At 43.9% G+C, this 70,555-nt stretch overlaps 4 protein-coding genes across 9 annotated transcripts in view; 2 read left to right on the top strand and 2 right to left on the bottom strand.

The window, feature by feature from the left end:
• Positions 1-10,114: 10,114 nt before the first annotated feature.
• Positions 10,115-12,787, bottom strand: LOC139368029 (5'(3')-deoxyribonucleotidase, mitochondrial-like). Its single transcript, XM_071106530.1, has 5 exons — positions 12,485-12,787; positions 11,880-11,980; positions 11,061-11,121; positions 10,835-10,949; positions 10,115-10,651 (listed from the first exon to the last, which is right to left on the bottom strand). The coding sequence occupies exons 1-5, from the start codon at positions 12,752-12,754 to the stop codon at positions 10,512-10,514; spliced, it is 687 nt and encodes a 228-aa protein (XP_070962631.1). The 5' UTR covers positions 12,755-12,787; the 3' UTR covers positions 10,115-10,511.
• Positions 12,788-13,216: 429 nt separating this feature from the next.
• LOC139368028 (COP9 signalosome subunit 3) lies at positions 13,217-26,432 on the top strand. The gene is made up of 12 exons (XM_071106529.1): positions 13,217-14,815; positions 15,866-15,995; positions 16,456-16,568; positions 17,649-17,698; positions 18,239-18,331; positions 18,454-18,633; positions 18,938-19,078; positions 22,084-22,257; positions 24,930-25,016; positions 25,149-25,262; positions 25,378-25,458; positions 25,680-26,432. Exons 1-12 carry the CDS (start codon positions 14,761-14,763, stop codon positions 25,731-25,733), a joined length of 1,272 nt encoding a protein of 423 aa, XP_070962630.1. The 5' UTR covers positions 13,217-14,760; the 3' UTR covers positions 25,734-26,432.
• A 1,394-nt stretch (positions 26,433-27,826) lies between these two features.
• On the top strand, positions 27,827-64,564 carry LOC139368026 (ubiquitin specific peptidase 22). Of its 5 annotated transcripts, none has more exons than XM_071106523.1 (14): positions 27,827-27,896; positions 45,796-45,928; positions 49,097-49,210; positions 49,724-49,825; positions 53,540-53,706; positions 54,080-54,227; positions 56,511-56,616; positions 59,233-59,391; positions 59,645-59,771; positions 59,920-60,011; positions 62,192-62,254; positions 62,411-62,560; positions 62,720-62,822; positions 63,369-64,564. In XM_071106523.1, the coding sequence occupies exons 2-14, from the start codon at positions 45,817-45,819 to the stop codon at positions 63,387-63,389; spliced, it is 1,464 nt and encodes a 487-aa protein (XP_070962624.1). In that variant the 5' UTR covers positions 27,827-27,896; positions 45,796-45,816; the 3' UTR covers positions 63,390-64,564. The 5 variants fall into 5 exon arrangements, with proteins under 5 accessions (XP_070962624.1, XP_070962622.1, XP_070962625.1 ...); XM_071106521.1 differs by lacking the exon at positions 27,827-27,896 and adding an exon at positions 30,800-31,304; XM_071106524.1 differs by lacking the exons at positions 27,827-27,896; positions 45,796-45,928 and adding an exon at positions 30,800-31,304.
• A 2,354-nt stretch (positions 64,565-66,918) lies between these two features.
• Positions 66,919-70,555, bottom strand: part of LOC139368027 (tumor necrosis factor receptor superfamily member 13B) — a 5,593-nt gene continuing 1,956 nt past the window's right edge. For both annotated transcript variants that reach the window (XM_071106528.1, XM_071106527.1), the window contains 3 exons: positions 69,326-69,442; positions 68,097-68,381; positions 66,919-67,567 (listed from right to left, as the gene is read on the bottom strand). In XM_071106528.1, the coding sequence (XP_070962629.1) occupies positions 67,314-67,567; positions 68,097-68,381; positions 69,326-69,442 (656 nt within the window). In that variant the 3' untranslated portion in view covers positions 66,919-67,313. The remainder of the gene's footprint in view (positions 67,568-68,096; positions 68,382-69,325; positions 69,443-70,555) is intronic.

The following is a 70,555-nucleotide window of genomic DNA, read 5'->3' as shown; positions in this document are numbered from 1 at the left end:
CCTCCCACTCCTCTTTCTATTCTGGTCAGAGACAGTTTGCACTGTTCTGTGAAGGGAGTAGTACACAGTGTTGTACAAGATCTTCAGTTGCAGGCAATTTCACACATAGAATAGCCTTCATTTCTCAGAACAAGAATAAACTGACGAGTTTCAAAAGAAAGGTCTTTGTTTCTGGCCATTTTGAGCCTGTAATCGAACCCACAAATGCTGATGCTCCAGATACTCAACTAGTCTAAAGGCCAGTTTTATTGCTTCGTTAATCAGAACAACAGTTTTCAGCTGTGCTAACATAACTGAAAAAGGGGCTTTTAATGATCAATTAGCCTTCGAAAATGATAAACTTGGATGAGCTAACACAACGTGCCATTGGAACACAGGAGTGATGGTTGCTGATAATGGGCCTCTGTACGCCTATGTAGATATTCCATAAGAAATCTGACGAGAAGAGAATAGAGAAAGAGAATAGTAGACCAGGTAGGTTGGTAGGTAAAGAGAATAGTAGGCCAGGTAGGTTGGTAGGTAAAGAGAAGAGTAGGCCAGGTAGGTAGGTAGGTAAAGAGAATAGTAGGCCAGGTAGGTAGGTAAAGAGAATAGTAGGCCAGGTAGGTAGGTAGGTAAACATAATAATAGGCCAGGTAGGTAGGTAAAGAGAATAGTAGGTCAGGTAGGTAGGTAAACAGAATAATAGGCCAGGTCGGTAGGTAGGTAAAGAGAATAGTAGGCCAGGTAGGTAGGTAGGTAAAGAGAATAGTACGCCAGGTAGGTAGGTCGGTAAAGAGAATAGTTGGCCAGGTAGGTAGATAGGTAGGTAGGTAGGTAGGTAGGTAGGTAGGTAGGTAAAGAGAATAGTAGGCCAGGTAGGTAGGTAGGTAGGTAAAGAGAATAGTAGGCCAGGTAGGTAGGTAGGTAAAGAGAATAGTAAGCCAGGTAGGTAGGTAGGTAAAGAGAATAGTAGGGTAGGTAGGTAGGTAGGTAGGTAGGTAGGCCAGGTAGGCCAGGTAGGTAGGTAGGTAAAGAGAATAGTAGGCCAGGTAGGTAGGTAGGTAAAGAGAATAGTAGGGTAGGTAGGTAGGTAGGTAGGTAGGTAGGTAGGTAGGTAGGTAGGTAGGTAGGTAAAGAGAATACTAGGCCCGGTAGGTAGGTAAAGAGAATACTAGGCCCGGTAGGTAGGTAAAGAGAATAGTAGGCCAGGTAGGTAGGTAGGTAAAGAGAATAGTAGGGTAGGTAGGTAGGTAGGTAGGTAGGTAGATAGGTAGGTAGGTAGGTAGGTAGGTAGGTTGGTAGGTAAAGAGAATAGTAGGCCAGGTAGGTAGGTAAAGAGAATAGTAGACCAGGTAGGTTGGTAGGTAAAGAGAATAGTAGGCCAGGTAGGTTGGTAGGTAAAGAGAAGAGTAGGCCAGGTAGGTAGGTAGGTAAAGAGAATAGTAGGCCAGGTAGGTAGGTAGGTAAAGAGAATAGTAGGGTAGGTAGGTAGGTAGGTAGGTAAAGAGAATACTAGGCCCGGTAGGTAGGTAAAGAGAATAGTAGGCCAGGTAGGTAGGTAGGTAAAGAGAATAGTAGGCCAGGTAGGTAGGTAGGTAAAGAGAATAGTAGGCCAGGTAGGTAGGTTGGTAGGTAAGTAGGTAGGTAAAGAGAATACTAGGCCCGGTAGGTAGGTAAAGAGAATACTAGGCCCGGTAGGTAGGTAAAGAGAATAGTAGGCCAGGTAGGTAGGTAAAGAGAATAGTAGGCCAGGTAGGTAGGTAAGTAGGTAGGTAGGTAGGTAGGTAGGTAGGTAGGTAGGTAGGTAGGTAAAGAGAATAGTAGGCCAGGTAGGTAGGTAAAGAGAATAGTAGGCCAGGTAGGTAGGTAGGTAAAAAGAATAGTAAGCCAGGTAGGTAGGTAGGTAAAGAGAATAGTAGGCCAGGTAGGTAGGTAGGTAGGTAAAGAGAATAGTAGGCCAGGTAGGTAGGTAGGTAAAGAGAATAGTAGGCCAGGTAGGTGGATAGGTAAAGAGAATAGTAGGGTAGGTAGGTAGGTAGGTAGGTAGGTAGGTAGGTAAAGAGAATACTAGGCCCGGTAGGTAGGTAAAGAGAATAGTAGGCCAGGTAGGTAGGTAGGTAGGTTGGTAGGTAAAGAGAATAGTAGGCCAGGTAGGTAGGTAAAGAGAATAGTAGGCCAGGTAGGTTGGTAGGTAAAGAGAATAGTAGGCCAGGTAGGTAGGTAGGTAAAGAGAATAGTAGGCCAGGTAGGTAGGTAGGTAAAGAGAATAGTAGGCCAGGTAGGTAGGTAGGTAGGTAAAGAGAATAGTAGGCCAGGTAGGTAGGTAGGTAGGTAGGTAAAGAGAATAGTAGGCCAGGTAGGTAGGTAGGTAAAGAGAATAGTAAGCCAGGTAGGTAGGTAGGTAAAGAGAATAGTAGGCCAGGTAGGTAGGTAGGTAGGTAAAGAGAATAGTAGGCCAGGTAGGTAGGTAGGTAAAGAGAATAGTAGGCCAGGTAGGTGGATAGGTAAAGAGAATAGTAGGGTAGGTAGGTAGGTAGGTAGGTAGGTAGGTAAAGAGAATACTAGGCCCGGTAGGTAGGTAAAGAGAATAGTAGGCCAGGTAGGTAGGTAGGTAAAGAGAATAGTAGGCCAGGTAGGTAGGTAGGTAAAGAGAATAGTAGGCCCGGTAGGTAGGTAGGTAAAGAGAATAATAGGCCAGGTAGGTAAAGAGAATAGTAGGCCAGGCAGGTAGGTAGGTAGGTAGGTAGGTAGGTAGGTAGGTAGGTACAGTTGAAGTCGGAAGTTTACATACACTTAGGTTGGAGTTATTAAAACTCGTTTTTCAACCACTCCACAAATTTCTTGTTAACAAACTATAGTTTTGGCAAGTCGTTTAGGACATCAACTTTGTGCATGACTTGGCTCATTTTTCCAACAATTGTTTACAGACAGATTATTTCACTTAAAATTCACTGTATCACAATTCCAGTGGGTCAGAAGTTTACATACACTAAGTTGACTGTACCTTTAAACAGCTTGGAAAATTCCAGAAATGTTGTCATGGCTTTAGAAGCTTCTGATAGGCTAGTTGACATAATTTAAGTCAATTGGAGGTGTACCTGTGGATGAATTTCAAGGGCTACCTTCAAACCCATAACGATGGCCATAATGACCATCGTTATGTTTGGAGGAAAAAGGGGGAGGCTTGCAAGCCGAAGAACACCATTCCAACCGTGAAGCATGGGAGTGGCAGCATCATGTTGTGGGGGTGCTTTACTGCAGGAGGGACTGGTGCACTTCACAAAATAGATGGCATCATGAGGAAAGAAAATTATGTAGATATATTGAAGCAACATCTCAAGACATCAGCCAGGAAGTTAAAGCTTGGTCGCAAATGGGTCTTCCAAATGGACAATGACCCCAAGCCTAAAGTTGTGACAAAATGGCTTAAGGACAACAAAGTCAGGGTATTGGAGTGGCCATCCCAAAGCCCTGACCTCAATCCTATAGAAAATGTGTGTGCAGAACTGAAAAAGTGTGTGCGAGCAAGGAGGCCTACAAATCTGACTCAGTACACCAGCTCTGTCAGGAGGAATGGGCCAAAATTCCCCCAACTTATTGTGGGAAGCTTGTGGAACGCTGCCCGAAACATTTGACCCAAGTTAAACAATTTAAAGGCAATGCTACCAAATACTAATTGAGTGTATGTAAACTTCTGACCCACTGGGAGTGTGATGAAATAAATAAAAGCTGAAATAAATCATTATCTCAACTATTATTTTGACATTTCACATTCTTAAAATAAATTGGTGATCCTAACCGACCTAAAACAGGGAATATTTACTCTGATTAAATGTCAGGAATGGTGAAAAACTGAGTTTAAATGTATTTGGCTAAGGTATATGTAAACTTCTGACTTCAACTGTTTGAAGGTAAAGAAAACAGTAGGCCAGGTAGGAAGGTATGTAGGTAAAGAAAACAGTAGGCCAGGTAGGAAGGTATGTAGGTAAAGAAAACAGTAGGCGAGGTAGTTAGGTAAAGAGAACAGTAGGCCAAGTAGGTAGGTAGGTAGGTAGGTAGGTAAAGAGAACAGAAGGCCAGGTAGGTATGTAGGTAGGTAAAGAGAACAGTAGGCCAGGTAGGTAGGTAGGTAGGTAGGTAGGTAGGTAAAGAGAACGGTAGGTAGGTAGGTAGGTAGGTAGAGTAAACAGTAGGCCAGGTAGGTAGGTACGTAGGTAAAGAGAACAGTAGGCCAGGTAGGTAGGTAGGTAGGTAGGTAGGTAAAGTAAACAGTAGGCCAGGCAGGTAGATACGTAGGTAAAGAGAACAGTAGGCCAGGTAGGTAGGTACAGTGCCTTGCGAAAGTATTCGGCCCCCTTGAACTTTGCGACCTTTTGCCACATTTCAGGCTTCAAACATAAAGATATAAAACTGTATTTTTTGGTGAAGAATCAACAACAAGTGGGACACAATCATGAAGTGGAACGACATTTATTGGATATTTCAAACTTTTTTAACAAATCAAAAACTGAAAATTGGGCGTGCAAAATTATTCAGCCCCCTTAAGTTAATACTTTGTAGCGCCACCTTTTGCTGCGATTACAGCTGTAAGTCGCTTGGGGTATGTCTCTATCAGTTTTGCACACAGAGAGACTGACATTTTTTCCCATTCCTCCTTGCAAAACAGCTCGAGCTCAGTGAGGTTGGATGGAGAGCATTTGTGAACAGCAGTTTTCAGTTCTTTCCACAGATTCTCGATTGGATTCAGGTCTGGACTTTGACTTGGCCATTCTAACACCTGGATATGTTTATTTTTGAACCATTCCATTGTAGATTTTGCTTTATGTTTTGGATCATTGTCTTGTTGGAAGACAAATCTCCGTCCCAGTCTCAGGTCTTTTGCAGACTCCATCAGGTTTTCTTCCAGAATGGTCCTGTATTTGGCTCCATCCATCTTCCCATCAATTTTAACCATCTTCCCTGTCCCTGCTGAAGAAAAGCAGGCCCAAACCATGATGCTGCCACCACCATGTTTGACAGTGGGGATGGTGTGTTCAGCTGTGTTGCTTTTACGCCAAACATAACGTTTTGCATTGTTGCCAAAAAGTTCAATTTTGGTTTCATCTGACCAGAGCACCTTCTTCCACATGTTTGGTGTGTCTCCCAGGTGGCTTGTGGCAAACTTTAAACAACACTTTTTATGGATATCTTTAAGAAATGGCTTTCTTCTTGCCACTCTTCCATAAAGGCCAGATTTGTGCAATATACGTCTGATTGTTGTCCTATGGACAGAGTCTCCCACCTCAGCTGTAGATCTCTGCAGTTCATCCAGAGTGATCATGGGCCTCTTGGCTGCATCTCTGATCAGTCTTCTCCTTGTATGAGCTGAAAGTTTAGAGGGACGGCCAGGTCTTGGTAGATTTGCAGTGGTCTGATACTCCTTCCATTTCAATATTATCGCTTGCACAGTGCTCCTTGGGATGTTTAAAGCTTGGGAAATCTTTTTGTATCCAAATCCGGCTTTAAACTTCTTCACAACAGTATCTCGGACCTGCCTGGTGTGTTCCTTGTTCTTCATGATGCTCTCTGCGCTTTTAACGGACCTCTGAGACTATCACAGTGCAGGTGCATTTATACGAAGACTTGATTACACACAGGTGGATTGTATTTATCATCATTAGTCATTTAGGTCAACATTGGATCATTCAGAGATCCTCACTGAACTTCTGGAGAGAGTTTGCTGCACTGAAAGTAAAGGGGCTGAATAATTTTGCACGCCCAATTTTTCAGTTTTTGATTTGTTAAAAAAGTTTGAAATATCCAATAAATGTAGTTCCACTTCATGATTGTGTCCCACTTGTTGTTGATTCTTCACAAAAAAAAATCTAGTTTTATATCTTTATGTTTGAAGCCTGAAATGTGGCAAAAGGTCGCAAAGTTCAAGGGGGCCGAATACTTTCGCAAGGCACTGTAGGTAAAGAGAACAGTAGGTCAGGTAGGTAGGTAGGAAGGTAAAGTAAACAGTAGGCCAGGTAGGTAGGTACGTAGGTAAAGAGAACAGTAGGCCAGGTAGGTAGGTAGGAAGGTAAAGTAAACAGTAGGCCAGGTAGGTAGGTACGTAGGTAAAGAGAACAGTAGGCCAGGCAGGTATACAGAAGAGTAAGAGAGCCTAACTCAGCTGTTTACACTATCATCTAAGACAACATAACATGGGTCTGGAAGCAGGAAGTCACATGCAGGATCATCACAACTCTTTAATGTTCCATGTCATTTCAGCAGTCATGGAGACATTTTCTCGCTTTTACCCAAATCATAATCAAAGTGCATTAACATTACAATAAAGACTTCATTGGAAAAAACGATAAGATACCTTGCAATTTGTGAGGACCAAAGTACAACACCAGTGAAGGTGGGCCAGTCAGTGCTGGGAAGCACACAGTCTCAACGAAAAGACAGATGGCTCCCTTCCTCTATGAAGCGCATAGACAGAGTGGGAAAAGACAAATAGAAAGATGGTAAGGAACTGAACAGTTTAGAGGGAGCCCAGAGGTTGGCTGTATGCTGTACCTTGGTTGTTTACTCGTCAGTGCTCTGTCTCTATCACTATGCCTGTTTTTACAGCTTGTTTTCCCAGTGTTTGTGAGTGACTGGACAATGTGCTTTTTCCACAAAAGGTTCCGTCTCATAATTGAGATCGACTTAATCACAGCAGAGCCTTACTCCTTATCCACAGAGACACCGTGTTAACTCAGTGGCCTTTATTGTCTGACCTGAGATTGGGAGTTAAATCCCCGGCCGAGTCATACCAAAGACTGTAAAATTGGTACCTGATGCGTCTCTGCTTGGCACTCAGCATTAAGGAGAGAATGGAGGTAAGGCACTGCGTTAGACTAGCATCCTGTCCACAGGGTGTACTTAATAGATCAAGCTGCCTCATGCTACAGAAACAGGACAGGTTCCTGCTCCTATAAGCCATTCCGGCTCGCTCATGCAAGGCTACATATTTACAGAGACACACAAAAACAGTCCCATCAACCCATCATAGGAAACACAGAGTCCTGATCGCTCGAATGTCCTCCATTATAGCTCCATTCTGTGTTCTTGCCAGAACATCATTACGTAGAATCCTCAGTCTGTATTTTAAAGCCCCAGTGGGAATGCTCAGGCCTCTGACGCATTTGGTCTTTGCAGACCCAGGGCCGCTATAGTCACCACAAGGCATTGACCAGGGGCCAGCTAGGGGCTCGTTGTCTGCATTTCTTGCTTCAAATCTGGCCTGTCTTCTTTTTTAGGAAAATGTCACTGTGGTGGTGGCTCCTTCTATGGGTGGCTGTGGAATGGCATTCCAGATCGTAACAGGTGTACAAAACATTAGGAATATCTGCTTCCCTATTTCCATGACATAGACTGACCAGGTGTATCCAGGTGAAAGCTATGATCCCTTATTTATGTCACTTGTTAAATCCACTTCAAACAGTGTAGATGAAGGAGAGGAGACGGGTTAAAGAAGGATTTTTAAGCCTTGAGACATGGATTGTGTATGTGTGCCATTCAGAGGGTGAATGGTCAAGACAAAATATTAAAGTGCCTTTGAACGGGGTATGGTAGTAGGTGCCAGGCACACTGGTTTGTGTCAAGAACTGCAACACTGCTGGGTTTTTCACACTCAACAGTTTCCCGTGTGTATCAACAACGGTCTACCACCCACAGCACATCCAGCCAACTTGACACAACTGTGGGAAGCATTGGAGTCAATGGGCCAGGAACCCTGTGGAACGCTTGACACCTTGTAGAGTCCATGCCTGGACAAAGAGGCTGTTCTGAGGGCGGTGGGGGAAACAACTCAATATTAGGAAGGTGTTCCTAATGTTTTGTATACCCATCGGGCGGCGCACAATTCGCCCAGCGCCATCCGGGTTAGGGTTTGGCTGGGGTAGGCCATCATTGTAAATCAGAATTTGTTCTTAACTGACTTGCCTAGTTAAATGAAAGGTTAAACAAAATAAAATGTATTATACAAAAAAATGACATCTATAAAGTATTGAATATTGCTATTTTCAATGTTGCATTCTTTATTCGATCTGTTAACGACAACATTTTAGTATATTCTCTGTTCTCCAAAAAACACATTGACATAGATATCATCCAGCACCAAATACATGAGACATTCATTGACAAGATGCAGTGACAGGCAGTGAACAGACTTTGTGAGATACAGTGGTTGACCTAGCAGTGGATTCTACACACATCGCTTAACCCTAACTCACCTCACAGACAGGGTCATCATCAGGGCAATCATAACACTTAGGCTGTGTACGTACAGTATTTTCCAAAAGTCTTGACAACAACGCCTTCCCTTCATGACAACTGTAAAGACACTTGGAAGGGTAAAAAAATAAATTACAAGAGAATCCATGGCTTTTAAAATGTGATTAACATGAGAGATACAAGGAGAGGAAAGGAGGTGGCATTGGGACACGAGGCTAGCTAATGAGGATACAACAGCATGCTGAAAGGGTTAGACTAAAACCAGTTAGAATCAGAGCCTTATAGAGTACCATAGTATGAGTCATAATACCCATACAACCTAAAACAGGGAAATGGTTCCAATAATTTACCCATCATTTATTTGTCCCATAGGGGATTTTAGAAACACTTTAAATAAGGGCTGTGTTTCATGTAGGCTTACCCTGGCGTGACATTTTGCTAATTGTGAAAATCTCTCTAGGACAAGGTAATTTCTAAATCAATATATTCGCCTATATTTACCCCCAAAAATGGTAATGCTAATTAGCTTCTAAACTGGCTATCATAAAGAACAACAAATGTCATGATGATCTGGATGAGACTGTTGAATCAAGGCAAAGGTAAGAATCTCTGGATTAACTATCTAATGTTAGCTAAATGTAGTAAATAATAAATAGGCTACATTTTTTAAAATGGACAATTCTGTGAACTGTCTTGTGTGCGTTTTAAATTGACACATTACCTGTTAGTAAAGGTATCATTAGAGATGACGTGCAGGAGCTTGGAGGGATTTGTAGTTTTGAATGGTGTCTACTTTGATGCTAATTAGGATTTTTGAATCAGAGTAAATAGAGCCGAGTCTGTTGATAGAAGTCACCATGTACAAGAGAGATTTACATGTTTATCAAAATGTCACACCTTGGTAAGCCTACACGAAACAACCCTTATTTTAAGCGTTTCTAAAATCCACTATGGGAAAAATGTATGGTCGAAAAACAATTGGAACCATTTCCCTGTTTGACCGCTAGGTTTTATGGGTATTATGACACCTCCATTGTGGGCCTGTATAGAGGTCAGGCCAGAGCTAGCTATGCCCTCTATGTGAATCACTGGGGTAAGGGATACTCACAATAGGTGAACTAGCAATGAACAACATTAGCACCAATTTCAACTGTTTTGAAAATGTTTACAAAAGGCTAGAGACATTCAGCTAGGTGTAAGTATAACTTCTTCACTGGACCACTTTGTGACCACTCTCCGCGGAGTCAGCAGAATGTGGATGTTTCTGGTTTTCAGGGATACAGTATTTTCAACCAAACTTCCATTTCCCCTGAAAAACGCGGGGAGTCCGCTCAGGTGTCGTGCTACGCCTGCTACGTTTAGGTTGCTTTGTGAATATACTTTAAGGCCTGTAAAGACACTTATGAAAAGAAATGCATTTGTTTTGATGGAAGAACTTGACCATATTCACAGCAGAGCGTATTGGATATTTTGAGGTGTAATAAGTAATGATATTTTTTTCAGTCAACCATTTTCTTGTCTCAAACAAATAAGACACATAAGACTAATGCAAATCGATTACGTAATGTTAATATTTGAAATAAAATAGGAAGGTTTAGCATGTCTTTATAATACATTTGATATATAATTTATATATATTTTTAAATAAAGTATATTCACTTTTTCTAAATCTGTGTTTTAAATCCATAGACATTAAGTTAATATCATGCAACCTAGTCATATCTGTCATTCTCAATACTTGCCTGTGGATTGGTGGATGCTTTAAAACACTTTTAAAAATCTACCTAAACTAAGTTGAGAAAATAATATATAGGCTACAATTTGATCCATGTTGGCACAATGTTGGAACACAACATTTACAAAATGGAGTCACTCCTATACAGTATATGTGAAACAAAACTGTATTGCCCTCTGGCCAATGTCCTGGTCAACATACAAACAAAAATATGTAGAAGGAACAACTAATAATAGTCTTATACAACTATAAAGAGTGAGTCAAAATAGTAAACTCTGCATTTACTCTCTACTCAATATTGTTGCTGGTCTTTCACTGCAATCATTTTCAGTATTTCTACCTCATGCTTCAGTCGATGTGTGCCCCCTAGTGGTAAAACAGATTCATATTCTCTGACATTGGCTAAATAAGGTACAGTAGAACCCTAAACTTCAAGTTCGAGACTGACTGTGGTGTATTAGTGGAGGTATTCACCCTTTGTACCCCAATACAGTGTAGGTAATCAGGGTGGAGAAGGGGAGGTTGATGTGTGTATGAGGGGGGCTCATCAGAGCCTCTTGTTCTCCAGGATGCCCCTCCAGTCATCTGCCCAAGAGAGCAGGCGCCGGTGGCTGGAGCTGGGAAGTATGTGCTTGTTGTGGCAGGCTGTAAATAGGATGTGCTCCCAGCTTGGGTTAGGCTCTACACCTGCAACAGAGGCACATCACAAAGGTCATGTGAAGCTTGTAGATTAATCGAACAGTCAAATACTAACTACCGAAAACACCTATATGTATGACACTAGCATGCATATGGCGCCATCATATAAATACATGCACATATATTTACACGCGCACAGTTTTCCAGCTTTGCTACAAACACTTGACTCACCGAGGATGTCTGGCTTGTCATCTATGAGGACGTCCCCAGTCACCACAGTCTTGTCTCTGGTTAGGATGATCTGGTCCAAGAAATCATAGCCCAGGTGCTTCTCTATCCAGGCATACTGAACACACAACAGGGAGAGCGCAAAGACCCGAACTATTGTTAGGAAGAGGTACCACAACCACCACTCGGCCTCCAGCCTAAAGGATTACTGTCTTGACTCCGAGCTTACCTTCTCACCAGGGCAGTGTATATAATGTTTTATAGGGCTGGTGCAAATAAAGACATCTGTGCTGGAAAACGGAGAAGAACACAACAGGGTTCATTTGTTTTCAAGGTAAATCTTCTACAACATGGCGTTTTTGAAAGGTGAGCAAAGGGGATGTCCTAACATGAGGATACAGGCTAGTATTGGAACAGAGTTACTGTGAATGTACTGTTTCATGGTGAGGGCATTTGCTTGAGGTTAACTACTATTTGGTTGTTGACATAAGGTTGGCCAAAATGAAACACTAAAGCAAAGGTTCCCTCTATAAAGACGGCGTGGTCCTCTGTAGCTGTTGGTAGAGCATGGCACTTGCAACAACCAAGATAGTGGGTACGATTCCTGGGATCACTCATACATAAAATGCATGCGTGGATGACTAAGTCGCTTTGGAGAAAAGCATCTGTCTGTTAATGTGCTATTAGCATGATGACATTTTAACACGGCAAATGCATACAGCAGAGCACACCATGACATAGCAGTTCCCTTCCTGAGAGGGTTACCATGCTACTCCAGGACCACCTGCCCGCCTTCTCCACCCTATTTGTTTATAGCCTAACGGGTGATGACTAAATGGCAAATAGTCTCTAGGTGAGGGTCAAAACATTGTAAAGCACGTTGGGAGCACAAACAAAACAGCAATTCCTTCTCTTTGAACAGCTGACTCAATACAGCTGACTCACCGGGCAAGTGTCTTTGAAATAAATGTGAGTATTTTAAGAATATTTCGTAAGCTATGGTATTGTTCAGATATGGTTTGAATGACCATATATGGTTCAAACTTACTTCTCCATCTTAGCCATCTCCTTGACGGCCTGCACTCCTCCAGGAAGGGGCTCCAGCTCTATAAAGAAGTCCTTTGACTCCCAAATGCTGATGGCCTTCTCCTACAGTCAATATAGCCTCTGCTTATCATCCAGACTTTTACAGATTGTGTGTGTTAATTTATGGCAGACACTGAGGACCTAGACGCATGGCATACTTTAATACTCTCATTATACAATGAGAGTATTATATACAATTACACAATAATAGGGATATGGGAGACATCTTTATCAAGTGCATGCTTGCTATGACTATACTGTGGAAATAGAGCACTGTCTGGAGAAACTGGGGTTGCATTATAAAGCAGAAATTAAAGCACTTTGTCGAGCCACCATGTGAGTAGGGGTTAACTCAGCACAAGGACTTTCTTATAAATCTGATCTGTGTGTGACTGGCATTTACAGAATGTATTCAATGTATTGACAGCTGCTGCTCTTGAAACCTTTTGAACATGCAGGGGACTTCTGATGCAAATGAATGAGCGACATAATGCCAGACTATACAGACATTTAATGTATGGATATTTCCCGTTTTCAGACAGAATGCACAGTTCGGGAACTACTTACACACAGGTCACTCCTCAAGTTCCCATACTGAGACGACACCCAGAATCCTCGTCTGTCCTCCAGGGTGATGTACGGTTCATTGGGGTACCTGGCCCGGTATTTCTTCAGGAAACCCCCTTCGAAGTCTGCAATGACGCCATCCATGTCCACTAGAACCCGAAGTCTCTTACCAGAGGATGAAGACATCTTCGCGGAAATATACTTGAACTGGTCATGGAGTAAGATCCTCCCTCTGTCGCGTAACGTTACTATCTTGGGCAGTAATGACATGATTTACTTGCCTCGCTAATTTCTGTCGGTGATCGAACGATGGCTTCAAGGCTCACGAAGCGCGAGATAAGTATTCGAAAGTCCAGAAGAGAAAAATGTGTTTTTCCTAATACTGATAGGGTGCCATTTAAACAAAATATATTTTGGGACGTTGTTAATGTAACTAACTATTTGACACGGTCAGCTATTTATTTATGGTTTCAACCTTTATTGCAATTGGTCAGGCTTTGGCAGCAAGCTAGCTAACGTTAGCACTACCGGTATATTGATTAGCGCACAGGGTCAAATTTGACCAATGCCTTTCAGCAATGTATTTGGACTTGTTTACGATTCTTGTCAGTATGGACTGGTTCTTCAGCAGTTAGTGTCGCATCTCACAACCATTGTCAGCCGCACAGCAGCTGTGAAATTGGGTACAAATACTCTTAGATGTGTCGCCTACTGTACAAAATCCTGCAGTCAAAGACAATGTCGTGAAACAAGATTACGCACGTGTCCTCAGTTTCTCAGTGGAGTTTAAAAAGGCATTCTTGTATCATGGTGTGTTAACTGGAAAACATCTACAACATTAAAATTTTTACATCAAAAGAAGCTGAGCATGCATGCAGCAGAGGGAGCAAAATAACAGGGGAGGGAGGAATCAGTCAGATTCAGAGTGTTTAATAGTCACATGTACAGGGTTTGCAGGTGTGATTGCAGGGTACAGTGAAAATCTTAGGTGCTGAGCTCCAACATGCAATACTAAGTGGAATAAAATAATGAAAATTGTAATAAAAACAACAATAGAAATAGCACTATATACACCATACAAACTGTAGCAGTGATTAATAAATAAATGTCAATTAGAGTAAAGCCTGTTGAGGGGGTGGGAGAATGAGCAGCAAGACCATTGTGTGGGTGTGGGGACAAAGTGAAATAAGAGTAATAATATACATATTAACAACTGCAACAGTGATGAATGTCGTTGGGGTGGGGGCCCTCGGCGACAGGCCAAATTTCAGCTCTGGAGAACACAGGTGCTAGAATCTTTCCGGTTCCCACACAGCCATGAGTGCCATGAATCTGGCTAGCAAGACTACACAGGTGTGGTCAATGGAAAGACATATCCAATGAGGAGGCCCCAGAACAATGAAGAGATTCTGAGAAGCAGCTACAGTTAAGAGTGGAGTGTGCTGGCCTATTGTGTGGTTTGATAATTGTCTGTGGTAGGGAGCAGGGGAGGTCTCTGGCTCGTTGCTAAGCTGCAGGGAGACGTTGAGTGTCCCCTTGTAGGGGCCCCCAATCTAGTTTTGCCAAATCACATCTGAAACAAGGCTAACGTTGTAGACATGATAATTAATGTATTATTTTAATTGTTGTACTGTACCATGTGTATCCTGTGAATATGACAAGTAAACTTGACTCTATACACACATACAGTCAAAAATACAGGTGCAGGGCTATTCAATTAACCTTGTGTTACTAGTGTCCCAGTCCTGATTTGAATCAGTCCGATTAGGGAAACAACAAAAAAACAGTACTACCCTGTGGCCTCCACGGCTGCATTCGAGTGGGAAATCTCCAATTATATAATGTCTTTGCCTGCAACCCGGTTGCATCTGTACTGTACTTCCTGTGTTTACTAGTGTGTGGTCCTTAAAGTGGTAGCACAGGGAGACAAATTCCCAATGAATAAAATTAATGATAGAACATAAAGACAATCAGCAGATGTTTTCAGGGGGTGTACGTTTCGAGCAAAGGAGGAAATAAACGGTAACAAACAGCAATAACTAGGTTTCTGGATAAATTTATATTTTGCGTTTAGCAAATCTGTGCCTGTCAATTTAAGAGCCTAAAGTTCCAACCGTAAATCTCGTTAGATCCCGTCTGTTCTTTCGAAGATCTCACGACACCTCTCTCTCAGTGGCGGCTGTGTTGCCCCCTGTCTCAGCCAGCACGGACGGAGTTGTTTCTGACATTTGAATGAAAAACAGTTTGAATTGCTACCACTTTGGACAGATGAAATAATGGCTTCAGCCTTGGAGCAGTTCGTGAACAATGTGCGGCAGCTCTCTGCTCAAGGTATGGACACTAAAACAGGTTTTAGTTCTCAGGCGAGCTGGAACTATTAGCTAATGCTACCCAATGGGTTACTGTGCTGTTATCATGTATAACTAGCTAGGCTAGGTAGCCAAACTGGATAGATCCGTTTTGCTTTATCATGTAAACACAGCGCTAAATTTATTGTTTTGGTGAACGAGGCCTCAAAAAAGTAGTTCACAAAGATGCGTTTTTACCCCGGGACACTAATGTGTACCTCAAACAACACTGCAAACGAATACGTGTTTTAAAATCTTACTTTTTGTTTTTGTTAGAGAAAATAATTTCTGGGGTATGCCTTCCGGTAGTTCCGCCCTAAGCACGCGCGATTGGATGAAGAGCGCCATTGTCAAATGTTATTGGGCGACAGTCCCATCTGTAACGCAATATGCAATAGTTCCATTTGTAATGTACCCAGTGCAGGCCTTGACAGGACACTTGACCGGCCGATATATTTTACAGTTGCCAAGTACCTCAAGTCCACGATGATTTCATCCACGGGGGAAGTTCAGTAGCCGCAAAGAATGTGAGCTATGCAGCTAGACCGCGTTCCATTCTAAAAACGTGCTCAATATTCATAGTGGCACCCAATATTCTATTCTTTAAAACAAATATATATTACTAAATTATTAACGTTATCATTTACATATGCGGGTGTATTCAGTTGACATTCTGGCTATTTTGTTGGTACAGAGGTTTATGGAGGTTTGCTATTATAGTCTGTATTATATTGTTAGAAATAAGCGAGCAACATAATTCAATATTTATTTCTGACTATCATGGGCTTTCATCTCTGGGTAAGATGAGTGTAATGCGGGTCTGCTGTTGGACAGTAGAGTTTGGGAGGGCTCCATCTAAAAATGGGAGAAACACTTGTGTCAATTAAACTATTTATGATATAGACTCTTCATCCTTTATTCACACATGAACTCCCGTTTTAATTTGGATCTGTACTCTTCAACCAGCTCTAATGGCTCAACTATCAAGTGCTGCATTGTTTGTTTACCTATTGTCTTTACTGTTGCATATTAGGTCAGATGACACAGCTGTGTGAACTGATCAACAAGAGCGGGGAGCTGTTGGCCAAGAACCTGTCCCACCTGGACACTGTACTGGGGGCCTTGGACATCCAGGAGCACTCCTTGGGCGTGCTGGCTGTGCTGTGAGTAGCCTGCTCTCTTCTGCAGTTATCTAATCCTTGATCAATGATTTTATAAGTCAATCACTGATCTAGGATATGACTGAGTCAGTTTCTGCTTACTGTACCTGTGTGCATTTGAGGCTCATCTTACCTCATTTGCACTCACTGTATATAAATACTTTTTGTTTTCTTTTGTTCTACTGTATTATTGACTGTATGTTTTGTTTATTCCATTTCTGTGTTGTTGTATGTGTCGAATTGCTATGCTTTTTCTTGGCCAGGTTGCAGTTGCAAATGAGAACTTGTTCTCAACTAGCCTACCTGGTGAAATAATAAAAATATCACACAGATCAAGGTGTTAAAATAAAATTGTGTCTGTTGAAACTGGTTGTCTTTTACAGTCTACATTCTTTGTTTTAATACGGTGACAACATTTTTTTCTTGTGTACTCACGGCCAGTTTTCACTTTCCCTTCATAAAGGTTTGTGAAGTTCTCCATGCCAAACATCCCTGACTTTGAGACGCTCTTTTCCCAAGTCCAGCTCTTTATCAGTACCTGCAATGGGGAGCACATCAGATATGCAACAGACACTTGTAAGTCTAAACGTAACTTATTTTTGGTTTCTAGAAGCCATGTATTGATGTGTTTACTCCATACTGTGTTAACGTCTTGTAGTGAAGGAAGTGTTTTCTAAGCAATGTGGATAATGTTTTTCAAGGTCACATTTTGCCCTGATCATTTATTTCGCTTGAACCTGTTAAACCAGGGGTTCACAATTTTTTTTGCCCTGCAACCCCATTTGACGTCAACATTTCTTGCGACCCCACCATGTGGAAAAAAAAAGAGGTAATCAACGGCCAATGTTTACTTTTTTAAATTGGGTTTATGACAGTCTATTACATATCAGTCGACAGTATTTTTCTGGACAGTATTTCAATCTGAGGAAGCATAGTTTGAAGTGACTGAAATGCATCAAAGGTATTGTGATGTTCAGAAGATCATCAGGCAATAACTGCAATGGAATCAGGGTACGTTAGTCACACGCGTGTACGTTAGTCACACGCGAGTCAGACAGCACAGGCCCGATTTGATGCAACTTGGGTGAATGATGCGTCTTGTAGAGATCCGGCATTTACAAAATGATACTGATTGGCCCAAGGCGGGAGCTGTAGTAATGAACTGAAATGTGTGATATCCCAATTGGCCCAAGGGGGTGTGCTGCATCATTCGTGGGGGTGACATGTTTTCTTGTTTTGTATGATGATCTGTGTAGAAAATAATGTCATTGTTGGTGTTCTTTTCCCTGTCTGATTTCGTGCCTAATGATTTAGTGTTCTAATGAATCCTGCTCGGCTTGTGGTCATTGTAGAGGGAAACAGAAGATGGGTACGGGTTCCTGAGAGTGTTATCTTTCAGTGATGTGGTTGTAATATTTTGTAGCATAAACCGTTCAAAAGGATAGAAACACATCTTGTAGGAAGCAAACAGAAATGGCTCTGTTAATTACAACCGCATCTAGCGGCTACCAGAGATTAGATATAACCGCGATTCTATGAACCAAGCACAATTATTCTGTATTTTTTCCCCCAGAGTTTCTCGCGATCCCATTTTCATATCCGGTGACCCCTAGTTTGGGAAATGCAAAACCCACTATTTGATTTTTCTCTCCACAGTTGCCGGCCTCTGCCATCAGTTGACAAACGCCCTTGTAGAACGGAAACAGGTAAGTCTTGCCAAAATGGGAGCAACACATTTCAATCAGAAGAGCTAATGCATGAACTTACTTGTCGATTAACTTGGTCTGTTTGAAAAAAGGACTTGTGTTTTTACAAGATAAGACCCAGCTTATGTCATTACCACTCTACATGATTTAAAAAAAACATAAAGCCAACCAATGAGAAAGCATATTGGTTCATTCTATTTTATATAAGTTTAATGCAGCAGTTTTTTCAAAGAAGGATAGAATTGGCTCTGTTAATTCCATGCTTGGATATTTTATTTGTAATCACAGCAGTGGAGGGTATGTGAAACAGATGTGTGCCAGGCAACTCAGGGTAAACTGATCGTACCAAGGCTCAAACCTGTGGACCTCTGTCTTGCTAGCACACGTGATCGCCCTGCTTGGCAACGTACTATCCAGTAATGCCACCAAAACGCAACTTCGATGGCACCATTGGCGACATTTCAAGCTAGCTGTGGAGTGAGTTCATGGCACATTGTTGTCTCTGTTACATTTGGTTTAATGCATCTCTTTCCTTCACAGCCATTGAGAGGCGTCGGCATTCTAAAACAGGCAATAGACAAAATGCAGATGAACACAAACCAACTTACCTCAGTTCATGCGGACCTGTGTCAGGTGTGTAACCGCTTCATGTCAACTGGCTCTTTGGATTTTACATGATTATTGAAATGTATTGATGCTTGGCTATGAGACTAAGCATGAATGAGCTCTCCATTATTTTGTGTGTACATCCACAGCTGTGCTTGTTAGCAAAGTGCTTCAAGCCTGTCCTCCCATTTCTTGAGCTTGACATGATGGACATCTGTAAGGAGAATGGCGCCTACGACGCAAAGCACTTTCTATGTTACTACTATTATGGAGGCATGATCTACACAGGTCTGAAGAACTTTGAAAGAGCACTGTATTTTTATGAACAGGTACTGGCTTATTTGAGAATCTAAAATGTGTGTGCTAAAGCTGTTTTGGATGTGTGTTCCTGTTATCGAAAGTGAATTGATTTAGCAGACTACTAGTAACACATGTGTTCATCTTAATACCATTTGAAATGACCTTTTTTAAGTGACTATTTTGATACTGTGTATGCATGCAGTAGTCAAGTACACTACACCTCGCGTTGACATTGAATCTGTTAGGGCATTGACTTGGCTGTAGTTGGTTTACGTCTCTAATTCCATTGTGTGATATTCTTATGCCCCCCCACCCCCCCCCCCACCCCCCAAGGCAATAACCACTCCAGCTATGGCAGTCAGTCACATCATGTTGGAGGCCTATAAGAAGTACATCCTGGTCTCCTTGATTCTACACGGCAAAGTGCAGCAGCTCCCCAAATACACATCACAGATAGTTGGGAGGTTCATAAAGGTGAGAGTGAATATATTTGACATCCTTAGATGTGCCATTACATCTCGAACACTAGAACCGCTGGGGCTCGAGGGACCCCCCCCCCCCCCCAGTCATTCAGACTGCACCAGTCTAACGGTGTAATTAATACATCATATATATGCTATCGCAAAAAAATATGATTTGGTTGTATTTATGAAGGTCTTAGGAACATTAGAATAAGAAAACAAAATGTTCAAATAACACAATAGCATTTTCATTAGTTTGTTACTGTACACTATATTTTTAAAAAGAAAAAGCACCAACATTCAAGTGTGGAGTACCTTTTTAAGTATGAAACAGAAAGCATACGTGTTGGATCGCGGTAACACCAACCACCAATACGTGTGGCCAAATGATAAAAACATCAGTAGCCTAAACATCATAAGTGTGCCTGATGAGTAATGAAAATCAGCACAAAAGCAATAATAGCATTATTTATTTATTTACATTTATTTAGCTAGGCAAGTCAGTTGAGAACAAATTCTTATTTTCAATGATGGCCTAGGAACAGTGGGTTAACTGCCTTGCTCAGGGTCAGAACAACAGATTTTTCCCTTGTCAGCTCGGGGACTCGATCTTGCAACCTTTCGATTATTAGTCCAACGCTCTAACCACTAGGCTACCCTGCCGCCCCATTATAATGAATATAAGTGTTGATATGACAGCAGTAAACACAAATCGTCAGTTATTGTCAGCTTGTGCTTACATGTTGTGCTGCTTCATGCAATGGCATCAATTGGAGGGTGTTCATGTCACAAACGAAAGCTGGTGAGTGCGTTGCAGGTGTTTTTTTGCTTGCAATGTTGGATCTGCTCTCTGATATTTTTGTGCTAATAATCAGCTGCAGCATTGTCACCGGCTTTGTTTTATCCTGTCTCACCGTTTTCATTTGGTGGTGGCACAGCCACCTGCTCACTATTCTGGCTTTTTTGAACGATTAGGCCTCGGAGGTGAAGGTTCAGGCTGAGGCTCAGAATCAGAAGAATAATCATCAGAGACGTCATGATTCATTTCTTCCCCTGCCTTCTGAGTCGTTTTCTTTCAGATCTTGTAGCAAATGTGCATCCATTAGTCTTCTTGCCACTGTAAATTACACACACTCTCACTGTGTACTCCAAGTAGACCAGAGTAGACTAATTGGATTGGGTGGACTGATATAGGGTACATGCCAGGGTTTCCGTTAGGAAACTGGCAGCATTTTAATTTACTGGACATTTTGAGAAATTTACTGGACCCATATGCATTGGGTGCGCAACTGGTGCTCAGAATGACAGAAATCCGAGTTAGAATATAGTAATTCGTGTTAACAGAACATGCAAGTCAAGGATGCAATGGCGTGTGTCCTCACCGAATTCTGATGCTCACTACAAAGATGTTAGAATAACTGTCCACATGGACTTTTCCTCAGCCAACAAGACAAGTAACAAACAGAAAAATCTCTAGCCTATGTCAATCTACTATCCCCCATTAGAAAAGTTGACCTCTTCTATTGGTCAGCTTTTCGAGAAAGAAATGGCCTATTCCAAACAGACTCTGGGACAGTTGTTGGACTAGAGATCCAAAATGTGTACAACCAGTAGACCTAGGCTATATTAAGTCTGATCAGAATGTTTAGCTTAAACTGTTGATAAACTATTATTTCTTCACATTATAAGCGCAGCAATGCGCGCAAGGCAGTAGGGTAACCGCAAATGTTTGTTCCATAATGCAATTAACTGGAAAACATCGGTGTCAAAGCGCACCGCATGTGCGAGCGCTTTCATGTGACAGAGATGAAAATATCTTTAAAATAAATTATTTAGAGAGGGGAGATCTAGTATGCAACAACTAGCATGGGTTGCTAATTTGACTAGGATTGTGCCTTTGGCTACTGGACAATGAAAGAAAGTTGATATCAAATAATTGCCTCCAGGGATATGATCTGATTTTGGCTACTTTGAAGCAAGGTAAGACATGCCTCATAATATGTAGTAAAACGTTCAGGTTTCAAACAATTAAATATGTTTTCAAAATGCATACTGCCTCCAGCTCATTGCAAAGTGGTGTGTGACGTGCTGATGAAGCCCGTTCTGTTGCCTATGCATGCTGTTTGAGATGCTGAAGCAGCAGCTCAAGCTGTCTGACAGATTTTCCACTCAAAGGCTCTGTATACTGTAGGCCTAGGTGTGTGATCCATAAGATACATAACGAATATACTGTACACGCACCAATTTAATTGTACAAAATGATGTAGTGTCACCTATAGACCGATAAGCATGACCAGTCAAATGTATTCCCATCGACTGTTATTTCCATCAATGAATAGGTTAAAAAGCCTTATTTCGCAATGAGATTTTTCCTTCTTCTCTGGGATAATTGGCCAGTGCCAATTTTGATTTACCTGCTTTTCAACAAAGAATATCGGCCAAAAGCCGGCAGTTACCGGCTAACTGAAACCCTGGTACATAGCATTTTTTGGATTACAGTTAGAATAGATGAATTCAATAGAATGGTCTGTTCTTCATTCACAATTAGTGACTACATAGTTATGCATCTTTCGCTTCCCCTTGCTCGTCAACTCACCCATTTGCCCCCATCACACTTTACTTAATTTATTTAATCTGTTGACGTGTGAAATTAGTTTTGGTTTAGGTTCAGTTTTGAGGCAATCTGCGGGGTGATTATCAACTGAGCACTGCACCTTCAACTATTGGGAGAAGGAGCGTAGCAGGACCTACTGTTGGGAGGAGGGGCAACAGGAAAACGATTAAAAAAATGACATGCCCTCCTTAAACTGGCTGTAACTCCAGTCTGTCTGATATTAATATTCTAATATAGAGTCAAGGTCGGAGGGGGGCATGACTTTAAAAATGGCAGAGTAATCATTTATTTACATTTTATGAACAGTCCAAATAGCTGCTTTAGCGATTCTAGTGTTGTGCTTCTTGTACTATATACTATACATATGACCTAGTATTACATATTCTACTGCTTTGTTTCTGCAGCCTCTCAGCAACGCCTACCATGAGCTTGCTCAGGTGTACGCCACCAACAACCCAGCAGAACTGCGCACACAGGTGAACAAACACAGCGAGACCTTCACACGCGACAACAATACAGGCCTTGTCAAGCAGTGCCTGTCATCCCTCTACAAGAAGAATATACAAAGGCTAACAAAGGTATACTTCCTTCCCTTACCACATGTCACCCGTAGCCAAGATATCCTTCCCTCACCCCACCCGAGCCACAGCCTGTTCACCCCGCTACCATCAAGAAGGTGGAGACAGTACAGGTGCATCAAAGCTAAGACCGAGAGCCTGGAAAAACAGCTTCTATCTCCTGGCCATCAGACTGTTAGAGTCCCCAACTAGCCGGCTTACGCCCAGTACCCTGCCCTGAACTTTAGTCACTGTTACTAGCCGGCTACCACCCGACACTCAACCTTGCACCTTAGACACTGCTGCCCTATGTACAAAGTCATTGAACACTAGTCACTTTAATAATGTTTACATATTGTTTTACCCTCTTCATACATGCATACATACTGTATTCTAGTCGAGGCTCATCCTATATACAGTGCATTCGGAAAGTATTCAGACCCCCTGACTTTCACATTTTGTTACGTTACAGCCTTATTCTAAAATGGATTTTACACACAATAACCCATAATGACAAAAAAACGGAAATATCACATTTACGTAAGTATTCAGACCCTTGACACAGTACTTTGTTGAAGCACCTTTGGCAGCGATTACAGCCTCGAGTCCTCTTAGGTATGACGCTACAAGCTTGGCCCAGCTGTATTTGGAGTTTCTCCCATTCCTCTCTGCAGAGCTTCTCAAGCTCTGCCAGGTTGGATGGGGAGTGTAGCTGCACAGCTATTTTCAGGTCTCTCCAGAGATGTTTGATTGGGTTCACGTCCGGGCTCTGGCTGGGCCACGCAAGGACATTCAGAGACTTGTCCCGAATGTGCGTAGGGTCGTTGTCCCAGTTTCAGGTCCTGAGTGCTCTTGAGCAGGTTTTCTTCAAGGATCTCTCTGTACTTTGCTCCATTCATCTTTCCCTTGATCCTGACTAGTCTTTCCTGTCCCTGCCACTGAAAGACAACTCCACAGCATGATACTGCCACCACCATTCTTCACCGTAGGTATGGTGCCAGGTTTCCTCCAGACATGACGCTTGGCATTCAGGCCAAAGAGTTCATTCCTGGTTTCATCAGACCAGAGAATCTTGTTTCTCATGGTCAGAGTCCTTTCCAAGCGGGCTGTCTGTCGGGTTCTTGGTCACCTCCCTGACCAAGGTCCTTCTCCCCCGATTGCTCAGTTAGGATGGGCGGCCAGCTCTAGGAAGAGTCTTGGTGGTTCCACACTCCATGGAACCACGCAGCCGCCATACCGCTCAGGAAGGAGACGCGTTCTGTTTCCTAGAGATGAACGTACTTTGGTGCGAAAAGTGCACATCAATCCCGGGAACAACAGCAAAGGACCGTGTGAAGATGCTGGAGGAAACGGGTACAAAAGTATCTATATCCACAGTAAAACTATATCGCCATAACCTGAAAGGCTGCTCAGCAAAAAAGAAGCCACTGCCCCAAAACCGCCATAAAGCCAGACTACGGTTTGCAACTGCACATGGGGACAAAGATTGTAGATTGATGAAACAAAAATAGAACCGTTTGGCCATAATGACAATCGTTATGTTTGGAGGAAAAAGGGGAGGCTTGCAAGTCGAAGAACACCATCCCAACCTTGAAGCACGGGGTGGCAGCATCATGTTGTGGGGGTGCTTTGCTGCAGGAGGGACTGGTGCACTTCACAAAATAGATGGCATCATGAGGCAGGACAATTATGTGATTATATTGAAGCAACATCTCAAGACGTCAGTCAGGAAGTTAAAGCTTGATTGCAATGGGTCTTCCAAATGGACAATGACCCCAAGCATACTTCCAAAGTTGTGGCAAAATGGCTTAAGGACAACAAAGTCAAGGTATTGGAGTGGCCATCACAAAGCCCTGACCTCAATCCTATAGAAAATATATGGGCAGAACTGAAAAAGCATGTGCGAGCAAGGAGGCCTACAAACCTGACTCAGTTACACCAGCTCTGTCAGGAGGAATGGGCCAAAATTCACCCAACTTATTGTGGGAAGCTTATGGAAGGCTACCCAAAACGTTTGATTCAAGTTAAACAATTTAAATGCATTGCTACCAAATACTAATTGAGTGTATGTAAATTTCTGACCCACTGGGGATGTGATGAAAGAAATAAAAGCTTAAATAAATCATTCTCTCTACTATTATTCTGACATGTCACATCCTTAAAATAAAGTGGTGATCCTAACTGACCTAAGACAGGGAATGTTTATTAGGATTAAATGTCAGAAATTGTGAAAAACTGAGTGTAAATGTAGTTTGCTAAGGTGTATGTCATCTTCCGACTTCAGCTGAAGACACGACCAATCAAATTTGACTATCAACTCAGCCCAAATATATCCTCCCACAACCTCCAAATGGACTTAGTCTTTTACCTCAATATACCTCCCTTTACTTAAATATACCCCCTTTAGCTCATGTATCTTCTTAACCTCAAATGCCCCCCTTACCTCACATATACCTCCCTCCTAATGTCTACCAATAGTCCCGCTCACCTTAAATACTTCACCTTTACCCCTAACATACCATTCTCATCCCTAATATCCCTCCATCCGCATTCAGCTATATTCAAAATATACCGTCTGTCCTTCACCTCAAATGAACCTTCCACATCCCTATCTTCTCCCTGTTACCAGGGTGTAAACAAAGTTTTTCAAGTAAATGGTCAGATTGTATATGACCACCGTTCTATTTTTGCAGACTTTCTTGACGCTGTCCTTGCAAGACATGGCAAGTCGAGTGCAGCTGTCAGGGCCCCAGGAGGCGGAGAAGTATGTCTTGCACATGGTAAGCCAACGTGACCGCAGGAGGAAAGGCATGCTGTATCTCAGTACTCCTAAGAACACTCACTTTTGAATATCTGAAAGAAAATAGGCTTTACCTGATTTTTCCATTGGTTACGTTTTCTGTTCCTTACAGATTGAAGATGGCGAGATCTATGCCAGTATCAACCAAAAGGATGGCATGGTCTGTTTCCATGACAACCCAGAGAAATACAACAACCCCGCAATGCTTCACAAAATTGACCAAGAGGTAAGAGAATAGCAGTGTTGATTATCTATCCTTGTATGAAAATGACTGAGGTACAATGGTGTCTCTTTTTGTAATGTTTTAGTGAAGTAAATGCCTTGTTCTGTGTCCTTCACAGATGCTGAAGTGTATAGAGCTGGATGAGAAACTAAAGTCCATGGATCAAGAAATCACAGTAAACCCGCAGTTTGTGCAGAAGGTAAAAAGCAACTGTTCCGTTTTCTAGGCTCCTCTAGAGGTTTTCCAAGAGGAGTATATTTGAAATTCAGGTGTTTGAGGGTTAAAATTTTTTTTTTTTTTTGAATATATATTTTTTTATCCCATTCTAAGACATATGAAGTAGCTATATGAAACGTCTGGTCTTCCAGTTATTAGTATAGAAATGATTACTAATGGTTAGCATCACATTGTGTGTTTCAGAGTATGGGAACGCAGGAGGATGATGTAGGCAGCAAAACGTCAAGTTACTCCTGAGGGCCATGGACAGGGGAGAACACTGCCACCCTTCAGGTTCTCATTGGATGACTTTTTTTAAAAGTGGAAAAACATTCTATTGAGTATGGACATTGGTCAAGGAAAAACTTAATGTGTGGAATGATAATTTGGTTATTTCTTTCACGGTGTCTTGAGGAAACCTAAACAAAAAAACAATTTTGTCAGTGTTTTATTTATCATTGTTCAGGCGGAAGAGCCACTGCTGCATTAACAACCATAATAATAAAAACTGGACTTATTTGTTCAAAAGGAATGTGTGCTAAAGCACCGTTTTTCTGTTGCATGATATCTTTTTTTGTAGGAATTTCCTTATAGGATAACATGCAACATTTGAGGAAATCTTAAGTCTCATGTTTCGAAGATCAGTAATTTCCCTCAACCTGCAAGACACATTTTCTGGTATATCACATGGAGATTTGACAACAAAAACAAGGCTGTACTTCTGCCCATGAACAAATGTAGAGAGGATAGTACAGCTTTAAAAAATAAAACAATTGGTGCACTGTTTTTTTCCATCCCCTAGAGGTCTCTCGTGTACTGTGTTGTACTGTAGTTTGCATTTACTGCAGGTGGGATGAGCTCTGAGCTGGAGTCATACTTATCTGTTATCTGGAAGGACTCAAGAATACATTGATTCAGTAAATTGACACAATTTTGGATTAAATGGATCACATCACATTCCTGTTTTGTCAGCAGTGTTTACCGTAGTCTTCTGACATTCTGTGCTACTTATGCCTCAGCTATTTGTGCAGTGTTTCGTTTGTCATATGTGAACGGAGAGATGTAGGATTTATTGTATTGCAAAGCCTCAACTTAACCCATTCATGTCCATAAGACATTTTTAAATGTCCTTTGGTACACTTGTTCTCTGAGCTTACTGATGCATCATTTGAAGAAGAGAAAAAAAGTATCGGCCAAAGCCTATGTATACAATGTGAGTTTTTGGTATTGTACTACATTTCATTAATCAAGTCATGTGAATACATGTTCAAATGATCAGATCTTAATAATGTTTGATATATAGATTGCCTGGATGTGTGTGTCCTATCCATCTACACAAAAAAAAGCAGAGTGCTGAAGCAGGTAAAAAATCACCTGTCCTTGGTGCCAAACACTCACTACCGAGTTCCAAATGGCCTCTGGAAGCAAGGTCAGGACAAGAACTGTGCGTCGGGAGCTTCATGAAATGGGTTTCCGTGGCCGAGCAGCTGCACACGAGCCTAAGATCACCATGCCAAGCTTTGGCTGGAGTGGTGTAAAGCTCGCCACAATTGGACTCTTGAGCAGTGGAAATGCGTTCTCTGGAGTGATGAATCACGCGTCACCATCTGGCAGTCCGATGGACGAATCTGAGTTTTGCGGATGCCAAGAGAATGCTACCTGCCTGAATGCATAGTGCCAACTGTAAAGGTTGGTGAAGGAGGAATAATGGTCTGGGGCTGTTTTTCATGGTTCGGGCTAGGCCCCTTAGTTCCAGTGAAGAGAGATCTTAATGCCACAGCATACAATGACATTCTAGACAATTCTGTGCTTTCAACTTTGTGGCAACAGTTTAGTGAAGGCCCTTTCCTGTTTCACCATGACAATGCCCCCGTGCACAAAATGAGGTCCATACAGAAATGGTTTGTCGAGATTGATGTGGAAGAACTTGACTGGCCTGCACAGAGCCCTGACCTCAACCCCATAGAACACCTTTGGGATGAATTGGAACACCGACTGTGAGCCAGGCCTAATCGACCAACATCGGTGCCCTGTGGAGGCTGTTATAGCAGCAAAGGGGGACCAACTTTAACACATTGCTTTATTCTTTATTTTGGTGTTTCTAAAATGACATGTATGCTACTTGGCGTTCTGTGTGTATACTTGAATTCTCATTGTTTGTTTTCTATGAGTATATTGTTGCCATTTGTCATTATTATTCCATCACTTTAGTAGTTTTTACTATTGAACGTAAGTATTCAATAGTATTTTACTATTGAATGTAAGTATTCTTACACATATGAAATCTGTATACTGTATGATACGGCTAAGAATAAAGTAATCTACTCTTTAACACTTTAAATGTTAGGGGTGGACCTCATCGGACCCTTCACGAAATCCAGGAATGGCAACATCTGGTGTCTGACGGCAATACCCATTAAGGTCAGTAAAGGAAGAGAAGGTGCTTAAACCTAAATTCCCATATGTAACCCATTTAAAAGGGTCATACGAGGAACCTAATACATTCCAATAGGCGCCAAATAAAAGTGGGGATTGAGAAAATGAGAACTCTTAGCCTAGCAAGTCTATTACCTGTAGAATGAGCAATATTTCCATTCTTCAGCACCATCATTGCTGATACCGTATAGAACTAATCCTGAAATGGAGTGAAGGAGAATCATCTCATCTATCCTTTTTCTCCCCTGTGTGATCTGTTCATCTCCAAGGCTTATTCAGGTTTGGAACTGTGCTCCCTCCTGAGGGGTGTCTCTCACCCCTTACATTCTCTCCATACATCTTTTTAGAGTTCTTGCTCCTCCTATCTCTTCCTCTCCATGGTGATGTCATGCATAGTACTCTACATAATATTTAACATAAACAGCCATGATAGGTCCTGTCTGTCTGGCGACTTGGTGTTTTGATACAACCAAAAACATCCACTGCAGACAGCACAGGTTACTTCAGTCAATATTCACTACAAATCACATGCAATAACTGTTCATATATTTTTACCTTTTGAAACACATTTGGCATTGGGCTTAGAATGGGTCAAATAAAAATAGTGGTTGCTTTTAAACAATTTAAGTCTAATATATTTCAATATACATATGAAGTTTTTTATATATATATTTTTAAAACGTTTTCTCAAATCCAACTTTGACATTGGAAGTATGATAGATTATGACAATTGTAACATTTGGCCAATGTGGCCTGTGGACACTTGTACTAACTACAGTGCCTTCAGAATGTATTCAGACCCCTTCCTTTTTCTACATTGTAGTTATGTTACAGCCTTATTTTAAAACGGAATAAAAAAATGTCCTCACATCTACACAATATCCCATAATGACAAAGCGAAAACAGGTTTTTAGAAATGTTTGCTAATTTTTATTAAAAAACATACCTTATTTACTTAAGTATGCAAACCCTTTGCTATGAGACTCGAAATTGAGCTCAGGTGCATCCTGTTTCCATTGATTATCCTTGATGTTTCTACAACTTGATTGGAGTCCACCTGTGCTAAATTCAATTGATTGGACATGATTTGGAAAGGCTGTCTATATAAAGTCCCACATTTGACAGTGAATGTCAGAGCAAAAACCAAGCCATTAGGTCGAAGGAATTGTCCGTAGAGCTCCGAGCCAGGATTGTGTTGAGGCACAGATCTGGGGAAGGGTACCAAAAGATTTCTGCAGCATTGAAGATCCCCAAGAACACAGTGGCATCCATCATTCTTAAATGGAAGAAGTTTGGAACCAACAAGACTCTTCCTAGAGCTGGCAGCTCTGCCAAACTGAGCAATTGGGGAGATGGGGAGCCTTGGTCAGGGAGTTGACCAAGAACTCGATGGCAACTCTGACAGAGCTCCAGAGTTCCTCTGTGGCATTGGAAGAACCCTCCAGAAGGACAACCATATCTGCAGCACCACCAATCAGCCACTCCTCAGTAAAAGGCACATGACAGCCCTTTTAGAGTTTGCCTAAAGGCTCTCTGACCATGAGAAACAAGATTCTCTGGTCTGATGAAACCAAGATTTAACTATTTGGCTTGAATGCCAAGCGTCACATCTGGAGGAAACCTGGCACCATCCCTACGGTGAAGCATGGTGGTAGCAACATTGTTTGTGGTGATTTTTTTTTTTTTTTCAGCGACTGGGAGACCAGTCAGGATCGAGGGGAAAGATGAACAGCGCAAAGTTGAGCTCCTTAATGAAAACCTACTCCAGAGCACTCAGGACCTCCGACTGGGGCAAAGGCTCACCTTCCAACAGGACAACAGCCCTAAGCAAACAGCCTAGACAACTCCAGGAGTGGCTCTGGGACAAGTCTCTGAATGTCCTTGTGTCCCAGCCAGAGCCCGTACTTGAACCTGATTGAACATCCCTTGAGAGACCTGAAGAAAGCTGTACAGTGACACTCCCTGTCCAACCTGACAGAACTAGAGACAATCTGCAGGGGAGAAACTCCCCAAATACAGATGTGCCAAGCTTGTAGCGTCATACCTGAAAGACTTGAGGCTGTAATTGCTGCTAAAGCAAAGTACTGAGTAAAAGGTATGAATAGTTATGTAAATGTTTTTGCTTTGTCATTATGGGGTATTGTGTGTAGATTGGTTTGAATCTATGTCATTGATTTTAGAAATAAATGTGGAAAAAGTCGAGGGGTCTGAATACTTTCCTAATGCACAGTATGTTGACAACCCAATGTCATGCCTTTACACCAAACGTGTTCTGGACGTGAATGCGTTTAAATATGGAAGATGGAACTGTATATTTTAGTCACAAATAAAAGGGATAGTTAAAATATATTTGGTACAGTCAGTGTGATGTATTTACCACCAGTGCTTTTATGTAGCCAGTGGGAATCGCTTGACGGGCGGATGTGGTTTGTAATAAAGAATTGAGCCAATCAGTTTCCGCATAGGGACACACCAAGGAGGAGAGTCGATTAAGCTGCACCGGGCGCCCATTTACTGGGTGAAAAGTGATTTGCATTCATTTTGGAACTTGGCTTTCTCACGGTCACGAGACAGTTGCCCCGTTTTGGCCGGTGAGGAAGTAGGCTCAAACTCTGCTCTTCGGTTAAGCACGCGGAGCAGTATGATTCGGTGTTTTCACCTGCCTAAGTGGTTGCTTTTCATAGGAACGCATTATCTGCCTTACCAATTAAAACGAGTTTGAAAATTCGACATATTTAATGGAAAATATAACGAGACAACATTGACAGAGCGGCGCAAATTACTGTTCGATTTGAGCAGGTCGTACGGTTCCGCCCCGTGCATCCCGTGCTATTGTAATATAATCCTCTCAATCAAAACCAGGTACCGCCTTTCCATTGGTCAGTAGAGGTATGAATGAGGTGGGGCTTACCGCAAACCTCGCGGTGTTCTGTTGAAATTCCATTGCCGACCATTAAAACAACGGACTAACAATTTACCGAAGTGGAGACAACGAGAAATAAGACAATGTTGGATTTATTTGCAGAAGAAATGGTAACATTCGGAAATAGGATTACTCAAGGATTGCATTGAAGTGGACTTCATTTTCCTCTGGTTTTGCCGTGGCTAGCTAACTCTCAAGCTAGCCGAATCGGAACAATCGGTAGCTAACCAGCCAGCTATCTAAACGTAGCTAGCTAACTACAGTAACTACAGACTTGTGTTATATGTAGTAGGACAAGGACGGTGCACTTTTCATCGCTAAAAATACGCAAAACGAATGTTGTTTCTGTCATGAGTCCAGCCGGGTGCCCCCATGTGAACGGTTTCAAAGTGGATAACTGGAAACAGAATCTACGGGTTATTTACCAATGCTTTGTGTGGAGTGGATCTGCCGAAACCAGGAAACGCAAGGTAAAATGTTTAAACGCTAACGTTAGCTGACTAGCTCAGAACATGCTGCAGCAGACCCGCTCCTCAAGCGAACTGCCCTCGACGTCTCACAGGCTAGCTGTCGCACATCACTATGTCTAAGTAACAAGTCACACAGGAAGAGGCAGCTCATACAGTGTGTGTGACAGACCCTGGTTAGTCAATTAGCTATCGTGAACGTTAGGTCTAACTAGTGATATTTGCTACGGGTTACCACCATAACACGTGTCAAACGTTGGCTAGGTAACGTTAACTAACCACAGTACACATTTTCAGGCATGTCTGTTTCTCTCGGCTTGGGCAGGTGCAGTTTTGGACAGGATATTGACACTGATGTATGTGAGACCTTTAACATACTACCTAACCTCCCACGTCTCATGCATCACACAATCATGTGTGCCTGTAAGCAGTCCCTACTCTGTGTACGGTGCTTGCATCCCCAGCTAGATACATTGCTTGTCCGCCTGGACAGTATCTCGTAGGCTACACAGAAAATAAGTACATCTCAGCAATCTACATGCTTCTTGAATAACATGAACACAGTACTTTGGTTATTTCTTCCAAGTGTACAATTCCTTTGCTAGCTCTACTTTTCCGTGTGCCATCTGCGCTCGTCACCGGCCGCCCCCGCGAAACGGTACAGACAGACAAAAATACGACTATCTTATGTTCCTTATGAGCCAAGTACAGTCGGATCTGGGGATATTATATAACTAACGTAGTTAGCTATTGTAAAAAAAATATATATTACATGTGTGTCCATATCATGATAATTTAACCGATGCATCCATTGGCTACAGGCTGTGCGTATTAACACAGTAGGAGAGAATCACCAAATATTGTTTTCACCAATTTATTTTCAGACAGTTTTGGGAGATCATCTCTCAAAGCATATTCGGCTAGTCTGCATTAGAATTCTCGTGCAGTACAGTCTGTGTCCACGCAATGCGTCATATAGCTGCTGTCGTTCTAGCGAGACTAGAGCCTCCACTTGTTGGTGTCATTGTGTTGGTAGGCAGTGCATCGCCTACCATCTCCTCCGTTCACACACATTTTCAAAGGTTAGGGCGTCTTAAACCCACTAAGCGTTTTGCCCGAGTTCATCAAGTGATACTGAGAGGCTGCAGTGAAGGATTCACACAAGCAGGAAGCCAGCAATGTCTATTCTTGAGACCCAATCCAGATATCATGTGTGTGGTTGAACTAACCCCAGGAGTTTGCATACCATAGTCCTCATGTAACAGTATTGTCTGTTCAGTGCAGCGATGTAGATGGTGCAGGGCTCTACGCGGAACTTTTTTTTATAAGGAGCACGTGTACGCCTAAAGTTGAAAAATGTAGTTGCGCGCACACATTTAGGAGCACAATGGAACATTTGAGGTAATGAAGCTAGAATCCTTCCTTGTCTGTTTCCCCCCCAGGCCTCTGTCTCTGTGGGTTCAAGGGTTTATTGGTGTCATGTGTACAGTGTAGCTTCCTTCCAAATGGTTTCAACAAGAGGTCGACCGATTATGCTTTTTCAACACCGATACTGATTATTGGAGGACCAAAAAAAGCAGATACCGATTAATCGCCAAAAATAATAATAATAATAATAATAAAAAATAAAGAATAATTATATATATTCGCGTAACAGCCAGTCAGTCTCCTTGTGGAGTGCAACAAGAGAGAGGCAGGTCGTTATTGCGTTGGACGAATTAACTATACGGTTGCAAGATTGGATCCCCCGGGCTGACAAGGTGAAAATCTGTCATTCTGCCCCTGAACAAGGCATTTAACCCACCGTTCCTAGGCCTTCATTGAAAATAAGAATGTGTTCTTAACTGACTTGCCTAGTTAAATAAAGATTAAATAAAAAAATCGGGGACCAAAAATACCAATTTCCGATTGTTATGAAGGTAAATGGTAACCATCTCAATTTTGTCCTTTGAGTCCTCATCACTGGTTGTTTGAGGTTAGGGATAGGCACGGGAACGGACGTCAACGCCATCTTTTTGCCAGAGATGTATTAAAAAAATTAAATACTGTGATACTATTTGGTGGAATGTGCTTGGTGGCTTGTCCCAGGAAGAAAATAAAATAGTCTTGACTGTTCGAGGCACAAACAAGATCTTCTCCATGTCGGATCACTAAACAATGGTGTCTGTTTCTCGTATCGAAGTTAATGACTGAGCACAGAATGCATGCATCCTACAAATAGAATGTCTGAGTTCAGAGAGTGTTGTCATATCCAAATAATTGCTTCAACCAGTACCATGTGTGACAGCTGTGAGCAGTCTACTGCACCCCCCCCCCCCCCCCCTAACCAGCCATGTAGCCTACTCGGCTGCTTTTCTCCATCTGTTCTTTCTGCACTTCTCCATCAGTTTTAATATGTTACTTAGCCGTGATGGCGAGCTAGAGTGTGCAGACATGGATGGGGTTGGAGTGGCTTGCAGCGTGAGCCCAGTGGATGCGTATCTCCTGTAAGAACAAGCAGGCCAGTCTGACTTTGCTGTCACGCTGCCTCTGAGTGCCACTGCCATAGATGAAAAAGAGGGCACAGTGAGTCATCCTTACCCTCTCTCCCTTGTACCGCGAATTGGCGTATGTTTTCTGTAATTTTATAAACCGTGTCAGGGGCAGTTTTTTTTAGTTTGTCTTTAAAAAAATATATATATTTTTTACATCTCGTAGGCTGCAAATGGTTGGTTTGATAACAAACAATCCTGTTAAGTCAGGTTACTTGGCTAGCAAGCTAACCACATGGGACCTTGGCTATGCACACATTTGGATGGCACAGAAAAAGGGATAGATAACCTACTCAGATGCTTCAAAGGTAGGATACATATGCCTAATGTATTTCAAAGATAAATCTGAGTCAAATCAATCTAGTTCTGGTGTTAAATTGTTTGGTGCCTACCTTTTGGTGTCTGTGCGAACTAGAATGACTGCTGTGTGTGTGAGGGAGAAAGCGAGCAAGAGATTGTAGGCTGTGTAAAGTTGTCTGAAGAGTAGGCTAAAGATGGTTTCATATTGTTTTCCCCTGCCCCAATGAAAATGTAGGTATCACAGGTAGCCTTCGGATATGAGTAAATCAGCTATTTTCAGCAAGCTATTTTTCTGTCATACAGAGAAAATGTGAAGTTAAATTCATTGTTGTATTAAGGACATGTGTGAATACCCGGGAAAGACTTTAGTGCAGCACACATGCAGAATGTATGGAAAACAGGCATCTGGGGCAGGGCAAACCCTGTGATATTTGGCCTGATATCACATTGTTAGTAAAATGTTGGTATAGTGACAACCTCTTTGATAATAGGCCATTTTTCTTGTAGTTTACCAACTATATATATATTTTTGTTGTTGTGTGTATCTGTGCTAAACCATCACCTTTTTGGGCCCTCACCAGTTAGCATCCCTGCTTTCTAGTTGTTTGACTCCATGCCACCCCATCTTGCGTTAGGCAGGGAATCTATATTTAACCATGTGTGGCATGGTAATCTAAACCCACCTGTCCACTGGGTGGTGGTGTGTTATGGGGAGACCTGTGTTCAGAGCTGTCAATGACCAGGCTTGGTGTGTTTAATCAGGGCTGATGCGGCGATCTGGGGTTGTGGAATGGCAGCGACAGACTGATGAATATCTATTGTTTTTTTTCTTATCCCCCCCTCTTTCTGTCAAGTTCTTTCCCTACCTCTTTCTTTCTCCTTCAGCTCTCCTTTCATACCCCCCCACCATGCAGTCACCCCTGCTCCATGGATACCTCAATTAGGGTTAGCGGAGTGAGTGATGCAGGGATGAGGAGAAAACAAACGGATCGACCATCTGGGCTGGACCTCCTAATGAGCAGTTGATTGTATCATCAGTCTGTTTAAACGCCTCATTTCTGTCCTGAGAGAGAACAGACCCACAGAGGTGACATGGCACCCAGGTCGTGTTCACTAAGGCACACCGTAGCGAAACCCTTTGAAACAGAAATGTATTAAAATAACTGCAGGTATTACCTCCCTGTATCACTTTTTCAAACCTGTTCCATGCCTCAACCTAGTCATTCTCTTCTGATACTGGCAGTGCCCCCCTCCTAAAGCCTATGAAGGCTGCTCCATTGAAGCAGTTGTTTTGAACGCACCTTGGTGCTGTCCTCATCACCGCCTTTGACCAGCCACTCTATGCCCCATTAACTTTGTGAATCTTCAGGCACCTGGGTCTTTTGAGCGATCTGATTGTTGAGGAAAGCCTAGCGCCTAATACCTATGGTCAAAATCATAACCGTAATTCGACCATGTGTCCCTCCCACCTAACTCTTTTTCTAGAGAAACCTTCAAATCTAAGTTTATTTGTCACGTACAGGTGCAGTGAAATACTTGTCATACTAGCTCCAACAGTGTAGGAGAATGTCTAGCAAATGCAACACAAATAATAAAAACATTTAAACACATGTCAGATTCCAGAATGTAAATGTATGTGTGTGTATACAGGATATAATTTGGAAAATAAAACATGTACAGTAGTAGGTATATTAGTGACTGATGTCCAGACAGTAATATAAATAGTACCTGAAGTGATCCGTGTTCAATGACTATATATATTGTATTCAGAGTACCTTTTTCCACATTTTGTTATGTTACAGCCTTATTCTAAATGTATTAAATATTTGTTTTTTTCTCATCAATCTACACACACTACCCCATAATGACAAAGTGTAAACAGGTGGACTTCAAGTTGTAGAAACATCTCAAAGATGATCAATGGAAACCGGATGTACTTGAGCTCTATTTCAAGTCTCATAGCAAAGGGTCTGAACTTAAATAAATAAGGTATTTCTGTTTTTTATAAATGAAAATGTATCACTGTCATTTGAGGTATTTTGTGTAGCTGGATGAGGGGGGGGGATTATTTAATCCATTTTAGAATAAGGCTATAACAAAATGTGGGAAAAGTCAAGGGGTCTGAACTTTCTGAATGCACTGTACATGGAGCATTAGTCTCAAGGTGCAGGGCAGAGTACCGGCAAGGTAGCTGGCTAGTGATGTCTGTTCAACGGTCTGATGGCCTGGTGATAGAAGCTGTCTGTCAGTCCTGGTGCACTTCAATGTGTAGGCTAGGTTTAGTGCTTGATTCAGAGGACCATGGCCCGTCAAGGAATTCACTCAATCCATTGTCGAACATGTCCTGTTTTAATGACCCTCTCCATTCTCCATGTACAGTGGGGCAAAAAAGTATTTAGTCAGCCACCAATTGTGCAAGTTCTCCCACTTAAAAAGATGAGAGAGGCCTGTAATTTTCATCATAGGTACACTTCAACTATGACAGACAAAATGAGAGAAAAAAAATCCAGAAAATCACATTGTATGATTTTTTTAAATGAATTTATTTTTAAATTATGGTGCAAAATAAGTATTTGGTCAATAACAAAAGTTTATCTCAATACTTTGCCAACAAAGGGTATAACAATGACAGAGGTCAAACGTTTTCTGTAAGTCTTCACAAGGTTTTCACACACTGTTGCTGGTATTTTGTCCCATTCCTCCGTGTAGATCTCCTCTAGAGCAGTGATGTTTTGGGGCTGTTGCTGGGCAACACGGACTTTCAACTCCCTCCAAAGATTTTCTATGGGGTTGAGATCTGGAGACTGGCTAGGCCACTCCAGGACCTTGAAATACTTCTTACGAAGCCACTCCTTCGTTGCCCGGGCGGTGTGTTTAGGATCATTGTCATGCTGAAAGACCCAGCCACGTTTCATCTTCAATGCCCTTGCTGATGGAAGGAGGTTTTCACTCAAAATCTTACACGGATCAGTCGTCCTGGTCCCTTTGCAGAAAAACAGCCCCAAAGCATGATGTTTCCACCCCCATGCTTCACAGTATGTATGGTGTTCTTTGGATGCAACTCAGCATTCTTTGTCCTCCAAACATGACGAGTTGAGTTTTTACCAAAAAGTTATATTTTGGTTTCATCTGACCATATGACATTCTCCCAATCTTCTTCTGGATCATCCAAATGCTCTCTAGCAAACTTCAGACGGGCCTGGACATGTACTGGCTTAAGCAGGGGGACACGTCTGGCACTGCAGGATTTGAGTCCCTGGCGGCGTAGTGTGTTACTGATGGTAGGCTTTGTTACTTTGGTCCCAGCTCTGCAGGTCATTCACTAGGCCCCCCCCCATGTGGTTCTGGGATTTTTGCTCACCGTTCTTGTGATCATTTTGACCCCACGGGGTGAGATCTTGCGTGGAGCCCCAGATCGAGGGACATTATCAGTGGTCTTGTATGTCTTCCATTTCCTAATAATTGCTCCCACAGTTGATTTCTTCAAACCAAGCTGCTTACCTATTGCAGATTCAGTCTTCCCAGCCTGGTGCAGGTCTACAATTTTGTTTCTGGTGTCCTTTGACAGCTCTTTGGTCTTGGCCATAGTGGAGTTTGGAGTGTGACTGTTTGAGGTTGTGGACAGGTGTCTTTTATACTGATAACAAGTTCAAACAGGTGCCATTAATACAGGTAACGAGTGGAGGACAGAGGAGCCTCTTAAAGAAGTTACAGGCCTCATCTTTTTAAGTGGGAGAACTTGCACAATTGGTGGCTGACTAAATCCTTTTTTGCCCCATTGTACCTAAAAAAATATTGAGTACTGAGTAACGTATCTGAATACTTATGTTAATGTGATATTTCAGTTTCTGTTTTTTTTAAAATAAATTTCTCAAACCTGTTTTTGCTTTCTCATTATGGGGTATTGTGTGTAGATTGATTGGGGGGGACAATAATCCATTTTTAGAATAAGGCTGTATCAAAAAGTGAAGGAGTCATTACTTTCCAAGTGCACTGTATATACAAAGGTATGTGGAATCCCCTTCAAATGAGTGGATTCGGCTATTTCAGCCACACCTGTTTCTGACAGGTGTATAGAATCGAGCACACAGCCATGCAATCTCCAAAGACAAATATTGGCAGGTTGATGGATTATCTTGGCAGGGGAGAAATGCTCACTGACAGGGATGTAAATACATTTGTGCACAACATTTGGGAGAAAACAAGTTTTTGTGTGAATGGAAAATTTCTGGAATCTTTCATTTCAGCTCATGAAACATGGGACCAACACTTTACGTGTTGCGTTCATCATTTTTGTTCAGTATACTACCTCTGAGCTATAGCCAAAGAATAGGTATTCCATTTTTGTTTACTTTTGATTTCGGATGAAGATGGCTTCTTCTCAGTAAAGTTTCTTGAGAGAAGGAACTGAGGGTTTGCAAATGTTCAAGCGCAAACCAACTAAGCTGCATGGCCTTTGGCTTCCAAGGGTCTCTCCCCTGTTCTCTCAACTCCATTTATCCCTCTTCTTCTTTTCTCGCTCTCTCTTCCCCATCTCTCAGGCACATCTTATTGCTTTCTATCCCATCATGCCTTTCACTTCACAGCCATGCTGGCTCACAGCAGCAAGCTCGCCTCATCTGCATGCGTTTGAACTGTCACTATTCATCCTCTGCTGCCACGTCCTCCCCCTCTTTCTCTCTCTAGGTCCCTCGCTCTCTCTTTCTCTTCTCTCCAAGTCACCCTCCATATTTCACATTATCCCTCTGCAGCAGTATGCCTTCCATTCCATATACCCAACCCGTCACAATGGATTCAGGGTATGGTGGCCCTAGCTGTCAGTTATGTGTAAGATGTTCTAGCCCAGTTTTCCCCGTCTGTCTGTCTCTCGGTCCGAGCAGGACCGTAAGTAACTGTCTTTGTTGGTCAGTACACTGAGGATCTCTCCATCGGCCTGCTGCTCGCCTCGCCTGTTATGTTTGTGTAGTTGGCGCTGTCGCACTTCCTCTGACTAGCCCCCTTTCCATCTCACTGCATCATGCTCCATCACCAACACAGAGCAGCCCTTCTCTCACTCCGGCCCAGCCAAAGTCTGATGTCATCCCGGAAGAAGACCAATCAACATTCTTAGGCCACTCACTCTGGTCCAGTTCCACTTCCACAGTCACCCTCAGGATCTAGGTGTGTGTGTGTGTGTTCAACTAAAAAGCTTCAGCATGAGGGGGTTTGTATCGTGTGTGTGTGTGTGTGTGTGATGTATCAGTGTATAGCGAGCCAGCAGCAGTCTTGTAAGAGGAAGCTGCTCTGTCTTTAGCCCTCTTTATTAGATGATCTGGTCAGGGGGCACCGCTGCGATGGATACACCTCTTTATAGGATATTAACATCAACAGGAAAGGGTGTTGACAACAGTGCCATACTCTGGCTTTGTGTTCAGTACGGTGTGTAACTTTGAAAATCGGCAGAAACTGTACTGCGCTGAACGACCAGTTGAAAAAGGTTGATTATGGTACGCTTTACTTTTTCAAATTGGGTAATATTACAGTTGCTTTGTCAAACAACGCGTGCATTACTTTCACAATCCTATCTCTACCGGGTGAGTTTTTCCGTGATTTGGCCTCAACCGGTTTCCTCAGTTTTCAAGCTAGCAGAGAAATGCCATGACAGCTGCTGTCCATAAAAATGTATAGAAGGCGCACCACTGATCTTTGCCATTGATCACTTCTGTGATAGCAAAGCCCATAGAGCTTTCCTGTGTATTGGCAAGTGTGCCCTCTATACATCTCTATGGGTCTGTGTTAGAGATGTTAACTGCCTAAAATACGTTTGACTGGTCATGTTTATTGGGCTAGGTTCATTTTAGCTTTATGTAGCTAGTTTGCATAACGTGTGTACTCGTTATTCGTCATGCATCTTATTTATCACACACGCACAGCATACAGAGAACCTGTTTTGAGGAGTGGAATGGCCCATCACCTGTCAGACGGCACGAGAGCAGGCCCTCAAAAGCTGGTACTGAAAGTGAAACATGCTTTTATAAGCCCGGTCATTGTGCAAGAATGAACACACGATTGCATTTAGAATTGTTAACTGTTTTGATGGCCATGATCTTTAAAAAGGGCGTTTTTAAAAAAAAAAAATTTTACATTTAAAAAAAAATAATATTTTATTTATTTTAAAAAATATATATATTTTTTTCTCTCAATCTCAACTGGTAATTAAAGTGTGCCTGCCATTGGAGTGCGTAGGCTATAGTCAACTGTACGAAAGCTATCAGCCACCACTTTACCATGTGACCTTGTAGAGGCTTTAAAGACTTCCTCATACCATTTTAACCAGCATTTCTCTCTTGAAGGGAGTGTGAATATGTATTTTACATTTTTATTTAACCTTTTAACTAGGCAAGTCAGTTAAGAACAAATTCTTATTCACAATGACGGCCTACACCAGCCAAACCCGGACTATGTTGGGCCAATTGTGCGCCGCCCTAATGGACTCCCAATCACGGCTCGTTGTGATACAGCTTGGATTCGAACCAGGGAGTCTGTAGTGACGCCTCAAGCACTGAGATGCAGTGGCTTAGACCGCTGCACCACTCAGGGGCCCAAGAAAAGAGAAAATGGGAGAGGGACAGAGGATGGGGAATGCAGATGGCTGAAGTGAAGAGCACGATGAGAGGAACAGACGGAAAGGAAGAAAGAAGAGGGGGAGTGAACAGTGGAGGAGAGATCTCAAAGGATGTGTGAGGGCAAGCTGTGAGTCTGGGACAGACCGAGGGAGGCTGAGAGCAGCTGTACTGCAGTGCAGAACACCCAGTACTCGTGTGTGGTGTGTATGTCAGACTAGGGGTGTGTGTATTTCCTCTGTTTTATGGAGATAACCTGATCCTAGGTCTTTGGCTGGATTATATTACTCAAACAAAAAAATGAGGAGGAATGCATTGTTCTTCCAGTCATTTTGCAGATTCCACATCCTGTGTTCTACCTCTCACGTCTTGCTGCTTTTACTCCCCTTTGCTCCCGCCCTCTTTCTACATCCTTTGCTCCCGCCCTCTTTCTACATCCCCCGCTCCCCTTTGCTCCCGCCCTCTTTCTACATCCCCCCGCTCCCCTTTGCTCCCGCCCTCTCTTTCTACATCCCCCGCTCCCCTTTGCTCCCGCCCTCTTTCTACATCCCCCGCTCCCCTTTGCTCCCGCCCTCTTTCTACATCCCCCGCTCCCCTTTGCTCCCGCCCTCTCTTTCTACATCCCCCGCTCCCCTTTGCTCCCGCCCTCTCTCTCTACATCCTTTGCTCCCGCCCTCTCTCTCTACATCCTTTGCTCCCGCCCTCTCTCTCTACATCCTTTGCTCCCGTCCTCTCTTTCTACATCCTTTGCTCCCGTCCTCTCTTTCTACATCCTTTGCTCCCGTCCTCTCTTTCTACATCCCCCGCTCTACTTTGCTCCCTCCCTCTCTTCGTCTCCCTCTCTGGTCTGGCGGAGATCAGCTGCTGAGTCTCAAGGCTCTGCTTAGATCAGGCAGGATTGACTTTGGCATCCCTCTTTCTTTCCCTCTATCACTCCTCTTTGCTCCTTTCCACCCTGTTCTAGTCTTGTTTTCTCTCTCACACACACACTGTGATTGTGCTTTCACTGCTGCTCACCAACTGCGTTGTGATTTTTGTTTTGTTTTTTTGAGGCTGAGGCAATAAAGGTGTGAAGATGTCCCTGTGATCTCTCGGCTCACTCAGGTGGCGTGCCGCTAGGGACACCCTGGCAGGACAGCTTTAACGGCGACATGGTCTCGTTGCATAAATGGGGTGCAAAATGGTACAGCAGAGAAACCGTGACAGTAAGGTTACCCTAACGGCAGCCTAAAGAAAAGGAATCCAAAAATCTAGGTTAGTGGTTACTAAACAGCCGGTCGACTCATTGATCTCCAAGGCATTCCGAGTCGATTGCGAAACATTTCAAGACTAAACAACAATAAAGCCTTGCATTCCTATTATTTTCTGTCTACTGCTTTTGGCAATAGGTGCACTTATTTCAGCTGCCCTGCGCCTGGTTGGTGAAGTGTTCCCATATCGAGCCGATTCATGCGTACAAACTCTGCATAGTCATCGTGCCTGGAGAGTAAATCAAGTGTACCTATAGGCTTACCGTGAGTCAGTCGGATTGCTCAGGTCAGCGTGTCTGCAGCTTCCCCGTTGATACGTAATTCAAATACTTTGAATGTTTCTTCGTTGTCTTCAGTCCATCGAAGAACAGGAAGTGGCCAAACCACGGAAGATGACTGAAGTTTTCGGTGATGACTTTATGGGATAGCTAGCAACTTGTAAACAATTACCCATTCCTATAAGTGAGTGCTATTTTAATGGTAATGTTAAAATAATAAGCTACACATTGTCTGTAAAGCAAATTGACTGTTTCCCATTTAAGTTTATTGGGATGGTAATGACTTTTGTTGTTGATGATAGTTATTATGTGGAGGTCGCTAGCTACAGCGGTATCTTCAACCTAGCCTAGCTTTTAGCTAGCTAGCTGCTCTGCAAGCTAGCTTGACTTGCCATAAAGTTAGAGAAACAAATTGAGGAAAAAGTAATAATCAAAGCATCTTTTATAACTTGAAACAATATATTTCTGTCTTGAATGAAAAGGAATATTTTGCAATCTACCAAAATAAATGTGATCTCTGACCAAAGACAGACTCTCCTCCATCTTGCGTTACAAACACTTCACTGTGACGTGTCTGGGGGGAAATCCAGACACATCATACGGGCTATCGAGCTGAAGCATCTGTTTTGTAGAACATTTTCTCACGCCCAAATATGGTAGTGGGAGGAAGTCCAGTAGTGGGAGATGGAACTTCTGATCATTTTGTCATCGAAGAAACATCTGATCCCAATACATTTTCCTGTTCCCAAAACGATACTGAAATAAATGTTAATAAACGCAATGTAGTGTTGGTCTCATTTTTCATGAGCTAAAATAAAAGATCCCAGAAATGTTCAATGTGCGCAAAAAGCTTCTCAAATTTTGTGCCAAATTTGTTTACATCCCTGTTAGTGAGCATGTCTCCATTGCCAAGAATATCCACCCACCTAACAGGTGTGGCATATCAAGAAGCTGATTAAACAGAATTATCATTAGACAGGTGCATCTTGTGCTGGGGACAATAAAAGGCCACTCAAATGTGCAGTTTTGTCACAATGCCACAGATGTCTCAAGTTGAGGGAGAGTGCAATTGACATGCTGACTGCAGGAATGTCCACCAAAGCTATTGCCAGAGAATTGAATGTTAATTTCTCTACCATAAGCAGCCTCCAGCGTTGATTTTATCGAATTTTGGCAGTACATCCAACCAACCTCACTACTGTAAACAACATGTAGCCACCCGGACAACTGATGAAGCTGTGGGTTTGCCAAACCGAAGAATTTCTGCACAAACTGTCACAACCCGCCTCTAGGAAGCTCATCTCCGTGTTTGTTGTCCTCACCAGGGTCTTGACCTGACTGCAGTTTGGCGTTGTAACCGACTTCAGTGGGTAAATTATCTTCACGAATGAATCCCAATTTCAACTGTTCCCGGGCAGATGGTTGACGGCATTGTGTGGGTGAGCGGTTTGTTCGTGTTTATGTTGTGAACAGAGTATGGGAAGGCATAAGCTACGGACAGCGAACACAATTGCATTTTATCGATGGTGCAGAGATACCCTTTCGAGATCCTGAGGCCCATTGCCACCATCACCTCGCTTCAGAAGGATAATGCACAGTCCCATGTTGCAAGCATTTGTAAACAATTCCTGGAAGCTGACAATGTCCTGTTCTTCCATGGCCTGCATACTCACCAGGCATGTCACCCATTGAGCATGTTTAGGATGCTCTGGATCAACATGTACGACAGCGTGTTCCAGTTCCCGCCAATATCCAGCAACTTTGCACAGCCGTTGAAGAGGAGTGGGACAACATTCCACAGGCCACAATCAATAACCTGATCAACTCTATGTGAAAGAGATGTGTCACGCTGCATGAGGTAAGTAGTGGTCTTACCAGACACTGACTGGTTTTCTGATCTACACTACTTTCCTAGCTTAAAACATGTTTTTGTTTATCTGTGACCAACAGACACACATCTCTATTCTCAGTCGTGAAATCCATAGATTAGGGCCCAATTACTTTATTTCAATTTACTGATTTCCTTCTATGAGCTGTAACTCAGTAAAGTCTTTGAAATTGTTGCGTTAAAAAAAAATAATAATAATTGTTCAGTGTAGAATTTGTTTACGAGTGCACTAAATTTGATAGATTTAACACTGAGCCAAAGTTTTTTTTTTTTTTTTTTTTTAAATTGCATTGTTTAGTACTGCAAGGTTGAATTGAGTATGTGCACTTCACAGAGAAAATATGCAAATACTTGATACAACACGCCAATAGGATCTCGCTAGCTTGTGCTTGGCTTTGTCCACCGCCTTGCTTGTTCTGCACGTTATGGTTAATTTGCTCCTACTGTAAATGACACCGATGAACTATCTTGGTTTAGTGAATACCTTTGCTACATTTATCCCTTCAGTAGCGGGAAAAGCCTCCGTGAAGATGGTGTACGGCGTAATGAAATATGTCACAATGTGTACGAGGCATTAGCAGAGTGGGAGAGCTGAAGTGCGGTCTGAATTTGAGAGGTGGACCCCTGATGCTCTCCTTCCGCTGAGACTGACCGTCAGATGCAGACACCAGCAGTCCAGTAAAATAAAGAAAACAAATTATTTCAATTTATGCTCATTTAAGCTGGGCCTCACAAGTAATACAACAAATGATATATTACCAGTCTGATTATATACCTAAGGTTTTTAAAAATAGAATTTCAAAATGGTTTGAGAAGAACAACATTGGTAGGGCAATTCAAGCATAGCCAACAGACAGTGATAATCTATTGGGCATATAGCCTACTGCACAAATCTCACTGCTCCAGAACGGCTTTTAAATAGGTTGTTGCATAGGCTTACTTTTTTAAAGTCCCATGTTTACATTTAAAAATATATATTTTAAATACAAAATATGAGCGGTAGATTTAGGCCTGCATTTTGACTCCAAGTGATCTCGGCTCAGAAAAGTTTGGTGACCTCTGATTCTAGGTCTATTTCAAGAACAGGTTCAAGACTGACGTGTATAAACCCTGGCTGACTGACAGGGGGCACTTGTATTGAAGCCACCACGCATATGGGTACTCCTGTGTCACATATGGGTACTCCTCTAGTGGACTCGTGATCTCCAGACTGACGATGTCATTGGTATGGGACAAGAGAGATTTGGCAGGTGTGGGAGCTGCTGATCTGGCAACCCTGTTGTCAATCTTCTCCACCCTGCCAAAGGTGCAGAGATTAGGCAAGGACAGTGAAACTAAACATGTCCGCTGAAAATTGCACGCTGGCTTTCTCTCTATGAAAAAGGGATATGTTGTTTCATCATTAGCCCTCAATCCCTTTGCATCCCAGAGATGCCAGGTGTGCAACCTAGCCTGTTTGGTGAAAAGATCGTAAAGAACAATGTCAATTTTCTCCTCATTTCGTTGATGGCTGCCCATAGTCACTAAACTGTCTAAATCCAGTCTAATTGACTTACAAGCTTCTTCATGAGTTTAGGATGATAACGATGCTTTTGGTTTCTCTGTTAGTGATCCTCAATCTGTGGCCCTCTCTCGCCCCCTGCAGGCCAAGTCGTGTATCTGTCACATGTGCGGCGCCCACCTGAACCGGCTCCACTCCTGCCTCTCCTGCGTCTTCTTCGGCTGCTTCACCAAGAAACACATTCACGAGCACGCCAAAAACAAACGACACAATCTAGGTAAGATGATCACAAGCACGACAACCGACAACCCTGCTTATGAGAACGTCACAGCAAAGAGCTGTGTGGCTGTAGTGTCGCTCCTCCCCTATGGACCACAGCCTGAGTCCCACCGTCTCAGCCCTGCCCTCTGAGAGGAGAGGCCATAGAACATCTGCTCTGCTCCACTGCCTCAGTCTCCTAACACATTCATAATCAACACATCGGACCTGATCAGCACCATTAGCACCGCCACAACACACCGCCCACTGCCCCCCCCCCCCTCCCGAAACATCAAAGACCACTAATTACCCCCTCCGCTTAACGAGGTAGGCCTTGGCCGCCCCTCTGCCGCCTCTATTCACACAAGTAGCTAATTCTACTGTTGTGGAGGAGGGTAATAAAGCACCCAGCCTGCTTCATGAAGCAGGGAGACGGTCATTTAACACAGTGGCCTTTTGTTCTCCTCAAGGGAAAGCATGAAGATGAGAGAAAGCACTGCTTTTTTTATGATGGCAAAACCCCAAATGATCACCCAGAGACCCCGTGTCAAGCTGAATGTGTCAGCACACTTTGTTACTGCTGTTGCCGGCAAATCACCAAATCCTTATGGAACTTAATCACAACACAATACAACACCCCAGGACTATTCCCCAGGAGCTATTGAATGTCACCTGTGTATTTGGTCCCACCTAGACTCTAGGCACCAATGAGTTGTTTTCTGCAGCTAGGTAAGTGCATTGCCGACCAGGGTCTAATTGGCCTTGTCCTCTTCCTTTTTTCAATACTGTGCGACTGCACTGCAACACAAAGTAATGGGCCTCCGGCTCGGAGCTAGGATAGGATATACACTAACCGGCCAGTTTATTAGGTACACTAATCTAGTGCCAGCTCGGACCCCCCCCCCCCTGCCTCCAGAACAGCCTGAATTCTCAGTGCATGGATTCTACAAGGGATGTTGGTCCATGCTGACGTGATGACATCATGCAGTTTCTGCAGATTGGACGGCGGTACACCACCAGCCTGTACTGTTCACACCAGGCAAGATGCGTCCATGGACTCATGCAGCTTACGCCAAATCCTGACTCTGCCATCAGCAAGACGCAACAGGAACCGGGATTTGTCGGACCAGGCAATGTTTTTCCACTCCTCAATTGTCCGGTGTTGATGACTGCGTGCCCGCTGGAGTCGCTTCTTGTTTGTAGCTGCTAGGAGTGGGACCCAGTGTGGTAGTCTCCTGCAATATCCCATCTGCGACAAGGATCGACAAGTTGTGCGTTCCGAGATGCTGTTCTGCACACCATTGTTGTCCTGCGCCTGTTGACTTGCACGATTCTTGCCGTTCTCCTTCGACCCATGTTTTCGCCCACAGGACTGCCGCTGACTGGATGTGTGTTTGTCGCACCATTCTCGGTAAATGCTAGACACTGTCGTGCGTGAAAAGCCCAGACGGCCGGCTGTTTCTGAGATACTGAATCTGGCATGGCTGGCACCGATGATCATGCCACGCCCAGTCACTTAGGGCACTCGTTTTGCCCATTCTAACGGTCAATGGGACAGTAACTGAATGCCTGTCTGCCTGCTTTATATAGCAAGCCACGGCCACGTGACTGTCTGTAGGAGAGATTTTTTTGTGAACAGGGTGGTGTTCCTAATAAACTGTCCACTGAGTGTGTGTGTGTGTATAGCAATTGCTTTTCTCTTCCCAAAATAGGGAATAATGGACAAAAGTTATTGTGCCATGTTTAGATGTAGTAATGCTTGTTAGGGGGATTATATAGGCTAATGTTAGTGCTGCGGCAGTGCAGGCTTCCTATGTGCTTGGCAACACAGACAGTTCAGTGTTATCTCCTAGCCCAGGCCCGTGCGTGCCCTCCCTCCCAGCCACTGGAGATTAATTGGTGTGTTAATTAGGTTAGCTACTGAATAAAAATGTGCCAGCGTGCAGATAGATTTACGCTACAGCAGCAGCAGAAGAAAAGGACAGATCTCACTAGACTAGCGTGCAGGGTAATTAACGTCTTCGTAAACACTACAGAATTAAATTAAAATGATTCCTTCTCTTCTTGATCCTTTCACTCCATTTTCCTTAAATGTTCTTCCTTTCAGATATTTGATCTGTTCTTCTATTTACCTCATGTTATGTTTGTCTCCTCTCTTTCTCCCCCTCCCTTTTCTGCGTTCCCATGGTTACCTGAAGGTCCGTTGGTTTATTTTCGTTTTGGTCTTCTCTCCAGCAATAAGCCTGGTCTCACCTTGTTACACAACTCTGTTCGCTCTCTCTCCTGTTCTTCTCGTGCCATTGACAGCGTGGCTGTCATTCAATCTGAGGCCCAAGGCTAGTGTTTCACTCTCTCTGTCCTGTTGGGCTCGATTAGGGAGTTGCCTCCGTCGTTGATGTGACAATCTGCAGGGAAGTTCTCTTTTCACAGCAATATCAGCATTAGAGGCTTAGGTGCAATATCCACGGCATATTGCATCTGTAGAACAAAGTTTTTATTTGTTTTGGTGTGAATTGAATCTACAGGCAGACTTGATGTTCTGGTATTTGCTATCAACTACAGCTTGGTACTAATTCACCTATACCTGCAGGGCCCAGCCTGACATTTTCAATACATTCAGTCAACACCATATCTAATCCACATTAATACTGTAATTAATCATGCGGCCGACCATTTACACACACACACACGGGCGCACGTCCGTGATATACACCTGGTGCTCATAACTTCTGCCTCAAGCAGACAATTGAAAGAGGCAGGTTGTCATGGGAACTGCAAACAGGTATTGACGCTGCGGTAGCTTAATTAAAAGGTGAGGAGGATATGATAGGTAATGGGATAGAGGTAGCTTTCACCTGTTTGTTTTTTTTGTCTGTGTCTCTGTCCCGCTGGCTGTGTCTCTGTCCCGCTGGCTGTGTCTCTGTCCCGCTGGCTGTGTCTCTGTCCCGCTGGCTGTGTCTCTGTCCCGCTGGCTGTGTCTCAGTAAAGATGTCAGCACATAAGCTGGCCTTGCATAGGTATAGAATGTGTTCAAGAGTGGTGTAGCTGCAAGCTAGCTGCATACCCACCTTTCTCAACAGCTAACCCGGGGGCTGCAAATTAGCCAACATAGCCTTGAGCTTATTCATTCCTTCTTCCTCCTCCCATCTAATTTCTTCCTCTCTCGGTCTTTCTTTTTATCTTCCAGCTATAGATCTACTGTACGGCGGGATATACTGCTTTGTGTGCCAAGACTACATATACGACAAAGACATGGAACAGATTGCCAAAGAGGAACAAAGGAAAGCGTGGAAGTTGCAAGGTAGGTTCTTTCCCCTATTTAATCCCTCAGTAGGGCCCTCTGGCTTGCACCATAGCACACTGACACCTCAGCTGTAGGTACATCTTTAGGGATCCACAGTGTAGTACATTGATGCACCTCTTGTTGTACACGCACTATGTAAAATACCTGTATTCACTAATAGAGATTCCACTGCCTTGGGCCACATATGTTTCCATCTTTCTTATTCACTTCCTCTCAGGCTTATGGTTAACTTCTTATGGTATTGGGGACACTTGCGTCCCACTTGGCCAAAAGCCAGGGAAAATGCAGCGCGGCAAATTCAAATAAATTGATATAAAAATCAGACTTTCATTAAATCACACATGTAAGATACTCAATTAAAGCTACACTCGTTGTGAATCCATCCAACATGTCAGATTTTAAAAAGGCTTTTCAGGGAAAGCATAAGAAGCTATTTTCTGATGATAGCACAACAGTAAACAAAGGGTAGCATATTTCATTTGTATTTTTTTCCTGTCGTTTGTATGTCAGGTGTAGGGGAGAAGTATTCGACGTGGGAGCCCACCAAGCGAGAGCTGGAACTGCTGCGGCACAATCCAAAGCGCCGGAAAATAACAACAAACTGCACCATCGGTGAGGGCACCTCCAGCGCTGCAGAGGCTGGCTATAGCAAGAGTTGTCTTGTGCCTGATCCCTTTATCCTAGCTCCTTACCCTGGTCTCTTTAATCCTAGCTCCTTACCCTGGTCCCTTTATCCTAGCTCCTTACCCTGGTCCCTTTTATCCTAGCTCCTTACCCTGGTCCCTTTTATCCTAGCTCCTTACCCTGGTCTCTTTAATCCTAGCTCCTTACCCTGGTCCCTTTAATCCTAGCGCCTTACCCTGGTCCCTTTAATCCTAGCTCCTTACCCTGGTCTCTTTAATCCTAGCTCCTTACCCTGGTCCCTTTAATCCTAGCTCCTTACCCTGGTCCCTTTATCCTAGCTCCTTACCCTGGTCCCTTTTATCCTAGCTCCTTACCCTGGTCCCTTTAATCCTAGCTCCTTACCCTGGTCTCTTTTATCCTAGCTCCTTACCCTGGTCTCTTTAATCCTAGCTCCTTACCCTGGTCCCTTTTATCCTAGCTCCTTACCCTGGTCCCTTTATCCTAGCTCCTTACCCTGGTCCCTTTTATCCTAGCTCCTTACCCTGGTCCCTTTATCCTAGCTACTTACCCTGGTCCCTTTAATCCTAGCTCCTTACCCTGGTCCCTTTATCCTAGCGCCTTACCCTGGTCCCTTTTATCCTAGCTCCTTACCCTGGTCTCTTTATCCTAGCTCCTTACCCTGGTCTCTTTTATCCTAGCTCCTTACCCTGGTCCCTTTTATCCTAGCTCCTTACCCAGGTCCCTTTAATCCTAGCGCCTTACCCTGGTCCCTTTAATCCTAGCGCCTTACCCTGGTCCCTTTAATCCTAGCGCCTTACCCTGGTCCCTTTAATCCTAGCGCCTTACCCTGGTCCCTTTAATCCTAGCGCCTTACCCTGGTCCCTTTAATCCTAGCGCCTTACCCTGGTCCCTTTAATCCTAGCGCCTTACCCTGGTCCCTTTAATCCTAGCGCCTTGCCCTGGTCCCTTTAATCCTAGCGCCTTGCCCTGGTCCCTTTAATCCTAGCGCCTTGCCCTGGTCCCTTTAATCCTAGCGCCTTACCCTGGTCCCTTTAATCCTAGCGCTTTACCCTGGTCGCTTTAATCCTAGCGCCTTACCCTAGGCTTTCCCCTTTCTGTGTTTCCAAGTGTATATAGTACAAGTGTATATATACCCCACTTTAGGTGAAGTCTCCTCCTTTTCTCAAAGTTAAGTGACGTGGGTAATAAACGGTCCCTTCTTCCTTAATGTGACCTGACCTGACCTCTGCCCCCATTCCTCACCAATCCACAGCTCTCCACCCTTATCAGTGACCACAACCATGTGATTGCCCTTCCCCTTACTCAGTAACATTCCAAGCCTCTATCCATATCCAACCTTAATTGACCCCACCATATACATTCCTCCTACAGATAACCATTCACTTCTGGTGTAGCAAGTAGTTCAAATTACAACCCAACAACTGAAACCAGACTGTGGCCCTTCTTCTTTCCAGAGGATACCTGATGTCTAACAATAACGTGTGTAATAATATTCTCCTCTGTCCCTCAGTACCATGAACAAGGAGATTTCATATTTCAAGTTCAGAACCCATCAATAGTATGTTATCGATCTGGGATTTCTGAAGTGCTGTCCATTGGGGAAATAAAACCTTCCTCTCCTCTCTTTCTCACCCCTCATCCACACAGCGAGGGAGCAGATCTGCTCAGACTGAGATGGAGAATCAATGGTGTTAAACAGCGTCGCTGCAGGCTACTGCTAGCCGCTCGCTGTCCCTCTCCTCTCACTCTATGCTAAACGTAATGAGGTTGGATGAGATGAAGAAAGACCAAGTCTAAATGTGTTTTTGTCAAGCTGCCTATGTGTGTGTGGCTGAGTCCAAGTACATTGAACCTGAATGAAGCCTATGCGACACAGAGAATGGTGCATGATGGGGAATGTGTTCATGTCCAGAAGGCAGAAGCCTCCTCACTCTCTTGACAGGTGCTCGCAACTGAATCTGCTTGTCTTCTCCTCAATCCCGCTCTCGTTCAGTCCCTCCTCGTCCCTGTTTTCGCTGTTAACTAAACTATGGGTTGTAACGTGAGCAGGTGGTCATGAACAAGGGCTTTGGAGCAGGTCCAGGCTTCAGAGCATGGCATTTAGTGTGTCTGTGTGTGTCTGTGCAAGAGGGGGACAAATATTCAGTAGTATGTTATTATCGATCAGCTGTTAATGAAGTGCGGTACAGTGGGAGGAAATGACCTTCGTTTCTCATCCCTCTCTTTCTCACCCCTCCTCCACACAGCGAGGGAGCCGCTCAGAGATGGAGAATGGTGTTAAACGGCATCGCTGCAGGCTACTGCTAGCCGCTAACCACTCGCGTTCCCTCTGCGCCCTCGCTCTCTCTCTCTCTCTGTCTGCCTCTCTCTTTCTCGGTCTCACTCTCTCGTGAGAAATATCAAATGTGATAATTTATTTTGTCAAGATGCGCTCTTGCCCCCTTAGGAAAGACACAGAGAAGGGTGCTCTGTGTGTGTGGGGGGGGGGGTTTAGTTGTCCGGAAAGGAGCGGCCTCCTCACTCTTGTCTCTCCCTCTCCACCCCTCCTCCTTTTTCCTCCATCTCTATTTTTCCTGTAACTAAACTTCTAGAGGGAGCAGTTGGTCAGGGCCAAAGTGTGTTGCGTGTGTGCCTGGTCTCACCTGTTAGGGACGCCCATCTCTCTGGGTCTCTTACCCTGTTGTCCTGACAGTTTGGGGCTGCTGTTGTCACTCCAAACTTCCTCTAGGGACCACTGTGGCCATCTGTGATAGTGTGGCCTCCACTGGTCCTCGATTACTGTGGTACTTTTGGCATTGGAAACTATATTCAAGATGCGTTTTCTCTCTTTCTGTCTGTCTGTTTCTGTCTGGCCCTCTCGCGCTCTCCCTCTGGCTCTCTCGCGCTCTCCCTCTGGCTCTCTCGCGCTCTCCCTCTGGCTCTCTCGCGCTCTCCCTCTGGCTCTCTCGCGCTCTCCCTCTGGCTCTCTCGCGCTCTCCCTCTGGCTCTCTCGCGCTCTCCCTCTGGCTCTCTCGCCCTCTCCCTCTGGCTCTCTCGCCCTCTCCCTCTGGCTCTCTCGCCCTCTCCCTCTGGCTCTCTCGCCCTCTCCCTCTGGCTCTCTCGCCCTCTCCCTCTGGCTCTCTCGCCCTCTCCCTCTGGCTCTCTCGCCCTCTCCCTCTGGCTCTCTCGCCCTCTCCCTCTGGCTCTCTCGCCCTCTCCCTCTGGCTCGCTCGCCCTCTCCCTCTGGCTCGCTCTCCCTCTGGCTCGCTCGCCCTCTCCCTCTGGCTCGCTCGCCCTCTCCCTCTGGCTCTCTCGCCCTCTCCCTCTGGCTCGCTCGCCCTCTCCCTCTGGCTCTCTCGCCCTCTCCCTCTGGCTCTCTCGCCCTCTCCCTCTGGCTCTCTCGCCCTCTCCCTCTGGCTCTCTCGCCCTCTCCCTCTGGCTCTCTCTCCCTCTGGCTCTCTCGCCCTCCCCCTCTGGCTCTCTCGCCCTCCCCCTCTGGCTCTCTCGCCCTCTCCCTCTGGCCCTCTGGCTCTCTCGCGCTCTCCCTCTGGCTCTCTCGCGCTCTCCCTCTGGCTCTCTCGCGCTCTCCCTTTGGCTCTCTCGCGCTCTCCCTTTGGCTCTCTCGCGCTCTCCCTTTGGCTCTCTTGCGCTCTCTCGCGCTCTCCCTCTGGCTCTCTCGTTGTCTCTCTCTGCCTCCCTCAGGTCTTCGAGGTCTGATCAACCTGGGAAACACGTGTTTTATGAACTGCATCGTGCAGGCCCTCACCCACACCCCCCTGCTGCGGGACTTCTTCCTGTCCGACAGACACAAGTGTGAGATGCAGTCCAACTCCTGTCTGGTGTGTGAGATGTCACAGCTCTTTCAGGAGGTATGGGCTTAAAAATATATTTCTCTTTCCTTTCTCCTACCTCGTTCTCTCTCAGCCTACCTCTACAGCTGTCTAACCTCCATCCGTCTCAGCCCAACTATCTTCACTCTTCTCTCCTTCTAAAACTATTATTGTGGACGTACTTAGAATGTAGTATGGTTTAAGTGCCTGTTTCATCCTGTCCTTTCTCCAACCTTCATTCTCTCTCTCATCCCTCTTATTTTCCCTTGCCTCACCTTTTTACTTTCTTTCTCTCTCTTCATCCTCCTCTCTCCTTGTCCCATTTATCTGTCCCTCTTTTCCACATCCTCTGCCTCTCCTCCTAATGTTTCCCTTTTCTTCCCTCTCTCTCTTTCTCTTCTCTCTCTCTCAGTTCTACTCGGGCCACCGCTCGCCCCACATTCCCTTCCGGCTGCTGCACCTGGTGTGGACTCACGCGCGCCACCTTGCAGGCTACGAGCAGCAGGATGCCCACGAGTTCCTCATCGCTGCCCTGGATGTGCTGCACCGCCACTGCAAAGGTCTGCATCATAGTACACACACACACACACTACATTATAAGCCTTAGAACTACCTTGTGCATACGGGAAGTATTCAGGCCCCTTGACCTTTTCCACATTTTGTTACGTTTACAGCCTTATTGTTACATTTTATAGCATTTTATTTTTCTCATCAATCTACACACAGTACCCCATAATGCCAAAGCCAAAACAGGTTTTTAGACATTTTAGCAAATTTATTAGAAATTTAAAAAACTCACATTTTACATAAGTATTCAGACTCTTTACTCAGTACTTTGTTGAAGCACCTTTGCAGTGATTACAGCCTCGAGTCTTCTTGGATATGACGCTACAAGCTTGGCACACCTGTATTTGGGGAGTTTCTCCCATTCTCTGCAGATCCTCTCAAGCTCTGTCAGGTTGGATGGGGGAGCGTCACTGCACAGCTATTTTCAGGTGTCTTCAGAGATGTTTGATTGGGTTCAAGTCCGGGCTCTGGCTGGGCCACTCAAGGACATTCAGAGACTTGTCCCGACGCCACTCCTGCGTCGTCTTGGCTGTGTGCTTAGGGTTGTTGTCCTGTTGGAAGGTGAACCTTTGTTTATGTGTAACTCTGTGTTGTTTTTTTTGTCGCATTGCTTTTGCTTTATCTTGGCCAGGTTGCAGTTGGAAATTAGAACTTGTTCTCAACTGGCCGATCTGGTGAAATAAATAAATAACTTCACCCCACTCTGTTGTCCTGAGTGCTCTGGAGCAGGTTTTCATCAAGGATCCCTCTGTACTTTGCTCCATTCATCTTTCCCTCGATCCTGACTAGTCTCCCAGTCCCTGCCTCTGAAAAAACATCCCCACTGCATGATGCTGCCACCACCATGCTTCACCGTAGGGATGGTGCCAGGGTTCCTCCAGACGTGATTGTTGGCATTCAGGCCAACGAGTTCAATCTTGGTTTCATCAGACCAGAAAATCTTGTTTCTCATGGTCAGAGTCCTTTAGGTGCCTTTTGGCAAACTCCAAGCGGGCTGCCTTGTGCCTTTAACTGAGGAGTGGCTTCCGTCTGGCCACTCTACCATAAAGGCCTGATTGGTGGAGTGCTGCCAAGATGGTTGTCCTTCTGGAAGGTTCTCTCATTTCCACAGAGGAACTCTGTCAGTGACCATCGGGTTCTTGGTCTTGGTGGTTCCAAACTTCTTCCATTTAAGAATGATGGAGGCCACTGTGTTCTTGGGGACCTTCAATGCTGCGGACATTTTTTTTTGTACCCTTCCCCAGATCTGTGCCTCCCTACAATCCTGTCTCGGAGCTCTACGGACAACTCCTTTGACCTCATGGCTTGGTTTTTTTCTCTGACATGCACTGTCAACTGTGGGACCTTATATAAACAGGTGTGTTCCTTTCCAAATCATGTCCAATCAATTGAATTTACCACAGGTGGACTCCAATCAAGTTGTAGAAACATCTCAAGAATGATCAATGGAAACAGGATGCACCTGAGCTCAAGTTTGAGTCTCATAGCAAAGGGTCTGAATACTTATGTAAATAAGGTATTTCTGTTTTATATTTGTAATAGATTTGCAAAAAAATGTCAACCTGTTTTTACTTTGTCATTATGGGGTATATATACTGTGTTGATTGATGAGGAAAACGAATCCATTTTAGATTAAGGCTGTAATGTAACAAAATGTAAAAAACGGAAAGGGAAGAGGTCTGAATACTTTCTGAATACACTGTATATACAGAGACGCATATATTACACAGACTTACACACACACATACACACACAGATTGTAGAAAGCAGACTGCTCTACTCAAATGGCACCCACACTCTCCACAGTCAATGGGTGGGAGGAAAAGCAGGAATATGAGAGAGGGGGAGAGAAGGATCTACAGAGGAGGAGAGTGTGGGAAATGGCTGTGCTGGTCTGCTAACTAACTGCCCGGATGAGGCAGATAATTGACTGCCTGGATGAGATGAGATGAGAGGCAGATAACTGACTGCCTGGATGAGATAACTGACGGCCTGGATGAGATGAGATGAGAGGCAGATAACTGACGGCCTGGATGAGATGAGATGAGAGGCAGATAACTGACGGCCTGGATGAGATGAGCTGAGAGGCAGATAACTGACACAGACACTCTTTACATAAAAGCGCTGATTGTGTTTGCTTGGCTCTGTCGTCCTCCACCATCCCTCTCTGTCTCATTCCCTCTCTGATATTGCGGTCAGGGGGAGGGGAGGGTTGATGTGGTAGTTCGACATGCTTTGATTCTCAATCGTGTGTCCGTGTCCCTGTGCTCACCAAGGAGATGACAACGGGAAGAAGGCTAACAACCCCAATAACTGCAACTGCATCATCGACCAAATCTTCACTGGAGGCCTGCAGTCTGACGTCACATGTCAAGTCTGCCAGTAAGCGCCCGTGTGTGTGTGTCATTGTTTTTTTCCTTCTGTGACATTTATGCTTCATCCTTACTTTGTCTCTGTGTTTCTGTCTCTCTGTCTGTGCTCTTGTTGCATCATGTTTTACATCACTCAGTGTCAGCCCTGGTCTGACCCCCTCTCCTCTGCAGTGAGTCAGGGAGAGTGGGACTGATTTGAACAGACACACACCACCCACTGTTTCACTCCCTCTGCTGTAGCAGGCCCCCTACTGGACAGTGTAGACCGACAGTGTTCTATCTCCACCTGGTGGACACATGGAGCATTGCAGTCAGTCAATAATCCACTTGGTTTCCTCCTTCAAAATGCATACAAAATGAATCACAAACGTTACCAATAAACTTATCCAAACAAGTCAATCAACGTTTATAATCAAACCGTAGGTACCCTAATAAGCAAATAAACGCTAACATTTAAGACGGAGAATCGTTATTGTCTTTACCGGAGAAAAATACCAAAGAACACGCTCTCATCCACGCGCTTGGAAACACTACAGCCAAAATGGGAGCCACCTAGAAAATCTACAATTTCTGGCTCATTAAAAAAAAAAAAAAAAAACATTTTTTAAAAACAAGGGGCCTCCCGGGTGGCGCAGTGGTTAAGGGCGCTGTACGCTGCGCCAGCTGTGCCATCAGAGTCCTGGGTTCGCTCCCAGGCTCTGTCGTAACCGGCCGCTACCGGGAGGTCCGTGGGGCGACGCACAATTGGCCTAGCGTCGCCCGGGTTAGGGAGGGCTTGTCTCATCGCGCACCAGCGACTCCTGTGGCGGGCTGGGCGCAGTGTACGCTAACCAAGGTGGCCAGGTGCACGGTGTTTCCTCCGGCGCATTGGTGCGGCTGGCTTCCGGGTTGGATGTGCGCTGTGTTAAAGAAGCAGCGGCTTGGTTGGTTGTGTATCGGAGGACGCATGACTTTCAACCTTCGTCTCTCCCGAGCCCGTACGGGAGTTGTAGCGATGAGACAAGATAGTAGCTACTACAACAATTGGATACTACGAAATTGGGGAGAAAAAGGGGTCAAATTCAAAAAAATAAATAAATAAAATAAAATAAATAAACAGCCTGAAACTCTTTCTAAAGACTGACATCTAGTGGAAGCCCTAGGAACTGCAATCGGGCACAATTTCGCCCTATTATGAAAGTGCCAGCCATTGAAATCAGTGGTAGGATTAATTGCTTTTTGGGGGGATGGTTTGTCCTCGGGGTTTCGCCTGCCATTTCAGTTCTGTTATACTCACATACATTATTTTACCAGTTTTAGAAACTTTAGAGTGTTTTCTATCCAAATCTAATTATATGCATATCCTAGCTTCTGGGCCTGAGTAGCAGGCAGTTTACTTTGGGCAGGCTTTTCATCCGGGCGTCAAAATACTGCCCCCTATCCCAAAGAAGTTAACTTGTGTGAACATAACAAGATTCAACAACTGAGACAATAACTGAACAAGTTCCGCAGACATGTGACTAACAGAAATGGAATAATGTGTCCTTGAACAAAAGGGGGGTCAAAATAAAAAGTAACAGTCAGTATCTGGTGTGGCCACCAGCTGCATTAAGTACTGCATTAAGTACATCTCCTCCTCATGGACTGCACCAGATTTGCCAGTTCTTGCTGTGAGATGTTACCCCATTCTTCCACCAAGGCACCTGCAAGTTCCCAGACATTTGTAGGGGAAATGGCCCTAGCCCTCACCCTCCGATCCAACAGGTCCCAGACGTGCTCAATGGGATTGAGAACTGGGCTCTTCTCTGGCTATGGCAGAACTGACATTCCTGTCTTGCAGGAAATCACGCACAGAACGAGCAGTATGGCTGCTGGTATTGTCATGCTGGAGGGTCATGTCAGGATGAGCCTGCAGGAAGGGTACCACATGAGGGAGGAGAATGTCTTCCCTGTAACGCACAGCGTTGAGATTGCCTGCAATGACAACAAGCGCAGTCCGATGATGCTGTGACACATCGCCCTAGAGCGATGTACCGATGCAATGCAGGTGTTGTTACACGTGGTCTGCCACTGCGAGGACGATCAGCTGTCCGTCCTGTCTCCCTGAAGCGCTGTCTTAGGCGTCTCACAGTACGGACATTGCAATATATTGCCCTGGCCTCATCTGCAGTCCTCATGCCTCTTTGCAGCATTCCTAAGGCACGTTCACACAGATGAGCAGGGACCCTGGGCATCTTTCTTTTGGTGTTTTTCAGAGTCAGTAGAAAGGCCTCTTTAGTGTCCTACGTTTTCATAACTGTGACCTTAATTGCCTACCGTCTGTAAGCTGTTAGTGTCTTAACGACCGTTCCACAAGTGCATGTTCATTAATTGTTTATGGTTCATTGAACAAGCATGGGAAACAGTGTTTAAACCCTTTACAATGAAGATCTGTGAAGTTATTTGGATTTTTACTAATTCTCTTTGAAAGACAGGGTCCTGAAAAAGGGACGTTTCTTCTTTTTGCTGAGTTTACATGCAAAGAAATATTGTCACAGTGTTGTGACTACTGGTGGGGGTCATATTGATGGTTCCATAAGCTTCAGGTCTGTCGAAGCCCAAACCTTACAGTGCCATTCCCTCAGACTCCTCCTCTCTCGTCCTGTAGCGGTGTTTCCACAACGATTGACCCGTTCTGGGACATCAGTCTGGACCTGCCAGGGTCGTCCACGCCCTTCTGGCCCCTCAGCCCCGGGGGGGACGGCAGCACACTGAACGGAGAGAGCCACCTCTCCGGGGCCACCACGCTCACAGACTGTCTTCGCAGGTACTACTCACCCCTTTTATCTCAAGTTCTTTCTCCCTCTTTCTCTATCCCTCTCTCCATCTATCAAAGGCCACCACTCTGACTGTCTACTCCGGTATCTCATTACTATTCTTCACTTCCATATCACTTCCTGTTTGTCTCTCTAGTCTGCTGTCCAGCTCTCTCCACATCAATGGAGACCCCATCAATCTCTTACACACACACACACACACACACCCGGAGTGTGTTCTGACAATGGTCCTGTCTTCTGCAGGTTTACCCGACCAGAACACTTGGGGAGCAGCGCCAAGATCAAATGTAGCGGTTGCCATAGTTACCAGGAGTCCACCAAACAGCTGACCATGAAGAAGCTCCCCATTGTGGCGTGTTTCCACCTCAAAGTCAGTGTGTGTTTTCTCTGTATTTTTTGTAAAAGGTAGTGAGCGCTCCAGTTTTAGTTCCCTTTTCCACTTCAAACTCATGTCCTACCTCTGTTGTCTCTACCCGATCTCTCTTTCATTTTTTTCGCTCTCCTCTTTCTCTCTCCAGCGGTTTGAACACTCAGCGAAGCTGCGGAGGAAGATCCCTACCTATGTCTCCTTCCCCTTAGAGCTGGACATGACTCCCTTCATGGCCTCCAGGTCAGTCTGAACAATGAGCCAGGCCCACCGTGGAAGAGATGAGGGCTGCATCTCAGTAGTCGGAAGTTACTTCCACATATTTTCGCCAGGTGAAGTCACCAAGTGAAAGTCAGCCCTCTGATGGTCTCCTTGCTATGTAGCGTTCACGTGGCAATTCTCAAATCCGTTCTAACGAAGGAAAGGAGACAAGGAAAGGAAGCCCCTTGAGTCGACTGAGATGCAGCCCTTTTCTGTCATAGAATTAAATAGGTGTATGAGCTGTCTGACCAACCACGTCCATTTTCTGTGTGTTTAATTGGTGTGTTAACTTAATTAGCCAGACACAGGTGTGTGTGTGTGTGTGTGTGTGTGTGTGTGTGTGTGTGTGTGTGTGTGTGTGTGTGTGTGTGTACATTAATGCAGAACTCCCTATGCGTATTAGTTAATGTGACGACTGTTGCTCATCGAATGATTACAAGTTTCTAATTGCGTGATTAACTGAATCAAGCAATTATTAACTCATTAACCTGGGACACCATGGGAAAACAACTCGTTTTTATTGAGTTTCTATTTCCCAAATTAACTCAAAGAATATCAGAATATCGATTTTACAACAGCCGCTAATTAATCAGTTGCCTCTACCAATTGCACGGACCCGGGTCTCGCCAATGAGTTCGTACCACACCAATCTTAGATTGAAATGATGATAAAATGATGATAGCCGCTAATTGAAATGATGATAAAAGATACACATAGACAAAACACATTATAGGCTATTGATTAGAACTTAGTATAACGGGCCAACACACTATGGCGCGTGTTACCCAAAATGGGGATTTCAAAGAGAGAGGAAAAGAGAAAGTACACGAGAGAAATATACATTTGGGTGAATTTGTTATTCTAACCCTAGCCTTGCCCCAATCTGCCGCTCTTATGGGTCAGAATATAATGATGTAATTACGTGGGGTAGAACTCCGAGGATTCTCTGCGTGGACCGTTCAGGGGACCGTTCAGCTGCTCGATGACGCACTTCTTCTGCGCACCTCTCTCTGATCGTCCTCCCGATGTCAGTGTCCTTTTGGCTTAGGAGTCTGTTCCCTCACCCTTGCTATGGAAGGGGTATTCTGAGGACAGACAGCTCTGTAGCTCAGAGCTCACAGCATAGGAATGAAACCCTTTAGATACCACGATTCACTGGGATTGGATGCTAAGGGGGTCCGGCTTGAATTCACCCGCTTAGACACAGCTACTCATCAGTAGCTTGGGTAGAAAATGATTTATTTGTCTTCAAACTTGTGTTGCGTTCTGGGTTCGTTGACTTTTTAGACCGTGGCTGCAGCTTGGGTCACGTAGTCTTCTCTGTGAATTCTTTACTCACAGGTTTTATACCCTTGGATCAGAAGTGGGCGTAACCGCCTTTAGGGCAATTCTCTGGGCGTACCAAGTTAATGAGGCCAGGTCTAGATTTGATTCAAATCCAATTTTAGACAACTAACTTAACATTTCATCTTTACCAAAACATTCCCTTTGTACGTTGTGTGGAAAATGTCAAAATCAATGTATAAACATCAAACATATGCTAGGAAAACTCTTCACGTTACAATGTTTTCGTAATAACGTCATCTATTAACCTTTAATAACAAAACAAAAATGACATACATTTTCATATTCCATCTATCTTCATGACCACCATTGTGGCTGACGGAAACCATTGTTCCAAAGTCCCTTTATTTCATGTTTAATGTTCTGAGGCTGGTTCTACATAGTAACAGGACAAAATAATTTGTCTGTGGCCTGAGATTTACCAGTGGCGTGAGGGGTCATAAAACCCCCACATCTTCAGACCCCTAGATCTCTCCTCCTCTGTTGGGGTTGAGAGATAATCTGTAGGGTTGTGGTCTCCTGTAACCTGACCTGATCAGGACAGTCATGACACCCCTGATGCACAGCATGTCAAAACAACACCTCAAATGGGACTCAAATGGATTCAGATCGCTCTCCAGAGAGGAAGAGCGATGCCTGGAACTGCATCAGTTAATTGACTGAATGAATGTGTGGGTGTGTATGAAAGAGATGCGTTATAATGGTGTGGAGGTGGGAATGTAATCTGTAGTGAACTATCCCTGGAGTGAAGCCTAAGGATGGCTCAGTATGACGGTCTTTGCTCATCGTTGCTGACATGTCGTCTGTGTGTCTTTCAGTAAAGAGAGCAGGATGAACGGACAGTACCAGCAGTCAGTAGACGTGTTCAACAACGACAATAAGTATGTGCGCTGTCCCGCAAACAATGGTACTAGGTTGCATATAAAGAACACCATAATGACAGTGAATTGGCTCTCATGTTCTCTCTCACTTTGACTCGAACCAATTCTCATCCATTTTCTGCCTCGCTTCTTATCTCCCCTGTTTTCTCCCTCCAGGTATTCTCTGTTTGCGGTGGTCAACCACCAGGGTACTTTGGAGAGCGGTCACTACACCACGTTCATCCGGCAGCACAAGGACCAGTGGTTCAAGTGTGACGACGCCGTCATCACCAAGGCCAGCATCAAGGACGTACTGGACAGCGAAGGGTAAGCTCTGAAAATATCCTGAGTTTGAACTGCGGTCATAACGAGTAATATTTGTTCACAAAAGTAGTACACTGGGCCTTTACTAGTATTAGCAGACTGATGTGGAGATGTCTGTAGCACGGGCAGACTGTTTATTTTGCTGCATCTCCCCTTTGGCAGAAAAGGTAGCTGTGTAATTAAGAACGGTATCCTGCAGGATTCAATAGTTGGAAATGTAAGAGTTGACTGGAATCCAGAAAGAACAAAACATGTACATCAAAAGGTGCGAAGACTCAAAACATCCACATCAAATATATCAATAAAGTATTTTTATATTCCACAAGTATTCACATGAACTGTACAGATAATACTGGTTTACATTTCTTCACCAAGGTAGTGTCCTACTGTCCTGTGTACCTATATAGACATCTTCAGCATGGCCAATTATTTTCTTTCTGCATTTGCCCCACCCCCGAGGCTTAAGAAAAATGTCATTTAACCTTTATTTAACTCAGCAAGTAAATTAAGAACACATTTTTATTTGACAATGACTGCCTACTGGGGAAGTGCCTTGTTCAGGGGCAGAACGACAGCTCTGTCAGCTCTGGGATTCGATCCAGCAACCTTTCGGCCCAACGCTCTAACCACTAGGCTACCCGCAGCTTTGACCTAGTCCAGCTAGGTCTTCTCCAAATGTAATCCACAACTCCATCTCCATCATGATGCAGTAGCCTCTACCTTCTGTTGTTCATATTTTTTTCATTATCATGAATAATTACTTGTATGTATCAGTGTGAAATCTTATCGATGTATCTCTCTCTGTTCTCAGGTACCTCTTGTTCTACCATAAACAGTTTCTGGAGTACGAATAGCCACCTTCCTTCAGCACTGATGTCAACAGCCACCAAGAGACTTGCAACAACAAGGTGGCGACATGACGCACGCCTACCTGAAACTCAGTGAAGATTGAAGCTGGGGGAATGGAGGGAAAGGAAAATGAATCATGCATCCTTTCTGCGTAAAGGACACTCCAAAACCAATCTGCACTGAAGCTACTCGGATCTACTTGATAAGGAGGAAGAGAGGAGAGGGGGAGGGAAGATTGCAGGATGGAGAGGGGGAGGGGGGTGTGTGACTATGGAGGCCTTGTTGGAAGAGAAGGCGCTTCCTTCGCTCTCAATCTCCCTCTCTCTATTCTTGTTTCAGACAGACGGGCAGATGGAGGGACAGACTGACCGTGGGCACATCTCATAAAAACTTCACATTCAGTTATTTGATCATTTCTGAAATCCATCATTCCACCCACACATACACCCATCTACAAGTGACCAAGCATTTTCAAAGGCGGAAATATATTTGGTTGTCTAATTTCTTTATGCATTATTGTTGCGCTGACTGCAAAACAAGCTGACAAATGGTATTTACAATATTGCAAAGACAAAAGTGGTTACTATAATCGTTGTTTGTGACTTTTTAGTAAAAAAAATACTGTATGATTAATCTAACACATCTATTTTGTAACCACGGAAAAAGACTTGAGTTGAATAAGCGGAGTGTTCTGTGAAAAAGCTATCCTCTTTTGTGTTTTACTATTCGCAATGGCAGCGAAAATGCATAAGTATATTTTTATAATTAATTTTAGTCCTTGTTTATGGTTTCCCATCCTCCCCTCTGCCTCGAACAACCTTATGTTGTGCAGTAAGTATCCTTTTCAAAAAGACACCGTTTCACGTTTGTTCCTTTCTTACGCTGATGGTATAATTCTTGTGTTGCTGACATATCGTGGCGAATTTGTTTCAGGTGATGCGCTGTTGTGGATAAGAAAAAGACTGGCACATTGTGCATCCTGCCGGAGACAATGGCTCGATCTGACAGTGTTAAAACTTGTCCACGTGTTTCTCGAATTCCGTGTATGCGCGCGCGCACGTGTGTTGTGCATATGTTTGTGTACTGAATCAGTACTTTCAATTCAGCATGCTGTCTACAATGGATATAAAGTCGGTGTCGGAGAGGTTTTTTTTTTTTCACATCATGTGTATGTATGTATGTGTGTGTGTGTGTGTGTGTGTGTGTGTCTGTGTGAGTTAAAATAAGAAACCAAGGTATAAACTGAGTTACTTTGTCGGCCAAGGATCATTATGGTCTAGTCAAGACTACACCCCCAACACTTTATCTGCTGCAAGAACTGGACACTGATGGTGAGACCCAAAATAAAAACCTATATCTTTACCTGCCCGTGTGCTGCAGGGTTTTATTAGCTTGTTGAAGATTTACTGGAGGTCTTTCATGGCACGTGGAGGCCACCTGCCTGTGAATGTCCAGCCAGGTCACCTGTGATAGTCAGTATTTGATGTCCGTCCATGTCTGAGCACGTCGGCTGATGACGTGGAGACCGGCCACTAGGGGCAACAGTGAATGCCTAAGCATCCCCCTCTGGTGCCAAAGGTTGCATGTTCAAATCTAGCAATAAAAATATGCTTTTGAGATTTCTGTTTTAAGTCTACCCAAAACCGTAACCCTTAGCTTAAATATTCTGAGTTAATGCCTAACCTTAAACATGAACTTCGTAATTTGACATTTGAGAAACGTGGATGAACGTCTAATTCTGACTGAGAGGTAGTTGTAATGTCTCCCGAGAGACGGAGAGGGTGTCCTAATTTGATCATTTTTGTTGCTGAGAATTTTCTTGCACAACAGGAAATGCAAACTTGTGTATTCAAGGTTTTTAAAATCTCCATTTTAAAATGTCAGATGTGATTTGCCCTATTGAAAAATGTGTCAACCACTACAAAAATGTCCATTATTATAATCCACATAATTCACATTTCTTGTTGCTGCAGGATTAGTTTCCTGCTGTAGAAAACTGGCTCAAATGAATATCCAACATCTGTACAGGCATACAGTGGGGAGAACAAGTATTTGATACGCTACCGATTTTGCAGGTTTTCCTACTTACAAAGCAAGTAGAGGTCTGTAATTTTTATCATAGGTACACTTCAACTGTGAGGGACGGAATCTAAAACAAAAATCCAGAAAATCACATTGTATGATTTTTAAGTAATTTGTTTGCATTTTATTGCATGACATAAGTATTTGATCACCTACCAACCAGTAAGAATTCCAGCTCTCACAGACCTGTTAGTTTTTCTTTAAGAAGTCCTCCTGTTCTCCACTCATTACCTGTATTAACTGCACCTGTTTGAACTCGTTACCTGTATAAAAGACACCTGTCCACACACTCAATCAAACAGACTCCAACCTCTCCACAATGGCCAAGACCAGAGAGCTGTGTAAGGACATCAGGGATAAAATTGTCGACCTGCACAAGGCTGGGATGGGCTACAGGACAATAGGCAAGCAGCTTGGGGAGAAGGCAACAACTGTTGGCGCAATTATTAGAAAATGGAAGAAGTTCAAGATGACGGTCAATCACCCTCGTTCTGGGGCTCCATGCAAGATCTCACCTCGTGGGGCATCAATGATCATGAGGAAGATGAGGGATCAGCCCAGAACTACACGGCAGGACCTGGTCAATGACCTGAAGAGAGCTGGGACCACAGTCTCAAAGAAAACCATTAGTAAGACACTACGCCTTCATGGATTAAAATCCTGCAGCGCACGCAAGGTCCCCCTGCTCAAGCCCGCGCATGTCCAGGCCAGTCTGAAGTTTTCCAATGACCATCTGGATGATCCAGAGGAGGAATGGGAGAAAGTCATGTGGTCTGATGAGATAAAAAATAGAGCTTTTTGGTCTAAACTCCACTCTCTGTGTTTGGAGGAAGTAGAAGGATGAGTACAACCCCAAGAACACCATCCCAACCGTGAAGCATGGAGGTGGAAACATCATTCTTTGGGGATGCTTTTCTGCAAAGGGGACAGGACGACTGCACTGTATTGAGGGGAGGATGGATGGGGCCATGAATCGCAAGATCTTGGCCAACAACCTCCTTCCCTCAGTAAGAGCATTGAAGATGGGTCGTGGCTGGGTCTTCCAGCATGACAACGACCCGAAACACACAGCCAGGGCAACTAAGGAGTGGCTCCGTAAGAAGCATCTCAAGGTCCTGGAGTGGCCTAGCCAGTCTCCAGACATGAACCCAATAGAACATCTTTGGAGGGAGCTGAAAGTCCGTATTGCCCAGCGACAGCCCCGAAACCTGAAGGATCTGGAGAAGGTCTGTATGGAGGAGTGGGCCAAAATCCCTGCTGCAGTGTGTGCAAACCTGGTCAAGAACTACAGGAAATGTATGTTCTCTGTAATTGCAAACACAGGTTTCTGTACCAAATATTAAGTTCTGCTTTTCTGATGGATCAAATACTTATGTCATGCAATAAAATGCTAATTAATTACTTAAATCATACAATGTGATTTTTCTGGATTTTTGTTTTAGATTCCGTCTCTCACAGTTGAAGTGTAACTATGATAACAATTACAGACCTCTACATGCTTTGTAAGTAGGAAAACCTGCAAAGTCGTCAGTGTATCAAATACTTGTTCTCCCCACTGTATATAATGTTCTATGTCACTCGCTTCTGTCTCACTCCAGTTTCTCCTGTATCCTTCACCGCCTATTCATTTCTGCTCTCCAGACTGCTCACACATCTGATCTTGGGACAGTTTTTCTCCCCCCCCACTAATTGTTCAGGTTAGGATTGGAGGGGAGAAGTTGATCCTAGATCTGTACTTAGGGGAAACTTCACCCTGGAGTGGGTGGTATCAGATCTGTCCTGAGTTGTTTATTTATTTAGTATCCAGTCTGGTTCAGTTCTGCAATCAGAAGCTGGGCTGACTGGGGGAGCAAATTATTCTCTGTGATGATCCACACTGAGGGGCTCTGGTCGGAGAGTGGAGGTCCTGGGGGACAGCCTGCTGGTAGAGGGTGAGTGGGGGTCTCTGCTGCTTCTCTCCCCTGCCAGGCACTCCGAGGTCAGGGAAGCAGTGGACACACACACAAGTCTCTGTGGGGCTGGAAGAACGGCTCAGTGTCACACTGTTTATCTGGAGCAGGGATGGATCCATCGGGCAATCTAAAGATGGTACGTACACACACACACACACACACAGGTTATCTCAATCTAAAAGGAGCCATGTTGAGTTACAAGATTGTGATCTTGGATCACCACTGTGATTAATATTATTTGACTCTGCTGGTCGTCTATGAACATTTGAACATCTTGGCCATGTTCTGTTATAATCTCCAGCCGGCACAGCCAGAAGAGGACTGGCCACCCCTCATAGCCTGGTTCCTCTCTAGGTTTCTTCCTAGGTTCCTTCCATTCTAGGGAGTTTTTCTTAGCCACCGTGCTTCTACACCTGCATTGCTTGCTGCTTGGGGTTTTAGGCTGGGTTTGTGTACAGTACTTTGTGGCATCAGCTGATGTAAGAAGGGCTTTATAAATACATTTGATTGTTTGTTTTTTATCTTTTTAGATCTTAATGAATATTCATAAATGGACAGGGGGGGGCTGATCCTAGATCAGCACTTCTATTCTGAGTGGCTTTATGAAGCTTTGACCTGTGCTACCTTTTTTACACCAGATGTGTGCCCAAACTGACCTTTGGAGGACTGGCTGTTCTGGTTAGGCTCTTGGCCCTTCTGACCTTCATGACCCTGGGTGTGACTGTTCTGTGTGGCCCCTGGTCGGGGGGGCCTCCTCAGCAGCACCAGCAGAGCCACAGACAGGGTCAACAGCAGCAGAGTCAGACACAGGCCCAGCAGAGAGTACACCAGGATGGTTGAGTAGGGCAGGCCTCTGGGTAGGTAGCCCCCCCTGATGGTATGGTTCTGGAAGGCATTCCCATCCACAGGCCTCAAGATTCCATTCAAGGCAGACTGTTGGGCTTGAGGGAATAAATTGACCTAAATTAAATCCTTATGTACTCTGCAATAACGTCCATGAAGTGAGTCGTAACGTAGCGTATGCACCATTTCCAAATGTCAACGCTCTTCTTCCAGACGGTTCTCAGTTCTGAACATCATCAAAGCCAAATGCATTTAATCCCAAAGTTATCTTATTTAAATTTGACTGAATTAGAGAGAACACCAAATGGCACCTTCTGGGAGGGTACCGTTTGGGACATAGACATTACATTTCAGCTAGTCCAGCCGTGTAATCCTGAGGTAATGAAGCACCTGGATAGGTAAAGGGCATTTGAAGGAATTGGTGTGCTCAACTCAAATGTTTGTAGAATGAAAAAAGTATTTGGTTGCTGAGTTCAAAAGGCATATATTTTAAGAAAGGAAAAACCTACACTCTGGAATATTCTTGACATTTTAATGTATTTTTATTTTTTAAATTTTTTTAGCAACAGAGGTCAGAGCAAAAGGCCACAGCCTTGACCAAACGCTGACGAAGACTGTGGCCAAAACTTGTTCGCTTGCTCTGACCTCTGCTTCTACAATTAAATAAAATAAAAGAGCATTCAAACGTAAGGAATATTCCAGTGAGTGTGGGTTTTTCCTTTTAAAAAATGTATGACAGACTGCTGCATTTGTGAAGGGGTCGCTTGCATGTCAGTTGTTATACATATTGGCTCGACTGCCAGAAGCTCTTTTGGAGATGGCTGTATGCTCAATTAATTACTTAGTAGTGTACAAACTATTCTGACGGTTTGAGTGTGTTACAGAGAGAGAGAGAGAGAGAGAGAGAGAGAACGAGAGACAAAAAGAGAACATTTAGCACCTAAAATTCTGATGAAAAGGGTTTGCTAAGTGAGTGTTTTGTTTTGTAATAGCTACAACATACTGTGCGGATGTATAGTACTTTAGAATGCTGTTCACTCACTCTGACACTGGTGGGAACACTCTGAGGGATGGCTGCCACACACCGCAGCACACCTCAGACACATCTTCAACAGCCTGTCATAGTACTGCCCTGGGACCGCCTTACACCCCAGAGACACTGGCACAGGGATGGTCTGAGTATTATAACATGCATGGTATATTCTTCCTGTGTTTTGACACAAAATGGCTACTATGTTCCATATCAGCCATGATTCCAGTAGGCTATACATGTTACTTAACCCGACAAAAATGGTATTGAGATTCATTAACCTTTTGTATGATCCTTTTACCACTGATACAACACCATATAATTAAATACAACAGGGTATATATAATTAAATACAGTGCCTATCAATAATTCAACCCCCTTGGATTTATTCACATTTTATTGTGTTACAAAGTGGGATTAAAATTGATTTAATTCAAAAATGGCAATGAGCTACACATTATACTCTAATGTCAAACTGGATGAAACATTTTATTTTTTATGATTGAAAAATATAACACTAATATCCACTGAGTTCACAACACGTTAGGAACACCTTCCTAATATTGAATTGCACCCCTTTTTGCATCAGAACAGCCTCAATTCGTCAGGATATGGACTCTACAAGGTGTCAAATGTATTCCACAGGGATGCTGGCCCATGTTGACTCCAATGCTTCCCACAGTTGTGCCAAGTTGTCTGGATGTCTCTTGGGTGGTGGACCATACTCAGTGGTGTGTTGTTGGATTTGCCCCAAACATAACGCTTTGTATTCAGGACAAAAAGTTTATTCCTTTGCCTTTTTCAGTATTACTCTGCCTTGTTGCAAACAGGATGCATGTTTTGGAATATTTGTATTCTGTACACGCTTTTTTTTCTGTCATTTAGGTTATTATTGTTTAGTAACTACACTGTTGATCCAGACTCAGGAGAAAACTATCACAGCCGTTAAACTCTAACTGTTTTCAAATCACCAAGGACCTTATAATGAAATCCCAGAGAGATTTCCTTTCTCACTGGCAACTCAGTTAGCAAGGACGCCTGTATCTTTGTAGTGACTGGGTATAATGATACACCATCCAAAGCCCAATCAATAGCTTCACCATGCTCAAAAGGATATTCATCATCGTTTTTTACATTTTTAGCCCATCTACCAATTGGTGCCCTTCTTAACTAGGCATTGGAAAAGCTCCCTGGTCTTTTTTGTTGAATCTGTGCTTGAAATTCACTACTCAACTGAGGGAC

This window comes from Oncorhynchus clarkii, chromosome 16 (genome assembly GCF_045791955.1).
Source record: "Oncorhynchus clarkii lewisi isolate Uvic-CL-2024 chromosome 16, UVic_Ocla_1.0, whole genome shotgun sequence".
Lineage (NCBI taxonomy): Eukaryota > Metazoa > Chordata > Actinopteri > Salmoniformes > Salmonidae > Oncorhynchus > Oncorhynchus clarkii.
The sequence above is the reverse complement of the archived record's forward strand: the minus strand, read 5'-3'. Positions and strand labels throughout refer to the sequence as shown.

Bases quoted from the DNA above. Each gene is read 5' to 3' on its own strand.
- LOC139368029 (XM_071106530.1), bottom strand. From the start codon at position 12,754: ATGTCATTACTGCCCAAGATAGTAACGTTACGCGACAGAGGGAGGATC. The intron at 11,122-11,879 runs GTAAGTTTGAAC...TCCGTTTTCCAG, and splicing joins GAGATGGCTAAGATGGAGAA to CACAGATGTCTTTATTTGCA. The intron at 10,652-10,834 runs GTGAGTCAAGTG...CCTCTGTTGCAG, and splicing joins TGACAAGCCAGACATCCTCG to GTGTAGAGCCTAACCCAAGC.
- LOC139368028 (XM_071106529.1), top strand. From the start codon at position 14,761: ATGGCTTCAGCCTTGGAGCAGTTCGTGAACAATGTGCGGCAGCTCTCT. The intron at 18,634-18,937 runs GTACTGGCTTAT...CCACCCCCCAAG, and splicing joins CACTGTATTTTTATGAACAG to GCAATAACCACTCCAGCTAT. The intron at 25,263-25,377 runs GTAAGAGAATAG...TGTCCTTCACAG, and splicing joins TTCACAAAATTGACCAAGAG to ATGCTGAAGTGTATAGAGCT.
- LOC139368026 (XM_071106521.1), top strand. From the start codon at position 31,185: ATGAGTCCAGCCGGGTGCCCCCATGTGAACGGTTTCAAAGTGGATAAC. The intron at 31,305-45,795 runs GTAAAATGTTTA...CGCCCCCTGCAG, and splicing joins CCGAAACCAGGAAACGCAAG to GCCAAGTCGTGTATCTGTCA. The intron at 54,228-56,510 runs GTCTGCATCATA...GTGCTCACCAAG, and splicing joins GCTGCACCGCCACTGCAAAG to GAGATGACAACGGGAAGAAG.